At 37.8% G+C, this 72,089-nt stretch overlaps 1 protein-coding gene across 2 annotated transcripts; it reads right to left on the bottom strand.

The window, feature by feature from the left end:
- Positions 1-23,354: 23,354 nt before the first annotated feature.
- KLHL4 (kelch like family member 4) lies at positions 23,355-60,698 on the bottom strand. 2 transcript variants are annotated; one of them, XM_027911468.1, is made up of 12 exons: positions 60,580-60,698; positions 59,530-59,944; positions 40,939-41,109; positions 40,359-40,495; positions 39,648-39,844; positions 36,653-36,865; positions 35,535-35,721; positions 32,068-32,292; positions 30,060-30,222; positions 27,119-27,331; positions 25,631-25,802; positions 23,355-24,978 (listed from the first exon to the last, which is right to left on the bottom strand). In XM_027911468.1, exons 1-12 carry the CDS (start codon positions 60,605-60,607, stop codon positions 24,919-24,921), a joined length of 2,181 nt encoding a protein of 726 aa, XP_027767269.1. In that variant the 5' UTR covers positions 60,608-60,698; the 3' UTR covers positions 23,355-24,918. The 2 variants fall into 2 exon arrangements, with proteins under 2 accessions (XP_027767269.1, XP_027767271.1); XM_027911470.1 differs by having other exon boundaries at positions 35,553-35,721.
- Positions 60,699-72,089: the final 11,391 nt, after the last annotated feature.

Raw genomic sequence — 72,089 nt, 5'->3', positions numbered from 1 at the left:
TATATATATATATATATGATATAAAACTGGAGACTGTGGAGTGTGGGAAAGGCTCATGTCGAATATCCCCTAATCAGTGGGGTTGTGGTACCTGAAGGCAGCACCGAGCAGGGGAGGGTGTTAATTGACCCTGAGTAGCTGTGGTTGTTTTGCAGTGCTATAACTGCACCAACTCTCAGTTCACAATCAGGGCTTTGTTTTTCTAGTTCCACCAAATAATCAACAGCAAAATGTCTTAACAACCAGTGATGTATTAAAGGAAATGAGGAGAAAGAAGCACAAGGCAGTAGTTCTGTAGTAATTTTAAAAGGGCAGAAGAACCTTTAACAGTGGGTTCTACCCAAAACAGAAGTCCTTTGCACATAAATATAGATGTTATGAAATGTGGAGGGAAAAGCATGTTTTAGTCAGGAAGTAAATTGCTTAATACATGAAAGATTTATTGACTAAACATCAGGGAAAATACATTCTGGGGAAAAAAAAATATACAGAGTTACTTATAGTCATCTTTCAAAAGTATCACACACAAGGCAGCCATAGGTGCCAGAACCTACGTACCAGCCATAGGTACCATGTGCAGCAGAAATGGCTGTTACCACCTCTAGCAAAACTATGGTTCAGAATAGGCTTTTATGTCTACTTTAGAACTATTATTTCTTTCCTTAAGCTTGTGGTTTATGCGAGGCAAAGATTCTGTGTGGTTACACAGACACATTGAGAACACAATCAGAGAGTGATCTACAATCCAATGCTTTGCTGTCTGAGATTCCTGACCTTCCCTATTCCCTTCGTTTAGGGCTTTCAGAGTCTTGGAGTTCAGCTTAAGCTCCCAGTCAAAGCTGAGAGTTTAGTTTCCTCCAAGCCCAACACGAGAATCTGCAGCTGTTTCTCTTTGCTAAATCTCCCAGAAAGGGTTGTTAAAAGGATTATGATTCATAGTCCCTCTGCTGTGCCTCATGGACTTATCACTGGTTTCCAATAAAGACAAAGAAGGATGGGCAAGGGAATATTCTGGAAAGTGATTGCTGTTGTGTGTTATAATTAGTGACAGAAGAGTGGGAGGAAAAGGTAGAGCTGGAACCAAAGAATTCCTAGAGGTTATTTTCCATGTTGTGATTTGAATTTGTGAATTTTTTTTGGTTATGTAGTTGTTATGCAATTAACCAAGGCAGTTCACAAGCTCAACACATTGAAATTGTCTGCAGTTCTCAGTCTATGTAGAAAATCACTGTGTTTTTACAGAGAAACCGTAACAGCTCAGAAAGCATATAATGATTTCTCTGTAATGCTTCCAAAGGAGAGCTGATTTCAGAATTTTGCAAATTAGAAATTATCTTCTGGATTGCCCTACTGAATGTGAAAATAAGCTGATCTTAAGCATTTCATGTCACTAAAATCACCATGATTACAGCTCTTAGTAACTGACTGCATGTTTGGTTAAATTAGTTATTTGTTATATTTGACTGAAATCAACATCAAATTGTGACACACTCAGAATAAAAGCAAAGCTGCCCACCAGGAAGGTGCTCACATGCTAACTGCACCTCAAATACAAGTTCTGCATATGAAATTTAAGGTTTGATCCATTCTGCAATGCGTTTGAGGCATTTGAGACTATTCAAGTTTATTGAAAGCTTTAGTGTCGATTTCCTGCTCTTAGAGGTAGTTGAGATTGTTTACACAGAGCATTCTCGCAGAAACTGTTTGGAATAAACCATTCTCTGTTTATCTCTTGCTAATAAAATATATATTTAAATAATTAGAGAACACTCTGTATCAAAGAAAAATGTAAATAGGCATTAGTTATCAGTTAAACTTGTTGAGACAAAAACAAGAGATGATACATCCAGAAACTTCTGTAGGTATTTTGTGTGCATTTTGTAGCTATTCCTGTTGGTAGAATTTCAGAGAACTTAGAGCTCTCTTATCTGAAGTGAAGAGTTTGTGCACATGGTAAATGGGTAGATCAGGGAACACACCAAAGTGAAACAAAGCCTGATTCCTCTGTTTAATTGTCACTGATATCGTGTATAAATCTGCACACAGGAGCAAGACATGTACTGTCCAGGAAACAAAACATATCCTCCTTTAAATATGGTTGTTATCTCCAAGTGAGAGTGAGTTATGGCGTAACCAGGGGATTTCAACTAAAAGCATGAAGTCACTGTAGAAGCTAAAGCACATTAAAGTTCTTCATGGTGCAAGGGCAAGCAGTAATCCCCAAAGAGTACTTCCAAAGAACTGCAATATCCATTACTTTAGAGCAGTCTCCCTTCCATAAAAACAGATTTATAAAGTGAAATGTCATTTCCTTATGTAAGTCTTTTAAAATATATTTTAAAACAGTCAACTTCTAACAAGTCACGCTCTCAGCATAATTAACAAGTAACCTTATTTAGCATCTGACTGTTGCAGACTTGCTGCTTTAAATCCAGTTTGATATGTGCTTTTCTGACACCAGAAGTGGAAATGTAGGGGTTGTATAACCGCAGACCGTGGGGCTGAGGGAAATCTTGGGAATCATTTCTGCCTGAACTCTTAGTCCCATGTAGCCCTCGATATTTCCCAGCCTTTTGCAAAACTTCTCACAAATTATGCCACAGCTGACCTGGAGATCCTTCAGGAAAGAGAGACCTGTATCTGCAAAGCATCTCAGAATGACTGGGTGGATACATTTCTGCAGGGAATCTTTGTGATAATGCTTAAAAACAATTGCTCTTTTTCATCTGGGTCATATATTAACCAAAGCGTGGGAAAACTATTAAATCAGGCATTTACTAAAAAGCCCCTAGAATTAGTTTAAAAATTGAGTAATTAGACCCATGCTGCGATGGCATTACTTGGCTGATATTGCTTCCAAATGCAGCCCAGTTTCACTGCAGCACTTTCATTAGTTTTTCTATGTAAATTAGCTGGGAAAGAATGCCACATGTTTTCAATTATATTTTAATAGAAAAGAACAAGTTATTTTCTTCAAGACTGTAAGAGTTAGAAGGAGAATATGTAGCGTGCATAAAATCAGCTTTGCAATCATTTTCATCTGCAGAAGATTGGTTTGCAATAATTTATCTCTGTGAAGGGCTTATAATCAACTAGATTTTGGATTTACATGAGATTAGAGTTATTTTTAAAAATACCTGTAATACAAAGTACAGACTAGCACCTTTTGATGAGCACTATTAGCTGAATCCTGTGCCCTGGATGGGAGTTGCAAAAAGAGTCTAATGAAAAAGGTACTATAAAAATAAATTAGCTGCTGTCAATGACTGACAGCAACTAAAAATGCTTCTGTCTTAAATAGATTTACTTTGGTACCAACTGAAATATTGAAAGACATAGCAGTTTAATTGGGATAATACTCAAATTTTAAAAAATAAAATTGATAAAAATTCCTATGGAAAAACAACCAAATACTAGAAATACTTGTGAGGCCTTAGCTGTCTAAGGAGGTTCAAATTAAAAAAAAAAAAAAAAGTTATACTGCAGAACAGAAATAGTCATATTCTTTTTTCTCTGAATTTTGCTTATTTATAAACATTAAACTACTGTTTTGTGGATTTTCTTAATTAGGTTAGGGAGTTTTCAGTTTTTAATGTGATTTATTGTCTTTGCATATATACAATTTCAAATCATTACTCTGTTCCTTTTCTATACCCATAGTCTGTTTGCAATACAGGAGCTAGATGAGATTTGGAGTTAGGCAACGACTGAAAAGCTCTTCCCATCCAGGCTGTATCTGCATTAACTTTGATAGGTCTCTACCATTTCATAACGAGTCCATGAAATTCAATGTCAGCACTGGAATGCACAGGATTCCTATGAGTGGCAGGCCAATGGTGAGTCTGTAAAATTTGACAGCATTCCCTGCAGATGTTTGTCCCATCCTGCAGCTGCAGATGTGTCAGCACAGACATTTTCACACTTGCTGACCTAACAAACACCAGGATCATTTCTGTATAATCACAATATTATTACAGTTGTTATCACCTCTTGTTTCTCTGTTTCTCTGCATTAACAATTTCAGTAATCTTTTCTGGTTGGCAGCTTCAAAACGTTAGAAATGTTTTCCCACTCTGAAGTGCTCAAATGGAAATATTGCCATTTCAAACAAATCGTGCGTTCTGTGTCCAGAAATTGTGTCGTACCACTTGAATTAGCAGTGAAAAGTGGTTGCTTGATTATCCCATTATTAACAAAAGGGAAAAAAAAGAGAGAAACATGCAGCACTTACTCAGGAGGAATCATTGGAATGCACAGGGAGATGCAGCCACCTTTTACTTTACTGTAGCCCTTGTGTCAAAACATCCAAGGATAATAAACTCTCAGCATTTAAGTAAAGTTGACAGATTACACACTTCTGTTGGTACTCAGATGCTGCAGAGCATCCATTGACCTGGGAAAAGGGCGTCATCCAGTGTGTGTGGGGAAAGAGCATCCCCTGCAAAATGAAATGGGAAGGGCAGAGTTTAATGGCTGCAGCATCAGAAAAGACAAATATGATATTTTTTCAACTTGAAGAAATATTAGATGTCAAAATAGAAGTATAAGATTGGTCATTTACTGCAGATAGGAATTTGCTGTTTGAAGAGGAAAGTAGACAGGCTCACTTGCTCAAAATATAACTGGGCAAAATCTTCTGATTTCAGGACAAGAAGAAATAAATCCAAGTACTACAGAACCTTAAAACTGAAGAAATTGAGAAATATTTTCACTTTTGAAATCTTTTTGATAACTTTAGTGGTTTGGACTTGCCTGGAAAGATCTTACAACCACAGTTTTGTTTTGAGAGACACGTCTCTGTAATGCACAACTATCCTAGATAAAGAACAATTTTAAAAAGATGGGTTTTCCAGGGACAAAACAAAAATATAGACATTTGTTTGTGTGTGTGTGTCAACACACAAATGCACATATATCACAGTTAATAATAGTGTTCTATCATTTCTGTTCTGCAGCAGCTGTTGCCACTGTGAAAATTATTCCATTACTGTCTTTGTTACAAGGTGGTGTATTTTGGAAAAGTACCTGTGATTATTAGTGCTGGTTGTAAATTAGCCTCTCTAGCCCGGCTTTGTCAGAGAAGCAAAGGCACATTTGGGCTTTTCCTTGCTGCCCCCAGCTTCTGGTCCTCTATTTTGGGCTCCTGTGTGGCCACCACCCCTAAGTGTGGGTCTAGGTGACACAGCTCGATGTTCTGAGTGTCCAACACTGTTCCCACCTTTCCCCCTCCATCCTATCCACCCAAATGGCCATTCCTTCTGCAGGTGATCCTGTGGGGTGGCACCTTCTCACTTCCATGGCTTTCACTAACCTACCTCAACTAATAATTAAAAAACAAATAGATATCAAAGCATTTAATTCTACCATCATTTAGTAACTTCTTTGGGGGAAATCTCCTTCCCTAAAGTGAATGTCTGCAAAAAAGTATGTGGTGAAACCTCAGGGATGGAAGATGATTACTGATAATAACCTTGTCTGGTTCCCTGTCAGCACTCAAGTATTTCATCAGAAACTTGCTGGAGTTTTGTTAACTTTAACTTGAAATAGTTCAATGGATCGTTTTCCCTTGTGGACTGTTGAGGAAGAATTCCACACTGTAGAAAGTCGAACATACCCTTTTTGTTTAATGTCACTGAATACATGAACTATGTCTATAACTATTTCCCATCTTGGAAAGTCTTTAAAACACTTCCAGTCTTGCCATTGCATTTTTGTTCATTATTAGCTGAGCCTTTTAAAGGAGTTCAGAATTTTCTTTCATAATTATCTTTATTGCTCCCTCACTTTGTTTGGTTTTGTTGATTTTTTGCAGTTCTTGTTTTTTTATTTGTAGAATTCTTAGTTGTTTGAAAATTTCATATGTATTTACTTTAAAACTATTGAAAAAATTGCCCCATAATCCTTCTCTGTAAGCACTGACATTATAATTACTTCTCTCAACGCTGTAAATCAGAATAGAAGTGCAGACTTGTATGCATCTACATGTATATACAGGTAAAAGGAGGTATTTGGAAGAAATTTTAAGAACTAATTAAATATCACTGATTTAGATCTTTCTAAATGGACATGCCTTTCCTTTCATGTTTAGATTTTATATCCTGGAAAACATTAAACTAATTCTGTGAGATTATTTTGTGGAACTGTAAAGGTGCCTTGCCTTTAGGGATCCTCTTTTGTGCTTGTTGGCACTTGTGTCTTATATCTTAACTTGTATATAGGCACAAGTGAGCAAAGGCTTTTGATTTTAAACTTTAATAGTTCTGCAGTCATGACCTTCCTGTGGAAGTGACTTCTGCACTGAAAGTCTAGCAGTAAAAGTTCTTTCTTTCATGGTTGTAACTAATTTTTTAGATATTTCCATGAAGGAAGTTCTGGAGCTGTCTGAAGCTTTGGAGATACTGGTATTAGGAAATCTTGAACCTGAATACTGTCAGAACAAGCACTTCTTGTGTAGTTGCAGTGCTGTGCCTTGCTGACAGTGCCCAGTGTTTTAGTGGCTGCTCATATCACCTTTTTCTTCAATGTTCTTTGTAGTTAAGCATTAGTACAGTTTTTGCTGTGAGTGACAGAGACAATGGATGGGCTTCGTTCCTGTTTCCTTTGGCCACCAGGTAACAGGAGAGAGCACAAAGGTGCCCTCCAGTGATTAGATCCTTCTCTTCTTTCTGATGGATACTCTGACAAATGGTGGCAAACCCTGAAAGCACATTTTATCTCTGCTTACATTTTGTCTTGTTCCACATAGGCAGCACTTATTTAATTCCAGAGCCAATTTTGCCTTAATATCGGGCAAACCTTAAAGGATTCTTTGTGCTCTTACCTAATAGAGCTGCTGGGACAGGCACTGATGGAGGGTTGTTGTTGCTCCAGTCTCACAAAATCTATCAGTTGCTTCCCAATTGCTACAAGTCTGAAATGAAGAACAGCATATTGCTTTTGTTTCTCTCACTATTTCTTGGTATTGGAACAGGAATGATTTATGAACCTCGGTGTGTAACACTGTGGAGCAAATACCTTCAGAAAAGTCCTTTAGCTGCTGCTGTTGTTGTTCCTTTGGCCTGTGATGGAGTCTGAGGGTCTATTGTGTCCCGTCCTGCTAATGCCTAACTGAGTGAATCAAGCTAACAGTGGTATTGCTGTTTATTGATTATTATTTCTGAACTAAATACTTTAAATTTCTAACAAACTGAATAATCAAGAGTTGTAAAAGTGAAGGCTTTTTAAGTCAGTAGAATTGAAACATAAAATATTATATCAAAAAACCCCACAAAAATTAATACTTGATAAAACACAATAAAGTACACCTTTCTCTCCAAATTTAAAAAATTAAACAAAGACAGCACTTAGAATAAGAACAACAAAGCAGAAAGAATCCTGGTACCAGATAAAAGATCTGAAGTCTTAGTAAAAACAAAACCTGTAGTTTTATCAGTGTTGCCATCTTTTTACTGAATATTTTAGTATTTTAGCTTATGCCACCATCTACTGGTCACAAGCTGGAAGTGTTCAGTTCACTCTCCTGCAGATTCCATAAGGTTTTCACGTAGATGTCTGTTCTTGACCTGAGCTTTAGGAATAGATTTTTAAAACGTCATTTTGCATTGGCATAAAAGTGAAAATTGGAAAGAGCTATAAAGATTGTTTTTTGAACAGGCAGGTGCTTTTGAAAACTTCAGCTACTAATATTTCCCATATGCAATTTCGGAACTGGTAGTTGTCACCTGTTGCTGGAAACTTCGATGGAAATTTTGAAAGTTTTAATTAGTGTCTTGAGTGTGCATTGCAGGTTGATAATTCATAGGAAATTATACTTTGGCATTAAATCACATACTACACATGCTACATCTAAAGAACAGTGTTCTGGTGTTAACAATCTATTTTGCCCTTACCTTCTGGTTTTTCAATAAAATGAAACAGAGAAATGCCAAAACGTATATCTTAGAATGTCAAGCCTTTAGATAAATTTCTGCAGAATTTCCAACGCATTGCTACGAATTTGTGGGTTTGGCAAGCATTTTCACTCACTGCGTGTGAGAAATTGGATGACACAGTACCGAGTTCTGCACGACTGGGGAGGGAATTAGGTAACTGTGGTGATGTATGGATGTATTTCTTGTAAGCTCTGAAGCTCACACACACACAGGTAGACACACCCCCATGCAAATGTAAGTGCCTGTGATGCAATGTCACTTCATCCTTTTGACTGGTGGCCCAGAGAGTCTGCCCCAGCTTTGGCTGTTACTACCTTTCCTTTTCCTCCCCCTTCCAGAGACAGACCTTCCTTTCCAGAAGGAGAAGTAGAATGAAACCAGTAATCAGCCTTCTGGAAATCCTCCACCAGCAAAGCAGTTTGTTAGCCAGAATGAGGAACAAATTGTGGCAGGAATTTCTCTGTAAAATTTACTTTCCTGTACTACTTTTCCAGGGGTTCAGCACGATCAGAGGATGTTCCTTTGCCCAGCACAAATCCTGGGTGCTATTTCTGTGCACAAACCTGGTACATTTGTCCTGTAGACTCTGATATTCCTGAAGAGTTTGAGCACCAGGCTTGAGTTTGAAACAGCCCATTCCCTTCTCATGAGAGGATATGAGCAGCTTTACAGCTCTCACTGGAGTTCAAGAGTGGGTTAAATTGCCACCACACACAGAACCTCTCTGGCTTCAGAAGACCCTCTTGAACTTGAGTCAGTAATTCATTAAAGGAAATGGAAGCCTTTATTACAGACTTTAATTTCCATGCAGCTCTGACCACAAATGAGTGTGTGAGAGTCCATTCAGGACCACGCATGAGTGGCTCCTCCGCCTCTCGCAGCTCCGTCCCTTGGCCTGTGCCCTGGCAATTTCTGAAGTGACAGCAGCCCACGAGCCTGTTATCACTGTGGCAGCCTCCCATAATAGTTTCTATAGTGATAACTTCAGGGCTCCATGGTAATGGACACAGCCAATTAATTTCCTGTCTATCCTTTTTCCTTGCTTAGCTTTCCTAATGCCAAAACTAAATGTCAAGTAGGAAAATCTGTTTTGTCCCTCTAGCCCAGAAACAGTAGAAAAGCATAAAATCTAAGCCAAACATTACATCTCTGGAGATTTCACATACGACTAATTGCAATTTGGAAGCATATATGCTTTTAATTAAGCTCTATTTTTTAACAGACAGAGCATACTGAGCAATGCAGTGGTGAGAACCCTTAGGATGTCAGGCTGTGAATTCCTCTGTAAAAGTTGATCTGAGAAAAGAGGAGGGGGGATATTTCCTCCAGGTTGTCTTTTGCAGGCTTTACCTGAGGGAGAAAATAATCTGGTGTCAGGTCTTTAAGGAGCTGGAGGACATTCCTGCAGTCACACACTCCTCGCTGGTAATTTGTCCTTTGGTGAATCATGAAGATTTGGCATAATAATGTCCTGTCCAGTAGCAATTCTGAGATTCTTCCGTGGGAAATCAAACCAGTCTGATGCTGAGCCAGATTTGTAGCTGAATTGTTATTCCTTGTGATAACTGCTATTGCTTCCTATTTGTCACTGCACAGGGCTGTCCATGCATCACCCTGACAGGTGCTCTTTATGGCAGCGTGTCTGGAACTAGGTCAAGGAAGTTGATGGGTAATTTGTGCTTGGAAGACCAGAAAGCAGGATAATGGGAAGGGAGGTGATTTTGAGTGGTTCTGTCTAACAGTTCATTGATCTACTGGTGGGGATTATGATAAAACCTTTTCACAGGCACAAAGCTTCCAGCCCCACTTACAGGGGGTTTTGTAAAAAAATCCCAGTTAATGACTTGAAAATATTATTTTTTAACTTTCTTTCTAAGGAAATTCAATACTGAATATAGAAACCTGTTGGGTTTTTTAATCACTTGGTTAAGTCCAAGGATGTTTTTTCTGAAAAAGTCATCAAGATATACTAAAAAAAGAATATTGCACCATTATTATGAATTTAAACATTAATTATAGCTACAATAAAAGTAGAGAGATCACAGAGTACATGGAAATGTCATTAATGACCCTTAACAGGGTCAAGTTGATTTAGATGAGTCAATGATTTGCATATAAGTGACAGTCAGTAAAATGATAATTGTTCACTAGTAATTTTGGAATGAAATTAGTAGTATTCACACAATTAAAGCTTTAAGTATGCAGTTGATGAAGTGGGATCAGTTTGCAAAGCCCTTTTGTTTAAAGGGATGAAATTTGAAGAATGAAATCTTTCATCAAATGATTAGTGGGATCATTTGGAATGGCAGCAGAGGTGACTGGAATTTGCAGTGAGGAGCAATGAAATTCATGAGAGGTTTAGAAGCTGATGGATATTCTCAAACACTGCCTTGCCTGAAGGGCAGTGCCCAGTGACCAACCATGGCTTTGTTTACATAGTACCTTCCTTTGCTGCCACCTTGGCCCTAATCCCGAGGAAGCCCTGGGTAAATACACAAGGCTCTCCTAAACCTTCAGTAACTGATCCTCAGCCCTCAGGGCACCCTGCATTTAAATGATATGGACCTAAAAGGAGCCATTCTTTACATCCTAGCAGGAGCATCAGCTGATTTTGTGCTTATTCCTGGGAAAGTCAATGAAGCAGAAATTCACTGGCCTGTCACTTCTTGCAGGGCATCAACACAGACAGTGGGTTTAACTGTTCACAGAAAGCTCCTCTCCTTTCCTATTTCTTTTTCCCATCTCAGATTGTAGTACAGGCTGTGAATTAAAATTCTACAGGTCAGAAGATGGTCTTACATGTGGGCCAATATCTTATACTGAGAGTGATTAAAATTCAGAATGATTCATGAAGATAAAAGAAGCAAATACTTTTTTCCCCCAGCAGGATTTTTTTTTCCTTCTTTGGCTGCCACAGTAATTAAGTGTTTTTACCAAGCAAGTAAGGCAAACAACCCTGAAATGCTGCTAACGAATTTCTAAATACATAAAGATCGTGATCAAAAGCGTGCTATACATATGAAGAAACATTCCATGAAGGTTTTGTTCTGTCTTTCATGCTGTGTTTTTGCTCCTGGGGGAACTCTAGACAGAAGAAAAGCACAAAATCCTCAGAATCCTCAGTGGCTCCCAGTGTGCAGGAATGGATTTCTCAGCAGAGCAGAACCAGGATTTGTTCTGTTATTGTCACGTGTCATCGCTTTGTTGGGAGCCTCGTAGTCCAGGTGTGCTCCCCAGCCCCACTGCAACGTGACAGAAAGTGGCAGGGTGTTTGCTGGACATTCTTATTCCTCTTTGGAGCCCTTTGATCCTCTTTGGAGCCCTTTCCCAAATGGCCTTTGCAAATCTTCTGTGAGCAGGTCATGTTTAACCTGAGACATGGGCTTGAAAAACGCAAGCCTAGAAACCTGTTAGGCAGTCCCAGACTCAGGCTTTAGGGATGTCCCCTCTGTAAGAACCGAGTGGTAGAATAGTTCATGCTCATCTCTATCACCTGAAAATTTAAGATTGAAGGTATATATCTATTTAAAATGGGGGGTTACGCTAATGAAACAACATGAGGGCAGATAAAATGCATTAACAGACCACACTGCTTTCACATCTTGATTTATTTGCATTCACCTTTCTGCAGGTTAAGCTTAAATCTGCTCTCAGATTTCTAGTGTTCAAAGCATCTTTCTTCAACAGAAAAGCAGAGAGAGGTGTCTGGAGCAGAAGTAATGATGCATCTTTTGAGCTGGCCTGACCTGAAATGCACCATCCTCTCACTTTACAACTACAAAATCTTCCTCCCTCTTTCCTCCAGATCTCTGTTTCAGAAAGGAGTCATGTCCTTCCCCTGCCTTCTAGGAGATCTTTGATTACCATGTTCAGGTTTTTTTAACATATCCAGGAAGGTGGTTTTGATTTGGGGTTGTTTTTTCTCTTCTCTTTTACAAGTTTTCAGAAATACATTGGCAGAACTTCCTGATAAAACCCTTGTACTGACTCTTCTCAGAATCATACAAAGACCAAAGATGAGATCATAAATGTTGACATTTTTCTTCTAAGAGATTTCCTTCCTCTCCTCTACATGCTTTTAAGTATTTGGTTACTTCAGACAGTCCTTACATACCATGCCTGTGAGGCTCTCACAAACATGGAAGTGCAAATATTCACAGTGTCATGGGAATAATCACAAAAAAAAAAAAAAAAAAAAAAAAAAAAAAAAAAAAAAAAAAAAAAAAAAAAAAAAAAAAAAAAAAAAAAAAAAAAAAAAAAAAAAAAAAAAAAAAAAAAAAAAAAAAAAAAAAAAAAAAAAAAAAAAAAAAAAAAAAAAAAAAAAAAAAAAAAAAAAAAAAAGAGAAGAAAAGAAATCTCCTTGTGTTTTACTTAAAAAACTTGTGTCCTTTTAGGATATATTAAGGGTAGCTTGCTAATTATCTCATGCTGTGTTTTGGTGCAAGAGAAACAAATACATAGTTTTTTTTTTCATGTTAAATTCACAAAACTATCAGTAAAAGACAGAAATGGGGAGCAATTGGTCAAATAGTGTTACCCCCTTCCCAGAAAATGATCTAGAGATTCCCAGATTCTGGAAAAAAATTTATATCCTGAATTATCATTACATAATCTGCAGATGCATTTTTATCGAAAATTAGAAGTTATTATAAGTTTAGAATAGCTCATGGAAAATTAAAAAGAAAAATTGTGTTATGTAAGAATTTTTTTCAATTGTCTTCTAAGTACATTTGTACATATATATTTCTCTATATATTTCTATTAAGTGTCAGTTCACCATGATTTATTTGTATGTATTTTCACTTGAAATATTATAATCTAATGAACACTTCAGAGCATTGGAATTAGAAGTAATCAAAGGTTTAATTTGTAGTCTTAACATAAACTTTTCCCTTTAATCACCAGGAGTTCCAGATTCATGGTTATCCTTTGAGCAGAATCAACATTTCCCAAAAGAAAAGCTTCATAAATTATTATGAAGAAATCACAGGGCATATTCTGAATAAGGTAAGTGGAATGAATTAATCTATCTCAAACTTTGGTGATCAGAAACTATTTTATTATATCTAAGGCATATAGTATAATGCATGTAAGACCAGAACATAAATTCCTTTGACATAAAATTACAGTGTTTAATGAAAATAAGCTACAGATGGATGGAAACTTCTACTGAATCCTTTGTCAACCCCTGGCAATTCTGAGAATAGCTGGCAACAATAAATGTGGAGAAAAGGTGAAGAACTCTTACTCAATTTTACACATCATTTACTGTTCCTGCACCAATTTCCTTTTAAAAATGGACATTTTCCAATGTCACATGCAGTGGTTTGGAGGCAAAAAGTTACTTTGTGAGCTGTTCAAAGTGAGCAGCTTGGGCAATACTGGGCCCACCAATCAATAGGTTATCTTCTCCAATACATGAGAATTGATACCATTTATTTTCACCCATATTATTTATTACAGGACACATATGGAAACCTTCTGTTTCATAAAGCAACTCAATAAGCAGCCTTAATTTTATTTGTCACATAAAGATTTTACCAGTGAGACAGAGCTTGTGCCCGGCTTGGCTCACTTTAAAAAAATGTATCTTATAAGGAAATGTCAGGTAGTTTTGGAGTACATGAAGTATGTTTTTTGTGTGTCTGCTAAATCTTCCTTTAATAGGCACGATCTTTAGACATTCACTCCCTGTTAGAGCTGCTGGTGTGCTAACCACCTGCTAGTTCCGAGGGTGCTTGAGGTGTATCCCTAAATATAATTCCCTATTCATAGTACATCTGATTGCATCCTATTATGTGGGAAGTAAAGCCAAAAGTCTGACTTTCATATGTCTACATTTTTCAGAGCCATAAAATTGAATGTATATGAGAATATACTTATATATAAAAAGGAGTATATTGGGTTTTCCACCCAGACTACTTAGGGTGAGGACTCAAAGACAGCATTTTGCAAAGCAGCTAAATGCATTTCATTGCTTCTAATACCAGACATTTGGAATGTCCTAATACTGAAATCATCTCCATTTTTCACTTTTTACTTCTAAAGGTCAAAATGTCAGGGAAAAAAAAAAAAAAGGAATGTGCATATTAATCACCTGTGTTGTGTTCAAGTTCTCATAGAACTGCTTGAACCTTTTCTGAGACGTTGATATTTGTATTTCAACTCATTTAGTATATTTTTATTCTTTTAAAAGTTCCAGTAATGCCAACTCGGTATGTGTATCAGTATATACTTTGTGAAATTGTTGAGCAGTCTTGTTATTCTGAGCTTGAGAAAAATCCTTTGCCATGTCTGTCTTTGTGGAGGGACAGGTGGGTCAATAATTAATGAAAACAAAATCAAACTGCTGCTGACAGGTGGGCTTTGAAAAGTAATGTGGATGATAAATATAAACTTCAATAGATATTTCACCATTGATTCACAGAGTCTCTGTTAGCAGCAAAAAACCTTTGCATGAAGCCCAAGAGGATTTTTTACACCTGGGCTTTGTCAGGTTGCAAAATATATTTACATATGACATTTATTTGAAGATTTAGAAAGCTGAGAAAGGTGAGATATTCTTTTGGATTTCGTTTGCTTTCTGTTTGTTGATTAGATTTCCATTTCTGTAGTACATTGTTGCGCAGCAGAGGGAGGGTGATTAAGGGGTTTTTAATAGTTCTTCATTTTTTCACCATCTCCTTCTTTTTAAAGTGCCAATGCAACTGTAACTTAGGCTTCCTAAAATTATTGTAGAAAAATAAGATTACTGAATCACCTTATTATTTGATGACCAGAGCATGTTAATATATCACAATCCAGAATTTAAATCACTGCAAAATACTTGGAATATTTTAAGAGCAGAGCAGATTTTAAGTCTTCTTACTGTGGGCAGTAACGAACACACCTGCTACAGACACAGATCTACTGTGGAAGTTTCTTATATCTTATCTATTCAGTTATTTTATCACTCAACATTTTCTTGGATTTTTTCCCATCCCCTCTTTCTTTATCTCTTCTTCCTCCCATGTGATTTTGCAAGTGAATTACTTTGAAAGCTGAAAATCAAATTAGTTTTCTCGCTTCAAGATGTTTAATTGATTGTTGTGGGAGGGAGTTATTAAAAATTTAAAAATCATATGAAAATTTGTTTGTATGAAAACTTGTTCTTATGAACATTTCCAAAATACTCGATGAAATGACGGCAGATTTTAATTCACAGATTACATGTGCACATCATATTTACAGCATAAGGCTCTTGGGTAGAAAACAGGTTGCCCAACTGATTTTGTTCATCAATGCGTGTTCGTGAGGCCTGTCAACATCAAGAGTTTGATTCATTCATATTCCTAAGAAAGGAACAGTGGAACTGAATCAGAGTTTTCTCTTTCAAAAAATAGCAATTTTAAAGCAGCTCTTTGAGTTCCATAAAGCAGAATTCTCGGTGTGCAGTTTAGCAGAGGACTGAAACTGCAATTCCAAAGCATGGTTGTGTCTGTGACTTTTCAAAAATCTGCCATGAACGAGGGAAGCATTAGCTGCGCACTGAGATTCTGACTGCACTGTAATTTATGCCACTAGAAGGTCTGCATGAGCATCAGTGAGCTACTGCTAAGTGCTAAGGTCAGTTGTGCATTTCATACTTCAGCTGCAGAGGCAGAATTTTATTGCTTTTCATAGTCATGGTGCACTGAAAATGTGCTTTATGATGCCACAGACAATTAATTGAGGTACATTATCTAGAAACTAAAAAGGTCACACGTGGAACATAATTGACACCTCATAACCCCTATTAATGATTACAGAAATGCAAATTAGTGCCTTTCAGTTCCCAAGGAGTAGCATAACCCTTCTCCAGCTTTGAATTATGTTGCCATTTGTTTACAATCTTTACTCTTTAAAATGTTTAATTTACCTTTTTTTAAAAGTAACCTAAGTCTACATTAAAAGTTACACACTATATGAATTATGCTATTCATAGGAAGTCTATTAAGCTGCAATTATTTTTCTGTGTAATAGGCAGAAAGAGAAAGAACTGATACAAATCACACAGGCAATGCTTCAGTAACCTCCTTTCAGGGCTACGGGTGCTAAGACCTTTATGGGATTGCAGAAAAATGCTTGTCCTCATGAAGACAAACTTGCAAATCTAACAGAATTCCATGTGCTGAATAATAAATTATAGATTTATTATAGGTTTATTTAGAGCTGTTGTTATACAATTATTGTGTGTAAAAGGAGTTATCCCAACACAGAAGATGGGGAGATGTTAGCTTAGTTACTAAGCTTGCTCCATTCTTTATGTCCAGTTATATCTGGCCAGTTATAAGGTCAGTGCACCAGAGGTCAGATCCTACTGTTTTTACTCTAATATTGAGGGTTATTGGTACTTTCTGGGGTTTGTATTAAAACCTGTATCATGACAGCATGACATCATGATATGCCATCACTGAACTGTGAGAGATTTCCTTCCCTTGTAGGCTGTAGCATTTTTAGAGCTGACCAAGACCAAAGAAACATTCAGTGGAGCATGGAAATCCTTTAAAATAGAGTTTCATTTTAATTTTTTTTTAATATCTTGGTGTAGTTTCATCTGAAACTTAGCACCTCCACCGCTTTTCTGAAGTAAGGACTCTGAAAGAATTGAGGACTTTGTTTTTCCTGGGGCCAGCTTTGTCTGGTGTGTCTTTGTGTCTTTCACAGAGAGGGCAGGTTTGACTCCTTTTCTCCTGCATTCCCAGTGATGCCATTAGATTCCAGCAGACCTAAAAGTAGTTCCCAAGCACCTTTACCATGGGCCCATTGGCACTGCAGATACAGTAAAACAAATGTAAAGACCAATGTGGCCTTTTTTGAACTTTCTCAATATTTCCCAAGAGCCTCTAAGGACCAATCATCCACATCCAGCTCTCCAGCCTGACTTCACTGTCAGTAATTAAAGAATATGGATTATAGACTGACCAAATTATTCACAGAATTTAAAAAAGCATATTTTTATGTTGGAACACACTTAACTCTTTCTGAGCAATGCTTTGCTCGTCCCACATGTGGTAAGACCTCACTGCACCAGCTCTTCAGCTGATGTAAACTGAATAACCAACAGTGCTGAGAAAATCCCCCATTGTGACTGTAAAGATCATCTTCAGCAGTTTCTGACCTTTCCAAATTTTACCTTGCAGAAGCATTTCAGAATAAGGCCATTGATTTATTTTCTTTTGCCAGATGACTGGTATGTTGATTTATAAAGTCATTCAATGGAAGAATTTTTTCTAAGGGTGTCTAAACCACAGGGGTTGTGCTAGAAACAATGTATTGGTTGGAGTTTTAAAAATTGTGTGTATATTTAAGAGTTTAAAGCAGGCATAGTGTTTTTAGCCTTCCTTGGTAGTTTAGAATGCAATCTGAATATTGGAGGTGAACAGTGCAGAACCCTCACCTCGAGCATTGGTAAATAGGCCAGAACTCCACTGTGGCTCATTTCCCATTTGATTCACTGTGTTGTTTCCCCCCTTATTTAGAAGTTATGAAAACACAAAAGCATCATGAAAGTGTCAGTTAGGGCCCTTTAATCCTCTGTTGCTAAATGAAATAAAAACCTCTTGGCATTTAGTCACTATGCATTTTAACTCCATTGCTATGTCTGCATGTTAGTTAATTGAAATGGAAATATATATACAATTTTTATCTCTAAGATACCAAGTATAAAGGGAAACACATTCCAAACACCACATTGCATTCTGATCTGAAAAAATTATTTAGTTGACAGGAAGAAAATAGGGAAAAATCTGTGGTAAATACTCCTGTATACACTTTGAGCTTCATTGCTTCCACTTTGCTTCATAGTCCTTTTTACTTCTTGTAGTAAGTAATTGAAAAAATACAATTTTTTTATTGTATTTTATTATATTTAAAAGATGAAATTAAGTTTGACAAGTTCCTCGGAGGAGTTCTAATGCATCCCTCTAGTTTATTTTTTGGGTTTTTTTTTTACCTACTCTGTAGTGTCTCTTTTGGCTCCCAACCTCTTCTCTGCAATCTTTCTCAGTTCTACAGAATATTGTTAATGAAGTGCGTACAACATTGCTTGGGAAAAATGTGCCACAGTGATTTTTCTTTATTTTTGCAGCGTGTTTGATTCCATCCAGCAGCTGCAGGCCCCTGTTTTCACAAAAGAATCTGATTACTGAGCCTGATTAAAATGATTTTTTCTTTATATGGCACTCTGTCTTCCCAAACTGAATCATTCCAGCACATGTTTTTCTGAGCGTCTTAAGGGTGTAAAGACACAATCATCACAGGACTTTTTATTTACTATTGTTCAATACAAACAGCGTAGAGTGAAAGAAACTAATGAGGTCTTTGATAATCAATTCTTATCAGAAATGCCTTGGGCACAATGTGGTTTTTCAATTACCATCAGTTGTTCAGTAGCTGTGCACTGGCTTTTTTTTTTTTTTTTTTTTTTTTTTTTTTTTTTTTTTTTTTTTTTTTCATCTAGAAGTGCTGATTTTATCTTTATTTTAAGAAAGATTAACTTACATTTGAATGCTTGAAATTAAAACTGCTCCTAGTTGGACTGATTTCTTGACAACTGGCACTATTTTCCCATTGCATGGTTTTACATGTGAGGAGTGTCACGTGTCTGTTGAGCTAAAGCTGTAAGAGGAAAACTCCAAGATAGGAAAGGCAAGTAATTATCATGTAGGGGGTTGGGGAATATGAGAGCAGGTTTGTTGTTTTTAAGATATTTTTATTTTTGTTTTTGGTTTTTTTTGAGAATAAAGGAGTGGGTGGTGCGTAGAATAGTCCCTAGGGAAAGGATGCCTCCAAATTTTGGCAGAAACCTCCTGTTTAGTGATGGGATAGAGGGAGGAAAGGATGACCACTGAGGCTGGTTATGCAAACAGCTGCAACCAAATATTCTCTCCAGCTTTTAAAAGGGACCAGTTGGAGATTGAGCAGTTTGGGAAGCTGAGGCAATTAATCCATTTGGATTTTTGACTCTCTTTCCATTTCTACCTCAGAAATAAAGAGGGTTGCTTTGGGGGTTTCTTTTGCCCCACAGGTGTAATTATTGAGACAATGTCTCTAGTTTGGAGTAGGTGTCCTGAAACAGCAAAAGCAAACTGCCATATAATACTAGTGGTTCATAACAGATTATTGATATATTTGTGGTGTTTTAACTTCTCTAGATAGAGGCAAAATTCTCTGAGCTCAAACTTACCTTGAGTTGACAGAAATCAGTCAGGAATAATTATCCTTTCGACTAAAGTATGCCAGAGGAAAAGGTTGGTTTCAAGTTATGTAATACTTCACTTTCCCCAGCATATTTACATTATTATTTATGTTTAGAGCTGTCTTATAAACTGTATAAAGCTTCTTGTAAACTACTCTCTATTTTCTGTAAGAAATAATTCATGAGCTGTAATTTTGCAATGTTTTGCTTCAGAACCTCTTTCTGAATTTTGGACACAGTGTCATTAGATTTTATATTAACTCGAGGGGACGGGGACAAATATATATAAAAGCAAGTTGCATCTAGGTGTTTTACAGAGAGATGAGATGAGACTGTTGAATCCTGGAAAAGTTGCATCCAATATCTGGGAGGAGTCCCTGCTGCAGGGGAAAGATGATGCCCTGCCTTTTTTTCCCCTATAGAAAGAAATGTTAGGACTGTATGAAGTTTCGTTGTATTTCATGTAAGGCATGAAATACGAGTTTTTACTTCTGGCTCCTTTTTATAACTATCCTACTATGGAAAATGGGGAAACAGAGTTAAAAACACGTTATATTTACGGTCTTAACATCCACGGAGGTGTCTTATACCTTTTCTAAAAGGCAGAGTTGTATAGGCTATACCCCATGTCAGGGACTGCATCTTAAATAAGGCTGGGTGGTCAGGGGAGGGTGGTTTGACTAATTGATGGGGCTAATCAACAGGCTGGAAAATACAGGCTTCTCTCTCCCCACCTGCCCCCATACTTGGTATTTCATCCTGAACTCCTGCAACCAAAGAAATGGGTTTCGTGATTTGCACTCAGTGAAATGAAAAACGAACAATTTTTGATTTCAGTGTGCCAAAACCCCAGGACAGGCACAGGGGCACATACCAATTATGGCGTTGGGAATATTTACAGAAGGGGTTTTGCTGTAACTCAGTAACTTTGATTCCAAAATTGCTCCTAAGAGGTCAGTAGTGTCTGTGTTTGTGTATGTGGTGAAAATTTACGTAAGGCAGTTCCACTAACAAGTGTAGTGGGCTCCTGAGAGCAATAAAGAGTTGATTTATATTTCAGGGATAAATATTACTACAAGGTAGACTCGTGTTCTCTTAGAAAGAACCAGGATTCTCTAAAAATTGTCACATAGCACCATCTTCTGAGCAGCCCTTGAATGGCAGCCGAGCTCATGAGTCTCACTGTATGCTCAAGCAATAGGAGCAAACTTTGGTACTCAGAACCTGACTTTCCAAGCACTGTAAGATGAGACAAGTTGGATACAACTTGCTAAGGAAGAGGACTCGGATTATTAAGATGATGGTCTGTGTTTAAGAGGTTCATTTCTGCCTTGACTGATAAATTCGTGGGCAAAGCTCAATTAACCCTGAGGGAACTCACAATGAGAAATCCTATGTAGAAAATGTAGTGTGTGTGTGACCCTCTCAATAAAATAATCTCATATTACTACACAGAGTAAAGAAATGTTGGGCAAGGTCCAGTAATATCGAATTCAGCCCTTGTTTTATGCAGTTCTAAAATATCTAGCACTGATCAGTTGAGACTTTGGTTCAGCAAAACTGTTTTATGCAAGAAATTAAAAAATTATTCTCAATATTTTTGGCCTATTTTATTTTTCTTCCTATTTTCTGTGTTAATTTTATTATTAAAAAATAGGTTTTTTGGGCAATATCTTTTGTGATACCTTTGGCAATGCCTTACAGGGATATTGCATTTCTGTGTGAATTATTTGGTCTAAACCACGGAGTATTTTCTTACAATTCATGTAAACTGAGGCTTTATTGGACCTTGACTTAGATTAAAACAGATTCATTTTCTCACCATAAAGAAGAAGCGGAACTAAAAGTTTCTTGTATTAAACTTCCTGCTGGAGTAACACACAAACACACTTTCAGATATAATTTTTTCTAATATTAACTATAAAAGATTAATCAACACTTAAAATAGCACAATTAAAAGCTCATTCCTGGGCAATCATTCCCAAGTGAGTAGTCCAAGCAATAAGTGATGGATATATTTTCTTAGGCATGTATGGTTGGCTGGCAAAGTTAAAAGCTAACCTCTTCTCTACATTCCATAAGTATCCATGTACAAGAGGACGATTTTTTTTAGTTATCTTTGCATATTTAGACTTGCAATGGAGCAAAAAGTCCTCAGGAATGAGGGTCTGAGGAAGAAACCTTTAAGTACTCTCTGTGTGAATGATGTAGTGGAGCTTTACTGTAAAGTAGGAGTGGTTGTACGCAGCACTTTGCTGTCAGGTTTCTTCGGCAGGAGAGGAGGTCAGAAGGGGTTTCAGAGATAAAAAGAATAAATACAGCTTTACTGGAGGGAGGTGGGGGGAAGCAGACTTGCCTCTTTCTCTGAGGAAGTGCAGTGGAAGGATTTCTGTTCTGATAAAATTCCCCCCTTTCCTTGTAAGAAGAAATAGGGACTAAGAGGTGAGGCTCAAATACCAACTGAAGGTACTCTCAGCATACAACCTGTTGGAAATGCTACATCATTGTGATGGTTACAGAAATTCAGTTTAATCTCCTCAGCAATTCATTGTCATCAATAAGAAAATTCACCATGGGAAGGACTCACTCTTAAATGTACAAATAAATTCGTTGCAGTTTATTTAACATGCAAATTTTATGATGTCTCAGGTCAGAGAAAATGAGGTAATTTCAGAGATTTTGCTTTTGAAGAGTCAGATACCAAACCCCTGGTATTTAGTATCTATTCAGCATCGTGCACCACATCTCTGAGTCTGGGGCCATGTGGGAAGCAAAGAAATGACATCATGTGATGACATTGTGCAGAAACACGCACATAGAGACAGGATTAGCCTCACATGGCACTTTATTGATTCCTTTCCAGCAAATTACCTTGGGCATTCCTACCAGGTTGGGATGAGAGGGAATGGCTCCCTCCCACCCTGTCAAACCAGCCAGAAGTGCTGCAGCTGTCAGGGATCCACTGAGCAAAGATGCTGCTCAACTATTGCACCCACTCATGATTGGAGAACCAGGAAATGGGAAGGCAGGGCACCTCATCAGAGAATATCTCCAGCACTTCCTCTCACCTAATAATGTCTAAACATCTCTAAATTCTCTCCACTTTTCCATCTTCCTGTTAGGTGTCCAGTTTCCTTTTGTGGATTGCTAGTTTCCTTTCACATGATTTTTCACTGCTGTACAAGTCATAAGGGAAAAAGAAACCCAAAACCTTAAACAAACATCAGTACTGAAACCACCAAGGAACTTCTTTCTGTAGAAAATTCAGTCATGTCATTTTATTGCTTAAATTCAGATATCTGCCCAAAATTTATGTTATGTTTTCTAACACTTAATATTTCATCTTGTGATAATTCTTGTCAGGGTTTCATCCTCAAATAGATTATTTTGAATTAATTCATGTTTTGAGTGTGAAATATTCCTCTTATTTTTTACAAGTTGAAATAAAGTTTAATATCAACAGCTTCAAACAGCCTGTGAACAACCTGATTCCCAGATGGTACTTCCAGACTCCCAGTGTCTATTTGGCTGTGCCTCTTGCACATATCTTGACATTAATTGTAAATTATTTGTATAATTTGTGGTTTAGAGTCTTAAAAATGGGCGTTTGATATCAGGTCTTTCTAAACAAGAGTAGAATATATGAGGTTGCACTGATTCCTGGCAGGAGGGATGTGCTTTTATAGGAGAACAGTAGGATTTAGAGCCTGAGGGATAAATAGTAGTGGATCTCTCTCTCTGTCCATACAAATCCTTATTTCTATACAAGGGTGCACATGACTGTTGCATGATCAAAGCAGGATGGCAGTGAAGAGAGAAAAGATGATGGGATTTTTATTGATAATGATAAAAGTAAATGTTTGCTGCAAAAAGATGTTCTAACTAGGGGGTCAGACAGGATGGGGGAGAAATTTAACATCCCAAAGGTTTTATTGTGCGGATTCACTCTCAGTTTGGTGGTTGGTTCCTTGTGTTTGCTTCAGATTATTGATTTGGTGGGAAATTAAAGTACCTTCCTTCTCTGGTGGGAATTCTGGAATCCACTGCCCACGAGTTGGCTTAGGGTTTGTTCCCCATTTGGCTGGTAGGGGTTTTTGTGGATCTTCTGCTCTTTTAAAGTACAAAATGAGATTGATCCTTCCATGTTTTCTGGTTTTGAAAGGATGTAAAATAAAACCCACAAAGTTGTTAAAATATAGTCCAAATTTTCTTAGCAGAGAAAGTAAATTTTATTTGAATGTAGCATGCTATATATAAACATAATTCATTTTTAAAGTTAAAAATGTTCTTCCTTTTATAAATACGCTTATGACATTTTATCTTTAGAGGCATTCAATGGGCTTAATATTATAAAGTTTTTAAAATAACATATTGCTGAATTCTGAAAACACAGTATTCTATCAGGAAAGTTACTCTACACATTCAAAGATTTTTCAGCTCTGTCCTGAATTTTCTGACAAAACAACAACATAACAAACACTAAAGTGGGTACTGACCAAGTATTGTGCTTTACAGCATAGAATATCTTACATACATTCTTTTTCTAAAATACACTTTCAGCACTTGAAATTATATTTTTTAAAAAAGTGAAATTAATGCAAAACAAATCAAAACCTTCATTAGAAATTGGCACACAAAAAGAAAATATCATGCATGTGGAATATTATGTGGTGTTTTCCTGTTTAATCTTGATTCTTAGCATTCCCCTAATTTCAGACAAAACATAAACATGTTTATATAAATGGTGTATAATGTCACACAGTGGATGTGGTTTTTTCCTTACCATATTTCTACTGTACATGAGAGAAAGCTGGTAATCTTCAGCTGAGGTCAAAGATTGTCATATCAATATGATATAAAAATTTCATTTTGTAAGTTATATTCAAGGAATGTAATTATATGACTGTTTTAAAGTTTAATGCATGGTTATTATCCCAAGAATAGTCAAATTAGTTCAGCACATACTGACAGATGGTTGTGGGCAAAGAGAAATCCAGGAATAACCTAACACCCAGAACAGCATTAAAATATCACATATCTGTGAAAATAATTTCAAATTATATCAGCATTGTGTTTTGACAAAAGAGATTTCTTTCTGTTGGCACATATTGAATAGCGTGAAAGTACCTTAGCCCTACTATTTCTTAACTTGCATTATTCAATTCAATATGCTACTAAAAATGGAGATTTTGTACACAGTAGTGCTAAAGCTGGATGGTAAACAACAACCAATTCTCCGCTTCTCTGATTTGATCCTAAAGTTAATTTAGTAGTTTTATTTCTGAATATAGAAATTAAGTTGCTTCTGCGGAGAATATTCTTTTGCCAGTGATATTTTTGAGCAAATATTTGCTTCTGTGCAGTTCTCTGTGAATGTGTTTCTTAGTCATTTTCATTTACCTAAAATATAAAAGCTTTTTTTATAAACATTTTCATTTATGCCAGCATAGATAGGAAAAAATTTTATGAAATCTTATACACCTGTTTCTCCCTTTACTACTGCATTTTATAAATAACAGATACATTTTTTTAACAGACCTGAACCATTTAAACATGTTACTGTGTTTTGTGGTTTAGGCATAATAAAATAATTCACTTATGCAGAATTGTCCAATTTTTGTAATGCAGGAAGACACTTTTGTGCTCTACTAAGATGGCTCAGTTATTGTCTGTTACAGAGGGTTACTGAGATGTGTGTAGTTTGTGCTGCTCTCTGGAAATGTTTCTTCTGAAACTCCACTCACTTTAGTTCCAGGATACTTATAGTCCTCAGGGCAACTTCACCACAACAACACATGCTCCAGCCCTTCCAATGTTGACAGGAACTTCCTAAAAATGGAAAGAGAAAAGAAAAATAAAAAGGAGAAAACACTGGCATAGGACTGGAAGAAATTGCTTTCAGGTAATAGGAAAACAATTTGTTTATTCAAACAAATGCTAAAGAGAATTAGATTTACCCAGGGCTCTAAAAAATAGAGTTTGGGCTTTTGGGAAAAATTCAGTAGCTGCTGAGAGTTACAGGAGTGTAGAGTGGTGGTGGTGCTCTTAACACATGTAAAAGACCTTCACGTCCCATGTTCCAAAACAACTGACTGTGTGGCTACAAAAGGATCTTGTCAGTTTTAGGTGTTTCCTCTTGGTCTCAATGGTGACAATCATAAATATGAAAATTTTCTGGTGCCTCCAGAGGACACCACTAATGACAAACCCACACCAGCTCCAGCAATGGCAAATTTAAATTATTTCAAGCCCAAAATGATTTGTGCAACACAGTTCACTCCTCCCTTAGCCTGAAAACTTTTATGCAGTTCTTTCACAAGACAGGCAATGGTATTTAATTCCAGCCCAACTGCATCCTGATATGTCATTTTTCAGAACACCAGTGATAACTTTGAGAGATATTTTTGTCTGTTATTTGGACAGAATTATTCCTTGCTGCAGGATGAAATCCTATTATTTCCTAGCTGATTCTTCCCATTACCTCTGTCCACTCGTTGTTTTGGGCATCGTAGGATTCCACAGTGTCCAGGTAGGTGTGGCCATCGTAGCCCCCCACAGCGTATAACCTGTCCCCCAGAGGGCAGATCCCAACTGCATCCCGAGGGACACTCAAGGGGGCCACTGTTGTCCAAGCATCCGTTTTAGGATCATACCTAGGAATTGTTGATGATCAAATGCAGAAAAATACATCGTAAAAACACACTTGAAATTTAAATTACTGATATTTGCTTATTTTCTCCTGTATTGCTGTTCAATTTATACTGGGAACTAGTAGGATTGTTATGTGAGTCAGTGTTTAATTCGGCCACTAGAGGGGTCTTCAAGCCCGTGGAAAATGCCAGTGTTTTCACTTTTTGCTCTGCAGTCTCTCCATTTCGATCACATTAAGCAATCAATACATTTTAAACATAAATGAGACCCAAGGGAATAATAACATGGCCACTAGTTGAGTCAGGAAAGGTAGTTGCAATATATTATTTTTCCTTCTTCCGTAAAGCTTTTGGTTTCCTCATTCTTGTCAGAGCTAATGTTTTCAGAAAATTTCACTGCAAAAGAAGTTAAATACCTCGTGCAGTGGATCTAAGTTTGTCACACTGAACGCATGGCAGGATCTTACATCAATGTGGATTTTATTTCTGATCTACTCAATGCCAATTGAAATGAATCCCAGGGTAGTTCCTGCTTTACACCATTTAACTGAGAACAAAATCCACTGTTATTCATACCAAGGGGTTGGATATTCTCTCAGTTTTCCTCCTTTGTCACCAAATGACACAGGAGTGTCAATGGATACCCTTGGCCCATTGAAAGCCAGAGGAGGTGCCCTCACTCATCCTGTTCTGCTCTCACCCAGGACTCAAGTGTCCTCCATCCTCCTACATTGTGCCATGTGCCACCACAGTGCTAAAGTAACATTTAAAACACAACACTTCTAAAAGGAAATATCTGGAATTTGCATTTTCATAAGAACTCTTCTCATCAGTCTCCTCAGCAGAAAATACCTATGTAATGAGTACTCCCTCTTTTCATTATGAGATATTGATTTTATTTTAAAATTTATAATCAGTACCAGTCAAATTACTGGAGAGAGACACAACTGGAAAGTATTTAATTCTTACAATATAAGGCACAAGTAGTCTAAACTGGTTTAGACTGATTTTGATTTAGACTGATTCTATTGAGAAATAGAAAGGTCATGTTATGTTTTTCTTAATATTTAAGTTACCTTTCCCTGGCTCTTGGTGAGCTCAAGCAGAAGGGGGAGTTGAGGGGAATTTGCTTCTGAGGTTTAATCCTTTTGTTCTCACAACAGTATTGGAAACCAGTCATTCTGCTCCAAATATTGTTTTTAAAAAAAAAAAAAAATCAGGATATATTTTGCACACATAACATTCCAATCATGAAGAGGTTTTATTCTATATTTCCTTCCTGGAATTTAAAAATAAATAAACCCCAAAACATTCCTTACCTTTCCACACAGTCGGAAAGTCGGGAGCAGTGGTTGGAAGCAGGTGCATCATGACCTCCCACAGCATATAAAAACCCATTGTAGGTTGCAACACCGACTCCACCTCTTCTCTTGGACATGGGGGCACACAAACTCCACTTGTTTGTGTGTGGATCAAAACATTCCATGGATTTTAGGCAGGAGCTCCCATCTCGTCCTCCAACAGCGTAGAGTCTGGGATAAAAACACACCTTCAGGTAAACAGCTTCAGTCTTCAGTCTCTTATTTTAATAGGAGTTTTATTTGGTTGAATTCATTCAGAACACTTTCAAATTGTCATTATCCCCATTATTTGCTCTCCAACAGCTACACTCTGGAACTTTTGTTGTAAAAGTTTTTTGCTATTTGAACTAAGTTATGTTCTCCATTTTCTGTGCAACTGTTCAAGCAGTCACGTATGAAAATTGAGCTTAAAAATGCATGTCAGCTTCTTTAAAAGTGAGGTATAGAAGGAATTGAATTGAAATATATGGATAATATCCCCAGGGATGGGCTCATGGAGTCTTTGACATCTTAGTGTCACATTAAGTGTTTTTCCTGCGCTCTTAATATATAAAAGAACTTTAATGGTATGAATGGATCTCAAAAACATGTATCAAAATATATTAAATATGTTTTCCCCAAAGTTTGTATTTAAGAAAAGTTGCTGGACAGGAAGTACCATCCAGATGCCATCTTGTCTGTTTAGCCCAAAGACACTTAGCAAACAACTGGAGATTTAAACAGCTGATTCCTACAACATGTAGGAATAAATTGTGGAAATCCACATTATGAAACATGGGGGGATTGTGGCTTTCTGTTGATGAATTTTATAAGGTCTTTATTTCTTTGTGGTTTCAAGGTGTCTTGGGTGCTGCTAGACTGCGATAGGAGGTAATAGTAGATGTGTTCAGATGTGCTGGTTTTTCTGCTCCCTTTCAAACCCTGGTTATTATTTTCTGCCATAAAATTGAATTTGCTTATTGCAACTACTTAGAGACCTGGGGAACAGTGGACTGGCCCAGAATAAGTCACGTAAACCAGATCAGCTGAATTTTCCTTCAGGAGTGTCTGTTTCATTCCAGTGACTGAAAAGGCTTTTAAATTGCTCTCATGCATATTTTAACTAGAAGATTCTTGACCACTGTCAGAATAATACAAAATTCCCAGCTTTCTCTCATCATTGTTTGTTCAGTTGATAAAATTGAGTTTGGTTGTGCAGTTTGTTGCCTGATCCACACAAAACTTGAGGCTTTTATTTGTTTTCTCTTCACATCATGCCATTAGATACTGACTGCTTGTTTACACAGCTTTCACAGGGAGAGGAAGTCACTGTATATACAAACAGATTGGTTGAGTTTCTTTGTATTCTGTAATGTGTCTATAAATATGGTATTGTTTCCTCTTCTCTAAAGAAAAGCCCAAATATAACATTATTGACTAATGTTTTCAATGAACCACTAACTGATCCAAAAGTGCTGCTCCACAGAAATGTAAAGCCTTCTCCAATGGGGAAAACAGGAAAAGGAGAAGCATTCTGCCCAGTTAGACCACTGAGTGATGGACATTTGATCTCCTGGTATGCCAGAAATGACATCACGAGACTCACAGACGTGATTTAAGCCAGGCTGGAGACAGCTTTGTATCAGGAATGATTGAGAACAGAGTCAAGCTTGGGCTGGATTTCCTCTTTCGACAAAGTGGTTTCCTGCATGTTGCTGTGGAAGGTACCAACAGGAGTTTCTGGTGGAGTTTCTGCTGAGAACATTTCCTCTGAGGTACAGCAGGGACTTGGAGAGGGAGCTCTGCCTCTCTTGGACTTGGGAGTTACTGATTTGGGTCATGCCCTGTTTGAATGCAGAATCCTGACTTGTATGTGAAGAAGTTTTGCATTTACAAATACCCCTTTGCTGACATCTCTGTTTCTGCTGCTTATCCTCCCCTTTCTCTGGAATTTAAAGTGACCAGGGAAGCCAGTGAAAGATGTTCAAAGTAAATGCAGTCCTCTGCCTGTATCTGTGGTGTTCCTGACCCCTACAAACTGTTATTGCTAAGAGCTTCCCACAGATTTAAATAAGAAGGAAGGTTGGTTCAAGTCATGTTTTCTAACATAAAGGTCTTTCACAAGGCTTTTATATTTCAAGCACAAGACTGTGTTACTGAAGAAGGAAAATAGGATTTTGATAGGCATTGATTTGGGAGTTGTTCTTCCTACCTCCGAAATACAACTGCATTCAAATAGGGGCTTACAGCAAGGTGTACCACTGTTCAGTACAGATTGCACAGGAGATTCACACAGGTGTCTGTTCCCATGTAAAAGTGCTTGAAAGGCTTCAGCATCTTAGAAGAATGTTTAAATACATTAACACATGATTTCAGTGTATTTAACAGAGGGAAGAACAAATCGGAGTAGGATAAGACTTAGAGAGGGCTGTTTATTCCATATGTAATTAAAAAAATTATCCCTGACTGGGAATTTGTATATAAAAGTTGTAGATGCATGCAGGAGGTGCAAAATGACAGAGGAATGACTTCATTTCTGTACACGTTTTTTCAAGTGGTGCTTCCTTAGACACACTGGATTTTAAAGTGTAAACATAAATTTGGAATATTTTTTAAAGTAGCTGATTCTGTATCCCCATAAGTTATGTTCTAGGTAAAACTCTGATATGCTTTCAATAACATTTTCACATTGCTGTAACTTAAAAGGTTTGAAATATGTTTAAAACATGGCTGCAAGTTCGAAATTAATTTACCATGCAGCAGAGGAAAAGCTTTCCTCTCTTATTTCAGTGCATTGTGTTTCCTCTTTGTTTTCTTGAGGTCATTAATTATTATAAGATTGAAAAGCAAATTTAAGAGACTGTATTTCCAAGGAAGGAAGCAAGTAAAAATGCAAAGAGAGGTTTTCCTGTTGACATACTTGCTGTTTAATGCTGCAACCCCCACAGTACTCCTGGGGGTCGACATGCTGGCCACGTAATTCCACTGCCGTGCCTGGGGGTCCCATCGCTCCACAGTGTTGAGGTAACTCCACCCATCGTGGCCACCAACAGCATACATTGGTCCTTCAAGCATTGCTACTCCTTAGAAGACAGCATTAGGGACAAGTTATCTCATCATTTCAGTGACCAATAGTGTCTTCATACTTCAATCCCCCGTGTGCAGATAAGCAAGTGCAGCTAGTATTAAACTATCTGAAAGCTGCCTTTTTATTTGGCAGAATAAACAAAGATAAAATACTTCATGTTTTCTAAATAACCATTATCTTTTGCCAAAAGATTAGAGGAAAGCTGCTTTAGTTCTGATGTTCTCTTGGACTTTTATCTCTTTCACTTCTGCCGACCTTGTTCTGAAACAAATTTGAGACCCTAAATGGGAAATGATGTTTTTCATTTAAAGATAGGCAAAATTTGAGTCATGCAATGAAAAATATGCCCAAAACCAACGACTTGGCCTAATTCTGAGCCTGCTGAAGCTCTGTAGTCCTGCCAGCACAAAGCCTGAGTGGGTGGCTGGCTGGCTGTCCTTGCCAGCTTAAGGACCATAACACTTTAATGCCTGTAAGGGGAGCACACTTTTGGATAAGAGCTGGTTGGTGTCTGCTGTCCTTGAGACCCAGGAGAGTGAACTTGGCTGTGTCTGCAAAGCTCTGTGTGGACATATCCTGTGCCATTGTGCTGCTCCAGAGAGAAGGGCTTTAGTGCCTCCCCTTAGGGAGCTGCTGCTGCTGCTGCTGCCCTGCTGTTTGTTCCCTTTGTTAGGTAAGGCAAAATGTGGGAATCTGGCTGCTTAAAAGTTTTCTAAATCTATCTTTCAGGCCTAAATATACATGTCCTGATTTTTTCAAAAGCTCCAACTCTCCCCAGAATCACACTGAAGTTAATAGGGGCTGTGAGTGAGAGGGAGCTTTGCAAACCAGGCTGATGAACAAGGAGAAGCCAACTTTGGACACTCAGATTTACTGCCCTGACCTACTTGTTGAGTACAATTATGTCCCTGAAGTATGTAATGGTAAAGTCTTTAATGAAAATTATTTAATCTATTTCGTCTTCTTTCCCTTTGCTACCTTCTAGCATTTGGGTTTAAAAAATTTATGGACTACCTGTTAAGAACCCTACACTACACTTACCCACCAAGAAGTAGAGAAGGTGTTGTAGGCCACAGGAGTTTACCAAATAATTCTGGGTCAATCTTTCTCTATTATTCATGAAAGTATTCCTTGTCATTTGAACTTATCAATGATTTCTGTAAACTTTAAAGAACCCAGCTTTTTCATAAGAGCTGTGATATATAAATCCTTCAGAAATCATCACATTCCCTCCATTAGTCTCCTCAACTGTAAATTTGGCCTTATTTCTTATAGTCTCAGAAATAAATTCTAGATTTCATATTCATATTATTCCTTCACTCTGAATCATATTAAGGATTATTGTGCAGTAAAGGCCCACAGATACTAAGGCATGGCAGAGCTCTGTAAAACTTCTTGTAATTATAACATTAAAACTGGTGGAGTTGTACTTATTTCCATACTGCAATGTTTTCTTCAGTGTGGGCAATGCCCTGATCTGAATTACGGAGGTGCTTGGTACCTATGGGCTTACCTTAAGTCATAATTGAAAAAATAATTAAAATCAGGTTGTTGTTGTATTGTAAATCGTAAATCTTGTCCATTAAATCATGTTGATTCTTTTCATGATTTCTTGCCTTTTGGAATTTTCTACAAGCAAAATTAACTCTGGAAGACCAGTGCCAGTTAGGTGAAGAGTAATTAATATCATAGTCATAAAATTAAAATAATAGGCAGCTCTGTCTTTCAAAAATGTCTTCTACAAATATTTCAATGCTTTAAAAAGTTATGTCAGCAGTGCTTGTGTCCACCAAAATTCATTTGTGTGTGCTGTAAGGCATTTGCAAAGAGCACCCCTTACCTAGGCCATGTCTGTGTGTGGACATGGGGGGCATTACAGTCCAAGCTTTGGTGACAGGGTTGAAACATTCCACAATGTTGGAAGTTTTCAGCCCATCTCTCCCTCCCACAATGTAGAGCTTGTTGTCGATCACTGCCACTCCGAACTGCAGCCGTCTGCCGTTCATGGTGCCGATTTGTATCCAGCTGTTGGTCCTCAGGTCATATTTCTCAATGGTAGTGGTACCTGTTCAAGTATTATGGGATAGCCATGAGGGGAGCTGTACCCAGCAGCCAGTACAACACAAAATATGATTAAATTATAAAATATTGAAATTCTGTGTGTGGAATTTTGCTGTCACTCCCTGGGAAGTTCAGTTCTCATGTGAATCTAATGAGGAAGATGTATTAATTGCATGCATACAAGATTGGAAATTCTGTGAGAGTGTGCTGGGGCAAGAAGATGGAGAATTAAGTTATGGCAGTTTTTTGTAACACTGAAAATTTCAGATAAGTTAAATCTGTTATTCATTAAAATACAAAGAGAAGAGGGATTTTTTTTATTTGGTTTGGGTTTTTTTAATATTCCTTATGAATGTGGTACCTCACAACAGTCTACTCTTTAACCACATTTGTGCCTAAACAATTAGTGATATTAGGATTAGATATTAGGAAAAAGTTCTTTATTGTGAGGGTGGCAAGGCACTGGAATAGGTGTCCCAGGAAAGTTGTATATTCCCCATTCCTGAGGATGTTTAAGGCCAGGTTGAATGGGGCCCTGGTCCAGTGGAAGATGTCCCTCCCCATGGCAGGAGGTTGGAACTGGGTGACCTTCAAGGTCCTTTCCAACCCAAACTATTCTGTGACTCTATGATCTCCAAACCAGAAAAGGTTTATATCTGTCTGTCTGAGGAACTGGACATGCATCTGCAGTAACAGGCTGGATTTTTTCCCTTTCCTGATGGAGTCAGGCAGAGCCGTGTGTGAGTACTCATATTGTTCCCACAGGTGTCTTCCCTGAGGTTCCCCTTTGCAGCAGCCCTGCAGTAGCTGCTTGTCTGCTGTAATATATAAGCTGTGTTTTCCATTTCTTCAGGTCACTGAACTTCTATTAATGGTTTTACTGAAACTCTTCATAAGGTACCAGGTCCCTGCCATTCAGAACTGACACTTTCCCATGCACTGGCTCCCATCATCACTCAGCAACTGTAATTGTTCCTCTGAGAGCTGAGAGAGCAGGGACATGGCTGAGTAAGATCCCAGGCACAAGAGGCAATTCCCAGTTGCACACCCAGTGTACCCTGGAGCTCAAATTCAGCTCAGCTGAAGGCAATCAGACGAGGAAAATAGGTTTTCTGATTTCCTGTTCTTTGACTGGGATTTGTGACTGGAGAATTAGTATTTTCAGGATAGCAATAGGCAGTTAGTGGCTAAGAAATTATTTACAACAGCAAAACAACCATACAGTAAAGCTGAAAAAAAAGGTAGTGAAGGTAGTGTTTGGTTTAGAGATCTGCCAGAGATCACCTGCTGTACTCCAGAAATATCTGATATCTCATGATATCTTTTCTCTCTTCTACATGTTTTTGCACATGCATAAACTGGAAAAGAAACTACCAACTCCATCTGCAATAAAAGAAAGTTTTACTTTTTCCCCTTTCCTGTCATCTTTTATTCTGAGAAACTGGATTTCTTTGACTGTTCTTTCCATCCTGTTAGTCTGTTTGCTCCTCTTTGCTTTGATTCCTTCTCATTTATTCTATGCTAATGTGAGAGTGCCCCAAAGTTCTCCACTTCAAAGGAAATATCTCACACACTAACTAAAAAACAGGAGAAATGCAGTAAGGTATAAGTGTGTTCAGACATACCCTGTGGGCTGTAAATTTTACAGGGGCTGGAAGATTTGAAAGTTTCAAAACTTGATGTGGTTCAGGCACATCCACATTTTTTCAAAATTCCAGCCCAAAAGTAGCTCTTTGATCTTCTTTTGATCATTTGAATTTGAGATTTGACTTCACATACCACCTGAGATAAGCACAAAGCCTGGCATTGCCTGAAACACCCAGCCTGGTGTCTGCCTTTATCACAGAAAGCGCGTTATTGCCAGAGGTGGAAGTTGCTCCTCCTCAGAGCTGTTTTTCCAGTGCACCCCAGTCTCTTTAGCTGCTGTTTCCTCTATCTCACAATCCAGGACAGGCTCAAAGTGTGAGTCAGAGCTGTAGAGGACAGCAGGGAGGAGAGGAAGTGCTGTTCATCCTACCCATCAAAAGGCAAAGGTTCAAACAACTGGCTTTGTTCCAAGGTAAGGAGTAAAAGAGGCGCCAACGGGAAGTGCAGATGTTGACTGAAATAGCCCTTTCTTTGCACAACCTTAACTAAGAAAAGCCCATTAGAAAATATTACTCTTGTTTTGGTAGATTATAGCTTAAAGATTACTTTGAATCCATGGTTGTTTTATTCCTAAATACTCAGTGTCACTAATGAATCTTCACTAATTGCTACAGTTAACTTCATTTTGTTAAACTGTCCTAGGAATTAGTGTTTTTCTGTTGTGGTGGTTATGAATGTGTATTTCACACTTTATTTGATTGCATGGAGATAGTGAGGCAGCTCTGCAAGATCTCATATGGGAAAAAGCAGTCGTCAGCAGCTTTTTGCAAACCATGAAATGGATTAACTTTTTCGTGATTCTATTAGAAGTGAACTCACACAGCTAAAAGTAATACTGTTCAGCAAGTTGCAAGACTTTAAACTAATTACAGTTCTCTGGCTCCAAGCTGTGGGTTTGAAGTTAAGGTTCCTGGAGAAAATGATTTAATATTCTGCCTTCTAAAGAGAATAGGGCAATGTGTAAAGCCGTAACCTGATTGCAGTTGTGAAAATCAAATCATAAAGACTGGAATAAAATTATAATATTTAACTTTCAACTACAAACCTGAAAAAAAAAAAAGCTGTTTATAAAGTCTAGAAGAAAAACTGCAAATATTGTTGCACTCATGAAAAGTGCAAGTCTCTCCATCTTAAATTTTATAGTAAGGATTGATAAGTATTAGCTAAGAGTTCTCTGTAGTTTAGTAATGCTTATTGGTTTTGTTCCTTTTCTTCTTTAGAAGTTTTACCAGCCTTCTAATTTCTAACAGTTAATAGACTGCAGGATTCAGCATTAAATTCATCTTGAAAAATAAATTTTTCTTCTGATTCATAAAGTCATATATGCACAAATTTCTATAAAACTTTATTTTAAAATCACCATCTGAATCAGACTTCTTTAATCTGCACTTCAAGTCATATATATCATTTACAAACTTTGGATTCTTGCAAGGAGGAAGAACTTCTAATAGTGAGGATGTTGGTTAGTGATTTGCTTTTTCCTCTATCTCATCCCTAAATTGCTGTTTGATGAAGAGAAATATTCAAACAGTTGTCATATATTCTCTGGATGTCTGTAATAAAGTTAATTAATACAATGACATTAACTCCTGAACTTACCTTTAGTGGCATCCATACCTCCCACAGCATAGAGTGCACCCACTGTAGATTTTCTAGGCTTGGTGCGAGGACTCTGCATCATGGAGCGTCTTTCTGGCAGCAGATGGTACTTCATGGCCTCCATGAGAAGTTTCTGACACTCAAGGTCGTCTGCAAACATTGGACTATTTTCTAGATCGGCCAGTAACTAAGGGGTGAAAAGTGAGGATCTTGATAGAGATTAAATCATTAAAATTGCATGCACTTCAGTAATACAAGTATTGGATAAAGGTAGGGGGAAAGGTCTTTGAGTATGATGTCTTTGCTTAATTTTTTCCTACCTTTTAACTTTTAAAAATTGCAAATGTAGTACTGCACCCTCTGAATGCAAAACTCTTCTGGATGTGAGTAAGCAAATCTAACACAGAGCGCTGGGCATCCCTGTGAATATTAGAAGATACTAAATGTGTTTAAAATTAAATGTGTACAGTACTTTCTTTTACTTTATCCAAAGTAGAATATTTGCAGCTTCAGTCCAACGATTTCTTTTTTCTGCAGTTATGGAGATTCACAAAGTAGCTGTAGGGACCTTACTGACAGCCTTGATATTCCTGGATGTCTTTCTGATGAGATATAAAAATTCTTCCTATGACATAGATACTTTAATGACACTTTTCCATAAAACAGTATGTCCATCTCTGGAACTTCTTTGCTGAAACATCTCTTTCAGTCTGAAGGGACAAGTAATGTCAGTGCTCAGAATAGTCAGCAATATTTTAGGCCCTTTTATATTTGTATTGCCGCTTTCTATGGCAATAAAGAAATAAGCAGTGGGTCTTATTGGTCCTGCAGTTTGATGAATCTAGATGGTTAGCTTTGCATGGTATCTAAGTTGCTGTGTTATTAGAGGAAAACTCTTACCCTTGCTACCCAACAAAGAAAAACTGCTCTTGGAATACACTGACATTTTTAGAGTAATTCAGAGCCAAGTAATTACACTGGCATTGTGGCATTTCTCTTTACCTGTGTTTAAAAATAATAAAGATATACACTATGCAGTTTAAAAAAAAAAAAAAAAAAAAAAAGAGAGAGAGAGAAAAAAATAGCACCAAAAAATCTCCAACCTTTCATTTTAATACCTGGGGTGGAAGCAGGGGCAGTCTAATGTAGGAAAGAAGCATTCCCAGGTCTCGTTGCCGGTTTTCCAAGTCGTGCCTCACCCACATCATCAGTGCCTGGAATATGGCTTCTTCATCTGGCACGTTGATGTCATCACTAGACAAGAGCTTTGCAATTTCATTAGCTGGGAGCAAAAGAAATTCCTGGTTTTTTATTACTTCTATGAAGTGCTCCTAAAAATAGAAGAAGATTTCAGTGCACTGATGATTTTCACACATAGAAATAGCTTTTTCTGAGATAATGTAGGCTTTGCATATATTTCATTCCTGTTCCATTTCACAGTATAGGGAAGTGCAATATATAAATGTCCTTCTACCATTTAAGGAAGATTTTGGTTGCTTTTTGCTGCCTTGCTCTTGTAGAACTAAAGAATAATGTTCATTTCCACACTACCATGCTACAGTTGTGTTTGTCAGGCTTCTTGTCAGTGTCTCCTGGCTTAGGGATTTGCCACTGGCAGGTTTGTCCATCAATATGATCTTAAAATGCAGCTTTTGAACATAAAACGTGTATTTCAAGGATGAATGCCAAGTGGGCATTCAAAGAACTGTGTACCCTCTGTTACAGATTCAAAGGGTTTGGGCCAATTACATTGAAACCTTCCAATCCTTTTGGAATGAGCTATGCCAGCTGTTGACTCTAAGATCTGCTCTTAGTGGCAGAAAATACAGCAAAGGAGACTCAACTTACTTGTCTTAAGAGTACTATTTAGGCAATAAAAAGGTGAAAAGAGTCCTAACAAAGAGATCTTTTAGCTATTGCTATGATAAAACTCACCAGCTCCAGAAATGGCCAAGTATATTAAATTTCCAGAGTTTGCAAAGAATTTTTTTTTCATAAAAATAGTATATGGTAGAGTTGAGTTAAACAATATTAGACTTGATATTAACCTTTATTAAGTATGCTTGCTTTTCTAATTCCAAAGGAAAAAAAAAAGAAATTCAGTGAAGAGAGATGGGGGTTTAAGTTACTTGCAAAAAAAATGTATGTAGGAACTCATGTCTGCATTTGAAATATAATTTCTATTCCTGCACTTGGAATTAATATATCTTCTTTAGGAACCACATTGAAATAGGGTAGGTGAAGAAATTTTAGTATTGATAATGTGTTGTTTGTCTTCAGTAGTTTCTTTGCTTTCTGTATCTCTTCGAGGATGTAAATACAGAGGTGATTAAAGGAGATGTCAACTTTGCTCTGTTATGCATATCCTGCTTTAATAGTTTGAGACATTTAGAGAATAGGGACAGGAAGGCCAGTCCATTCTTAGTTACAAATATAGCACAAGATGTTTATCAGAACCAGCTCTATCTGCACAAAAAGAGACCAGGCAGGAAACCGTTAATACTTTGCATCAGTGGTCAAAGTGGTTGAAGGGGAAGGTCTCAATTGTGTCTGGTTTTGCTGAATGGATCTGGTGTTTACAGCTCATCATCTTCTGAAAATGTACCAGTGTCTCTATTTACAGTACAACTTTCCCTAAGGTAAAGTTTTCAAGTGGTTGGGGTTCACATGAGACAAAACAGAGGGTTTTATTTGTCCTCCTCCACAACACTTGTGTGTTTATGCATTGTTATGATCTCTTATTCTCCAAAGAATTTTTCTTTAAAACAGAAAATTTTCTTTACATTTATTTCAGAGGTGCAGATTTCCTCTTCTGTCTCTAAGCTGTCAGATGGTGCAAACTTGGCAGGTGGGCTTATGGCACACAAGGTCCTGTTTCATGGCAGCATTCTTGGTTTGTGTTGCATGAAAGGTACAGGAGGTGGTTCTAGAGGTGGTAGAAGCTGTTTTCAGGAAGAAGTAGTATCAAGCTTATGCACAGTGCTGCTGAGTGTCATAGATTCATCCTGATCCTTCTTACTAGAGAACTCTTACAGATCCAATTGTCATTTCTGTGACACCTCCTTGCAAAGAATGGTAAAGGTTTGACTCCGGGGAAAGACTGAAGGATCCAGATGGTTAAAAAAAATGGGAACAAAAAAGGATCTCTTATTAATTTATTAGGTTATTAAGTCTAAGCATATGGTTTTATTTCAGTTTTGTAGAAACCTGAACCATTAAATTCTCGCAGCTGACACTGGTGCTGGGGCTGCTGGGAGAAAAGAGGTAACAGTAAAGAGGGGAAGTTTCTGATTTTGGCTGCAAGGACAACACTATTATGGATAGGCTGAGTGAACATCTCTCTTAAATGCCCTTTTTCAAATTTTAAAATATAAAGGGAAGGTAGATGCCTGCTAAACAAACCATTCATTACTGTGACAAGAAAGAGGACAAACAGTGCCCTCGATCCCCACGCACCACTGTCATTTATTGCAGCATGTGGACGTGTACAATCTCTTGGTGGAGAGCACTGCTTATTATGAAGCCTCTAAACTTGTTTTGACACACTACACTAATATTTCAAGCATAAAGCTGCCATGTGTCTTCTAACAAATAGTTCTTTTTATATCTATTTAGCTGTAGCAGTTGCTATTCTTTTTGTGTTTGAAGCTGTGATAGCACATCTTGTTGCCCTGAATATTTATCCCTCGATTTGGTTTCACAGCAAGTTATCTCTCTTTTCTGTTTCCCACGCTCTGAATATTCATTTCTTGCTTTGAGCCAGAGGAGGATTATGTTCCAGTCAAGGATGTGCTGCTTTTTAGCATTCCAAGGCTTTCCAATACATTCTTTATTTTGACTTTTTCTATGTCTGTCTCACCTTAAAATCAGCTTTAGAATTTTCTTTGTGTGGAATAAAGAGTGTAAGAATGGCCCATTGCTGCTTGACTCTAGAAAAAAGCCATGTTAAGGTCCCTATTACATTTTTTGGCAGAAATAGGTACCACTCATACTGCGAATTAAACTTCACTAAATATGCCTTTCTACAAGACAAAATTTTGAAAAGGGAAACAACAGAAGGGAACATTTCTTTGCCTAATTATAATTGGAAAGCAATCAGCTTGTTCACCTTACCATAGTGTATGTGTGTGCCACCTTCAGGAGCTCTGTGCAGCCCTGGGCATCTCCAAAGGAGCGGATCCCCAGGCAGTTGGAAGGATGGAGCTGCTTCATGAGGAAGTTGCAGCACACCTCGATAACCTGGGAGAGCTGGAGAAGGCACGCTGCAGACAGCAAACTTTCTATAGTGTCTTCCTTTAACTCCAGGATACCTGTGCAGTTTCCATACAGGAAAAAAAAAATATTAAAATGTTAAATCATTTTCCTTATATTTTCAATATTTGAAAGTTTGTCTCTCCCCAGTTCTTCTCTGGAAAGAAGTGTCCTGTGGTTCACAAATTCATTTCCCTTTTTTTGCTGAAGGATTCTCTAAACATAAGTTTTAGAAGACTTACAGGTTTTGGTGGATTTTGAGTGCAACAATGGGAACTTTTTTGTTGGAACTTTAGCAGTGTTAGATCTGGTTTGATTGAAAAAAAAAATTTTAAAAAATAAAGGTATGATTAGAGAAAAACCTTTCCCAAAATGGGGCTCTGAGGAATGTGGTCTAGTAGAGGGTGTCCCTGCCCACAGCAGGGTATTGGAAACAGATGATCTTTGGGTCCCGTCCAACCTAAACTATTCTATGAAAATTCATATATTAATTCATAAAAATAAGTGTAATAAGTTTATATAACTTCAGAATCAGAAGCTGGGAGATCCCATTGAGGGAGAAGGCAGAATTACCTGTGTAGGCGTAGCGCACCAGAGCTTTCAGTGCCTCGGGATCCACTCCCTCCATCTTGATCTCCTCCTGCTTTGCTTCTCTCACATCATTAGTGAACATGGCAGCAAAGTAATCAGACACTGCACTGAGAACCAGCCTGGAAATAGAGCAGTTTAGGACAGCAAATGACTTCCTAATCTCAATAGCAGGCAGAAAATTCAGTGTTGTTATATTATAAACCGTGCGTGCAACAGAAACATTATATTTAGCGCAGTATTCAAGTCTTACAGCAGCAAGTAATGAAGTTAAAAGAGTAATTAGTAATCTAATTTTCTCCCAAAGTGCTTGTTCAGGCAGATTTTCTTCACTGATCTTGCTGTAGTTTGACAGCAGCAAAAAGGGAATATGGACAATGCCAGCGGTTCGTAGTTGAATTTCACTCTATTGAAAATAAGAGGTGTGAAACGTTGATTACATAACATTGTTCCCCATTAGTTGACGTCCTAATTATAATGAGTGTTCACTCACAACTATGCAAGGAAGGCATAAACTGAGGCTGGAAATACCATGAAGCCACTTAACCCGTGCTGGGGAATGTACCTGTGAGCTGGGATCTTCTGGTCCCCAGCGATGAGCAGCACGTCACAGAGCTGCTTCTGCTGCAGGTAATTCTCCATCTTGCGGAACGTTTGCTCTGCGTGGTTGGTGGACTGGAAATACTCATCGGAGCCATTGGAGGTCATTCCCAGGGAGCTGCTGGTGGTGGACAGCCTGCCAGGGACAGAGGCCGTGAGTGCAGCACTATAAATGCTCATTACATTGATTTTTGCTCAAAAGGCGGTACAGAAATCATTAAAATTATAAAGCACTTGTGATTCTGGTCTTCCAACTTTTTCTGCTTCATGTCTGGAAGTTTTCATTCATAAGGCTGCACATAAAATGTAGTTTACTACAGTTATCTGTAATAGGTTGTTCCACTGACTTATTTTATCAGTTTTGCATCAATGATCATTCACAAACAGAACATATCAAAATCAAACCTATTTTCCTGGGGTACTAAAAGCCAAAATATGTCTTGGTAGGAAATATTGGATATTACATGTCTTTAGGTCTTTAGATCTTTAGGTCTTATTTCTTTTTCTCTTCTTATATTGTACATTAAATTACAGCACTAAATAACAATGAATCTAAAGACAATTTCATGAGGAGCATATAATTCTGGACAAATCACCAAAATAAAAGCTGATGGAATCAGTTCATTGTATGGTCTTTAGTATCTGAATGTAAATAATGAAGACAAAGGAAGTTCTCTGCCTTTCATGGAATTGTACAATATAAACATATTCCTCCCACTCCAGAATCCTGTTAGCTCTTCCACTTATAAATGCTCATATTATTTTTTTAAAACATCATTCCTTAATGCCTTTCAATATGGATTAGGTTGCAAATTGAAACACCTTTTTGACATTCCCTTAGAAAAATATTTCTTTTTTCTATTGATCTGTTTTTAGTAAAATAATAGTGCATTTTTTATATAGATGTATATCACACAACTTGAAAATGCTACAATATTCAACAGTATTTTAGCTAAAGATTATTTAGAAAAACATTATCTCACTTTACTATCGTATTTTATTAAAATGTAAAAGACTTGTATTTTTTAAATTTCCAAGCCCAACTAGGAAATAATGGCAGCTGGTTGACTAAATTTCCTGGTTCTCTTTGATACTATAAATTCATAAATGATTAGGAAAAATCTCTTAATTACATTAATGTATTAAATGTAGCAGAATATTGGATTACATCCACAACTGAACATCTAGTTCAAAAAACAGAGAAATAAAAATGGGTAAATAAAAGGGGTAAATCAAGTTGAATCAGTATTATAGTTTTAATTGCAAATACATTAAGATAGACTAAATCAGAGCTAGAAATTCACTGCTTTTCTTTTGAAGCTCCTTATTAACAATTTCAAACCCATTTTATTTTACTTTATTTTTTAAGAAAAAGGGGCAAACCAAGTTCACCTATAATGTATTTCCTTTGTAGTTTATGGCTTACAAAAATTAATTTGTCTCAGTGTGTTTAATGACTCTACTTTCTTATTTGTTTTCCTTCAATGCTTCAATGAAAATGAAGAAGCTGCAAAATTGGATTATATGCTCATTAGTTTTGCATCAGCTCCTCGATGCCAAATTCATACTCTGTAACATTCTTGTTTTGATATTTTTCTCTTAAGGTTTCTTTAATGATTCTCAGAAAATTATTTTTTTTTAAAAATGTCTTTTTCAAATTCATTATATCCACTCTAAGTATTGTATCTAAGCCTCAATGTTTGCAGAGATCAACTAAAATAACACTCAACCATCCCTATTGCAACTAGACAGTACTAGTTGTGTGAAATCAATAATTCCCCATAGTCTGTATATATTTGTGGTTAAAGAATCATTTTCAGGGTCCTGAAAGTCTAATTATTCCCTTTAGTCCTGGGTGCTTTTTTCACATGTTTTGTAGACTTACATTTAACTACAGCAGAAATACCACCAATATAATTAATTATTTCAAAGGCAATGGTCTTCAGAGACTGAAAAATACTGGAAGCAAAAGAAAGTGCTCAATTAATATTAATAAATACTAATATTATAATTGCTGGTTTATCTTCAGCAGCTGGTTCGAAATGGTAGGTAAAATATATTATGGAAGGGAAAAATTAAATTCAAAGGTAAATATTTATTCTCCTTAGTGTATGACTGTCAAACTCAAATATTGACCTTCAGAATGTGGTAGTGGGTACCAGTGAACTAAAGAAGTCAGAGATTAAAGTATCTTAAAGGAAGAAACCAGGAAATGTATCCTTCAGTTTTCATATTGAATTTTATTAGTGGATGTAGCACAAAGACAGGCAAGGAAGCTCCAAGTGTGCAGGTAGGAATCCCTTTGCCTGTCAGATCCTGTTCTGTGTGGGATGGATTAATGTGCTGGGAATGACACATTAAGAGAACTCGAGGTTTCCTACTCAGAAAGGAATCATGTGGCAGGTGGAAAAATATCTGTTTTTATAAAATTTATAAATTGCTCTGAAGAATCAGGAACCCAAATTTCTTAATGTCATTTTTGCATTGGTGTTCACTCGGACACAGAGTTGTGATGGCACCATCAGCATTAGTAATAGTGGCTTAAAACATGGTTTAGCCTAGAGATAGAAATCTATATTTAAATTATTCCAGAGTAGCCAAGTTCTACGAATTTCATTTTAGGTAGAGAGCCAAGTGAAATAACTTCAGAGTTTTCCTGTAAGGGTTTGTGAAGGATAGCGAAAATATGGTCCCATTTTCAAAAAGCAACATGGGTTTTTTTCAAACAGACGATATAAACTGAAAACTTGAAGGGATAATCAAAAAGCATTAAGCATCGAGATGATAAGAGGGACATAAATACTAGCCAGCATGGCTGGTCAAAATGAATCATGTCAGAATATTGTGGGTTTTTTTTTTTAACAAGATAGCAAAGCTTACTGGGAGAAAAACAGGAGTTGTCAGAAGTCATCTCGCCTTTTGGATGATTCCTGACACTATTTCACACGACATTTTCAAAATCGAGCTGGGATGGCATGTTTTAAGTGTAATAAGTATAAGAGGGATGAATAACTTGTTTATCCACGCTTGAAATTTCTCAGGGATTCATTTCCAAAGGCAGACAAAGTGCTGAAAGCATTCCAGGCAAATCCTGCTCCTGATGCTGCTTCCAAGTTTTATTATAAAAAATCATATGATAGAAACAGGGTTTAATTGTTACATGGATATATGATAGCAAGGCATTTGAATTCAGAGAGACATGTTTGCCTCCTTGAACTTTAGGCAAATTTTTACTTTTACAAGTCCTGCTTCCACCTGTGTGTGAGTAATTACCTGAATGAAACACAGGTGGAGAAATGACAGGTAACTGAAACACTGGACCCTGAGCAAGCTGGGACTCAAAACTGGCGTGTAGAGGTAAAATTTAACCTTTTCTTTAGTCAGAAGAATTAATGTAATGAGTTTTCTTATTCACTCCAGGCTACAATTCTTTAAGTTTCTGAATTATGTTAAACTTATCTTCTGTCTTTGTCAAGTACTCTTCATTAAGAGCAGAGTACTCTTCTTTAATCAGGATAAATTCACATTTCCTCATTATTTAATTAGAACGTGATAAAACATAAATGCCATTTATTTGCCATGTCCTTTTTAAAATTCAGTATGTTCTAAAGGGCCTCATTCAGTGTGACTGGGGCCAAAACCAGAAATTAAACCTGACAATAAGGAAGCTTAGAAGCCTAATATGGCATGAAAACTGCGTGACTTGTTAGAGTATTTTAATTTTGTTGTTGTTGATAAGACTATTATTAATGTTTTTACGGTGACCACTTCTCTTCTTGGATATTTGTTGAATGGGTATTTGTTGAATGTATCTATTTAACCTGCTATGATGTTTGTGAAATTCACTGTGATCAAATAACAGTTCCGTTTCTGGCGTCACTTACAGATTTTGGGTTTGGGTCACCTTCCCTCTGCATTGTCAATCCCACCAACCACCAGCAGCAAATGGGTACCAGTGAGGAACATTAGACATCCTCTAGACTTTGTCACAGCTGGAAGTTTCAATGTGACTCCAGCTCTGTGGGGCACTGTTTGTGCTTTAGCTGTGACAGGGCCAGAGAAAAAACTGCAGCTTCATCAATTCAGTTTGTTTGTGCAGCAAGATTTACAATGCAACTCATCCTTTCCCTTTTCTCTCATTTATTTTTGCTTATTTAAGAAAAGGGCAACCCCCACACAGACAGCTCTGTCTGTGCAGCTGTGTGAGCTCTGACCCTCTGTCTGCTGGGCAATGTCGTGGGGCTGGAGACTCAGAGACTCTGATTTTCCAGATCAATGATAGAGCTGCAGCATCTGTTAGAGACAAACCAGCAGCTGGCTGAGAAATAAAATATTCCAGTTAGGAAGCCATTTCTGAACACAGGTAAAACAATGGTATAGTTGATGCATCCCTATTAATTGATGCTGATAAAATTATACCACATCAGTAACTGTCCCGAACTCTGCCTTGGCATTTCTGCTGCAATTGTCTCCTTTATTATTTACTTATTACAGTGTCAAGGTTTTAGGGCACAGGCAAAAAATCTTTGACCCAAAAGAGTGTGGGAAATCGTACTATATGTTGACGACTGATTTAACCATTTCCTGTAGAAGCCAGAATTATTTCCCTGCCTGGGAAGACTGTGTGTCTGGCATAGTGAATTAATATTAAGTCATTGTGCACTGGAATTTACCATGCAAGAAATGATATAATGAAAACCCTGAGGAATACTTATTGTCTTGATTAGCACAGGTTCCAAGAGCACAACAGCAGTCATCACTGCAGTGCACGATTTCCAATTTCACATTTGTATGACATGAGTGTGTTGGAGGAAAATTAAAAGTCATGAAGGAGAAATTCAGTGAGGTTGAGTACTTCTTGCTCAACTTCCTTGTAGCCTGGGATAATCTTTCTAAAGAACAAAAAAAATGATGTGACCAGAAGGCATGATATAGCACTATTTGGAGCTGTCAAAATGTACAAAATGAAAAATAATGGCTAAATGCTGGGTAGGAGCCTGTGGCATTTTTATTTAGAGGACATAGAAAACAAAATACAAGCCAATGGCAGAAAAACTTTGGTTTTCACTCCAAGCATGACTATTGACAGATGAAACTAATTAACTCTGAGTTTCTTACTTCATTAAGCTCCTTTCAGAAAGACTCCTGATGGGAGAGATTTTGGGGAAGAGGACCTGCTTTATGCTCTCCTCTTTCACTGCTGTTGCTAAAGTGGAACAAAGAGATAGATTAAATGTATTCCCACCAGTTGAAGGCACCACTTCAGATTTTACTTTGTGACACTTCCACAGTCATGTAAAACTCTACAGGCTCGTTCCAAAACATCTCCTCACCTGATGCAGCTGATCTGCACCTCATTCAAGGCTAAACACTATGCAGTGGGGGGGGAAATGTGATTTTTAACCTACTTAGCCAGTATGCCCTGTCATAATTACAGATTTATTAGAAAAGAGTGACAGAGATGTGTAAAGGTCTGCTCAGCCTCACAGGTAGAAAGAACATGGGAAATGAAGGTAATTGAAGTGTTCTCTTCTGCAAGGTTCTGTTTGCTACATAATTTTGTCTGTGATCAATTCCTTCCTTCTCCTATTTGTGCAATTATACCCTGTGTTTCCCTCTGTTATAGCCAAATATTTCTATGTGTTCATAGGTACAGATAACCTGATACCAAAGCATCCTCCAGCTTGTTGTTACCTCCTTGTTTTCTGTGTCAGAAAACATAACTCAAACCTGGGTCTGGGAAGATATTTGAATAACTTATGCTGCTGTATTCATTTCTGGCTTAGTTGAGGGGATTTTCTTTAAAGTCAGTACAATCCAACCAAAATTCAGTGAATACCCTTCCATATTTACTGGAAGGAATTGTTAATATTAGAAACTATAAAGACTACTGTTCTTTATCTCTTCTTCTTACCCTTTGTCGCTGACCTTCACTTTTTTTAGTACCTGAGAATATTCATTATTATGTGCATTTTTGCTAATGTCAGGAATTAATGTCCACTGAACATCTTTTGTGCTTGCTCAGAAAAGTAAGTTTTTGAGACAGCAACTTACAGCAATTTTTTTAGTGAGGAAACCTCTGTTCATGAGTCAACAGCATCTTTCTAAGACAGAAGGAGAATTGTCTTTGCAACCTTTACAGATAGGATTTTAGGTCTGCTTTTATTTGACAAGAGAGAGTCTATTTAGCACTATTTCTGACAACATGTCTTAATGAAACCTGTACTCTTGATGCCATTAGTGGCATTTATCCAATAATAGTGATAACTGCTCCAACGAGCCAGGTCTGTTGTCAGCCTCAGCTCACTGAAATTGAATTGGAATAAAAACATGAAATCTAAATGAAAGTAATACACTAAATCAAAAGAAAAATAAAGGCTGAAAGTCTGTTACTGATATGAATTGTGTAAAATATTGTTTAAAGTATTATTATGACAGATTCTTTCCTGGAGTGGTATTCACTATTCTAGGCTGGAGAGAGGCAAAATTGCATTGTAATGTGATCTTACAGCAAATAACAGAGCAATTTTATCACATTTATTCAATAATATATGTATTACAGCTTTGCTGAGGTTGTAATATAGCAATAACTAAATGAAGCATGTGATAATATGCTATCATATCTAATCTGGAGAGAAGGTACAAATCTTTCCTTAGACTGGTTTTCTGCCTCCTGAAGAAGGAATTGATTATTTAGGCTGCTTGCAATCTGTGTTGTTTCAGAGCACAATATGTTGCCTTAGACTGTTCCCAGGTCATATGAACTCCATCCTTAGAGGGTCATCAAGACCCAGCTGGATAAAGCCCAGGGCAACCTGGACTGATATCACAGCTGACTGTGCTTTGAGCAGGGTTTGGGCTGGAGACTTCTTGAGATCCCTTCCAGCAGGAATTTTCCTGTGATCCTATGGTCCCAAAATTTTAAAACCTGAATAGACGTAATAACATACTTAATGAAGATTTCAAATCTAAAGGAAAGAGTCTTTCAATAGATTAATGTAAACACTTATCTGCTCCCATCTCAATGATTTAAGAGTGACCTGAAAGCAGTGGTGCTCCTTTCTGTGGAAATTACTATGTTCCAGCTTCTCTTTTGAGAAGTTTCTGACCGTTTTTTCTTACAGCTGCAGAAAACTACTAATAGTTATTTAATCTTTGTGCAATATCATAACATATGTCCTATTGTGTTGCCACTGACTGTGTTTCCCCCAGCGAGATGAAATGAGAGCTAATCAAATGTTATAGGGGTACTCAGCCTCTCCTGACACCTTTTGCTAAACACTGTCTGCTGAGCATCTCTTTATTGAAGAAAATTGATTTTTCCCTCCAAATTTAATGTGAAATTCAATTATCAAATTGAACAGGCAAAGCTGTAACTGTATTTATGTTACTTCTGGGTCAAGACCCTTTTTTGCTGGTGTTTTACCTTTCTATCTTGCCAGACCACTTATTGTATTGCAAGTCCTTCCTCCAAGTAATCTACATTAGAAATTGGTCTTCCATTAGAGAGAGTACTTGGGTTATAGGAAAATTGAAAAGCCCTCAGCAACAGATTAATAGAATAAAAGAGTAACAGATGAGAAAATTGTAAATCTATACATAGAAATTTCAAATTTATTCATATTTTATTCTCCAAAGTTATTTGAAAATGTGCTTATGATTGAAAGCTACTCATTAGCAAAGGTAAAAATTTGTAGCTTTTACCATCAATTGATTTACAACTCTCATAGCAGTAGCCAGTAGAAGGGCTTTTTTTAAATGGCTTGACATATGGGGAACAGCTAAAGATGTTTTAGGAACTGTAGGGACTCAAAACAACTTGTGAAAATTTCAGGGTGATATATCAACCTGATGCATTTTGTTTAAATATATGTGGAAATTATTTCAGACAGAATGAAAGCTCAGTAGTTTGTTGGTAAACATAGCAGAGCTCTCCTGCTCCACTGAATAGGCCAAACTGTCCCTCCAGTCCTGACTTTGTTCTTTTACTAATAATGTTCAATTCAGCTTTGGATTCCCTGTAGCACCAAGTGAGAAAGTGTAGGAACTTTGAACAGCCAAGTAATTGAGTCCATCTGAGTGAGGCAATAAGAGACACACAACTCTCCTGCTTTGTGGCATCCCATGGGAGCTCCATGCTGAGCAACTTTCTCAGCATACCAACAAGCCATCCTAAATTTCATTTATAGGCAAATTTGGCATCCTTCCAGTGAATGAAAAAACAAATTAGGAGGAAAAAAAAATAGAGTTACAACCTTGTTTCATTCTGTGCTTATCTCACTGATTCGGTGTGTTCTGATTGAACAGCCTGGCTCCTGCGGGATCACCAGGCTGGAGCTTCCCAGGAACCTGTCTTGCACTGCTCCTAAATCCACTGTGACAAGCTCTACCAGCAGACTGCGTTGGCTGCGCTGCTGGGGGATTTTACTGGGTCAGGTATCTCAGACAGAAAGATCAAAAGTCCATCCTAAGCCTCTGTACCAGCACACGGAAGGGGGTGGGGGTAAGTTATGGCACAGGAGGGAATTTCTGCCTTTGCAGGGAGATTTCTGTAAATTGAATAATGAGCTGGACAGACTGGAGACAGTTTTCTGTGAGTGACCCTTGTAAGACAGTCCTGAAAATCATGGCCCAGAACAAGCATTTTTATCTTCAAATGATTTTTACAAAGTATTGTTCTAACAGTACATTTGGTTTAAAACTCTTGATATAATTATAGTACAGCATTTACAGATGTTTTGATTTGCATTTCAGGACCCAGAAAAGCACAAAATTCCCTGGTATAATTGGGCAAAATAGAGATCCTTCTGCAGAAAGCTGTGGTTGTGGGGTCTGAGCTCTCCCATCTGCTCCCCAGAGAGGCAGGTGCACCCCTGATCCCAACAGGCTGCAGCTGCCCCCCAGGCTGGCACCTAGCTGGGCACTGAGGGGATAAAGCAGGACACTGTGACAGTAAACCCTGCATGGAGCAGGTTATAGGATATGTTTTGGCAACACATCTGCCCTAGGGTCAAAAGGGTGGCCAGAAATGGTGGCATCACAGTTGACCTTTCTCCTTGAACTTTCACTGTATAGATGGCAAAGGCAAATCTCTTACTCTGTGTAGATGATTGTCTAGAACATGAACTTAAATGGAAAAAATTAAGGCAATGTTTGAACAAATATCTTCAGTCTTAAAACAGGGGTTCAGTTGCAAAGCTTTTGATTTATCACCATAGTCACATCACAAATAGAAAGAACGAGCTTCCACCGAAGACATTGAACATGACTAAGATAGAATTACAGAGATATTTTTATCTCCGTGTGTGTATATGTGCATCTCTATTTCTTCACCTTCTGCAGTGCTCTGAAATGGTATGACATGGAGACACAGAGCTTTCCTGAGCATCTGTGCTAAATGAACACTGTAAAAGAGGTTTCCCTAGCAACACAAACCATATGTAATAGCTTAAAATAGCTTTTCTCCGACTCCTAGGATTTCTTAGTGGGTTTCTCACAATTTCCATTTAAATCAAGGTGTATTTGCCCAGTTCAAAAAGGTTCTTCATTTTCTCGACTTCTATTAAAACAAACAGGCTTTGAAAATCCTCATTTCTTGCAAGAATGCCTCCCTTCCTCTTGACTTCTAATTTATCAGGTAAACTGAAGCATGGCAAATGGTGACAGTTGTAGTCCACTTTCTCAAATCTATTGTCTTTGTTTGCTATTCATTTTATTATAAATATATTGATGTCTACTTAGTGTAATGGGAAAGTTCTAGCTAAAGTAATAGACTTTGATTTTTTTGATATTAGTATAATGAGAAGATAAAATGTGCAACTATATAATATAATGAATCAGTCATAGTGTACATGAATTCCACTTTGCATCTGTGTAGCAGTTTGCAGTCAAATTCAGATACCTGAAAACCCTGCTCAGTTCTTACCATGTCCCTTGGAAAATGCTCTCTTTAACATGAGTAAACAGTGATACCAAGAGGTTGAGTGATTTCTCTGAGTTAATAGAAGGAGCAGGTGAAAATTTTGAGATATAATCCATGGATATTTTCAGATCCTTTTCAAAAGTTTAAGAGGTAGAAATTAAGTCAAGTGTTGATACACAGGTAGGAAATCTAGATTTTTGTCCCAAGGTTTTCAAACTGAAGAAAAGACCAGGTACCAGGCATTGCTTTCTTTTACACTAAATATGTTTGTTTAGCCTAAGTGTGTTTTAGTTGAGAAAGCAATAAAGCAAACTTTTAATCCTGTATACTCCATGTGCTGTTTCAGTGCTGAATTAAGGCAGCCTCGTGCAACTGCAAATCACAGCATGAGAATACAGTACCCATTTCCTAACAAAATATTTTTACACTCTAGCCATTTAGATGTTATATATTTCAACCTCTAATGAAGGCAGAGTGTTCCTTTAAATATTTGTAGTTCTCCTCCTTGTTCCCTGTGAGCAGCAGGCAGGTTTTAATGAAATATTTTGATTTTTCCAATAGAATGGAAACAGTTACTACGATGCAGTCAAAGGTGTTTTATGCTTATAATTATTGGATGGGCAGAATTGCTGTAAAGAGCCAGGCCCTCTGCTCATGTTCTACCTATTCTAATTCACTTTGAATTGAGCTCTCCCTATTAAGTGTTTTCTTCCGAAGGAAGGGAAGAGGTGGGCTGGGAGAGGATTTGCTCTCAGAGCTGTGTGGGACATTCCTGTTGGTGGAGCCACTGAGGTGGAGTCTGACGTCACAGAGGGGGAAATTTGGGTATAACTTCGTTTTAGAGACTTTTTCTGAAGTTTTTCCTGTACTTATCTTAAGCTCTTTCTGTGAACCCCAACAGTTCCAGAACTTTGTTTTTGAATTCATTTTACCTGCATATCAATAGGTATGCCTTACACAAGCCATATTCTTTATATTATCACCTGATATAGTCACTCCCTAAATACAGTATCATTATTTTATTCTAGCAGAATGAAAGGAGCTAAACCAAACAGGTCTATATTGTGTCAACTTTGTTGTTTGACTGTAACAAACAAACCCCTATAATTTTTAAATATGAAAGATCTCAGTAATGTTCATCATTACAGTATTTCAAAGTAAACAATTCAGCTCTTCCGAGGGTGAAAATAAATAGTTCCTTTCTTTCAGAACTGTCTGGCTATAACTTTCAAACCCAGCAAACCCTGACCCCCTTTTCCAAGAATGCATCAACAGCCATAGATTTCTTGTTGATCTTTCAATTGCATGTGCTCAGTATGCCTGTAAAAACTGCTTTGCATTGGGCACATGTGTTTAATCATCTCCTTAACTTTTTCTGGAGACATTAAGAAGTGATTTTAAGACCAGTAATAACTCTTTAAAAAGTAATTTAACAGCTGTCTTTGCCCTGAGTGAGCTCTATGGAGCGAAAATGAGAAGATAATTGAATCATAAAAAAATTGTTTTGAAATGAATGGAGTTGTCCTAGTTTCTTAAATTACTATTAAATGGTATTTTTTTCTCTTGCCTGTAATAACTCATCTTTGAAAGCTAGACATGTAAAATGTAGGCCTCTAAAATATTGTGTGTTTCTAGTAAGCCATATTATTTCTCATTTTAGCATTCTTAGTGGGTGGACAGAGTTAGACTTGATGACATCCAGAGGTTCTTTTCAGCTTAAATTTTTCTATTATTCTATTTATGCAGCTATGAAAAAAATATTTTTAATAAATATTCACTCTTTCCACAGGGTGAATACAACATTAATTCCAAAATACAAACCTACTTATCCCTTTCTTCTTTAATAGAGTTTCAGCCCTCTTTGATTTCACATGCTTTTTGCTTTTTTGAATTCTTCAGAAAATGTCATAATAGAAGATGAGAGTAGGAATAAAATCTGAGGATGCCTTTGAGACATATTGATTCTAATTTCTGTACCAAGAGCTCTTGTATGAGGCCAAAGCGTTTGTTTAGTCAGAATCGATTCATTGGTCACTGTTCATTGATTACTGACTGCTGGGAAAAACATGATTCTCCTCTTAGATTTTAATCCTGCATCCAATACCACTTACTAAAACTTTATAGATGTTCTATAGTTGGCAAACATTAGATATCAAATTTTCTTGGTTATTCTCACCTGTAATTTTCAACCAGCTGGGACTGAATTTCCGTACACTTCTATGAAAACTCAGCTTGATGTTCACTGAGTATCTCATGTGCTACGTGTGCCTTTGTTCAGTTCAGAGCTACAACCAAAGGAGTCTCTGGCACTTGCAGATGCAGCATCTCAGTGATGCCAATGGCAACCATTCCCTGGAATGTGCCCTCAATCCCTGCTCCCATCAGCTCTTCCACCCCACCAAAGCCCTGCAGGGCTTGTGGGCTATTCAAGCAGCACCTCTGAGAGATCAGCCACAAAATCTTGAATAACCCATTTCAAGTGTCTCCAGTTTCAAATTCATATTTTGACCTTCAGCTAAAGATCATTCCTAGAAGACAATTAGTTTTTCCTTGTCCCTGGGGTAGCATTGAAGCATTTTGGTTTTCCGCAGCAGATTTGCATAAAATCACATTTTATAAATATACTCCTGAAATAGGTATTCAATTGCTATAAGTGCTAAAGAAACTGCAAAATTTTCCTCAAGACACAAACATAATTTCTTTTCCTAGTTGTTAAGTCTTGCCAAATTCTACAGTGTAAAAGTAATATAATTATTATTTCTAAGCACTCAGAAATGAGAGAAGATTAACAGTCAGCAAGAATTTGCCAAGAACAACATGTCCAAGCAAACCAAAGTGCCTCATTAACAGCTTTTAGTAGACATTATGGAGAACAGAAAATAAGTGGTTGTCATTTATATCTTGGACATGAGAATATTGTTTAACACTGTCTCAGACAGTCTGAAGTTCAACCTGAAAGACTGTTTGGAGTAAACCATTATGGAATGAGTGAGAAACTGGTTTGAAATCATGCTATTAAAGTAATTATCAATGGTTCATTGATAAATAGGAAGGTAAATCAAATGGGGTTCCTGAGGAACTTAGCACTGAAATTCCACTACAACTTCTCATAAACTTTCTAAATTGCTTTAAGGAAGGAAGAAATAAAGAGAAATCTCTGATAGGAACTGTATTACCATTGAAGATCCTGCCAAGCTGAGAAGAGCTGCGAGTGTATTTGGGCATAGGATCAGAACTGAATATTAAATCAGTAAATAAGAATTGAATAATAAATCAGCCCATTGGAGACATTATCTGAAACTTGAAATGGAATCTCTGTGCAAAGTACTTTTTTGGGGGGAACAATAATTGCAAAAATATACAGATGGTTTGGGAACAGGTCTTTGGTACAGGGGCAGGAGTTTCTTATGAATCACAAGCCAGTCATGGGCAGTAGCAGCATGTTGTTGAGAAAAAATAAAACCAAAACAACCACTGAACAGGATATTCAAACAGATTTTTAGTCAGGATGACACATAAGTAATCCAGTTCTCGCTAGAATTGCCAGACTCCAACAGGAACACATCCAGATCTGTCCCCAGTACTGCAAGTACAGACAGACAGGCTGGGGACACACAGGGCAGCAATGAAAATATCATAGCTGTCAGACAGAGGGCTTCTGAAAAAAAAAGACTGCAAGAATTGCAGCTCTTTAGGCTTACAGCAATTTGAAACATTTGAAAAAATTGTATAAAGAAGAATAGTGTGGGAATAAAAGGAATAAGGGGAACAATATGCTACCTATATCCATCAGTGAAAGATCAAGGAAATAAGGAGCTTAAATTGTATTACAGATAACCAAGGAAGCACCTAAACATAACTGCTCCAACTTTGTCACAGTGGTGCCTGACTAGATGTCCAACATTCTTTACATTTTTAAACCTTTTATTTGTTAAAGTTGAGATTTTTCAAAAGCTTTTTTTTTCAGAATGCTGGAGGTTCAGTGAATATAAAACTGGAGTAGTTTAGTTTTAGCAATAAAGGCTGCTGTGCTGCGGGATTAGAAATCATCCATTATAAACTTTTACTTTGTGCATCAGAGATGGTTCATGGAGAATTCTTACTCATGAGGGGGAAACAGTGTCACGATGTACCTCTGAATGCAGCACTTTGTCATCTCCTCTGCACAGGGCACATCACAGTCCTTCCAGTCACTGGGGCCTTGTGATTCACTGTCAGTCATTCTCATGCGTGGGTGGTAGGACTGCTTATTTGGATACCCAGAACTGTACTCTCAGTGCCAAAAAACTTGTTTGACCAGTGGTTTCATAGAATAATTCATATATTCCATTCTCATTAGGAAAATTATCACCTGTTTTCTTGTTCGGAAACTGTCTTTTATATTGAAAAATTAGGCAGGCATCATTTCAGTGAGCATCTGTTGCAAACATTGGAGGACTTGGTGTGTGTGAAGTGTAGTGGCTCTCCCCAGTAAAATGCTCAGGAGAAAAAAAACACAACAGCATCTGTCCCTGATGTGTGCCACATTAGGTAACCAAAAAAGCAGCAACCTAGGAGCAAGAAACTGGGGTCAGGTACTGCACTCTGATTTTTTTCATTTACACCTTTTCGGTATCTTCTAGGATACTGCAGCAACTAAAAGAGTATTTTTCCTCGTGGTACCTTCATTTCACACAGAAATGTGAGCCAAGACTGTCATCTGCTACTGGAATTAAAAATAGAAGTCAAGGGAAAACCCTTACATGGGGGATAACACCCAAAATAGTCATGTGCACGTATGTGTGTGTATCTGTATGTCAGAGACAGTGAGGGAAATAGTCTGATAGCTATTTTCATAAAGCTAAAACAAAAAGGAAAAAACAAAAGTTTTCAAGTCTTAAGGTGAGTTATTAAATAGCTGTACATCAGAAGTAGTAACCACAGAAAAGCATTGCCTTTGGGAGGATACTCCTCCCGAGTTATATCTTTCCATGTGCATCATGACCAGCTGCTTGGATTATGACATCAAAAGATTCTTTGACGATTAATTAGAAGGATATTTTGTCTCATATGGGAAATTAGAAACCATGTGTCTTTAGCAAAACTAGAGTTTGTCCCTAAGTAGAGTTTGTCAGCAAGTTTTCAGCCATAAGATTAGGAGGAAAAAATACATGAGAGAAAAACCATGAATGAATGATATATTTGTTATTGAAATCTAACTGCTTTTGGGCAAGTAGGAACACATACTTCACCAGCACACATGGTGTGCAATAGCACAGGTACAGAATCCCAAACCTAGCAGGGATGCAGAAATGGATGTGGCAGAGTAGCATAATGTTATAAATGCTGGGCACAGTCTCACATGCAAAGGTCGACACAGTCAGGCCTGTGAGTCCAGACTTTATCAAAGGGAGTAACCATAGTAATTCATTACCATGATTCTTCTTGTCAGGAGGCTCCAGTGCTCTGTCAGTTTGTGTGTTCAGTGTGTGCTCAGGTGTTGCACAGACGAGCAAAGTTTTTGTCATCCTAACAGTCAAATCCTCCCAGTTTGTGCTGGTGTCTCTGGACACTGCCAGATCACTTTCTGGGTAGCTATTCAGGTTTTAGGCAGTATCTGTGGTTTTTTCACCTGTTTGGAGGTCCCAATCCTCATTCATGGAATAGATTGGTGAGAATCAGGTCAGTAAATATATATTGTCCATTGCTCATCTCTTTTTCAAACTATAGATGCAACTTCCAGAAGGAAGCAGGTCAAGGCCTGTCATTTTGGGTGCTTCTGGTTTGGTACTTGTTGAACCTGCTCCCTGAGCAACACTGACAAGACAGTCTCCAGGCACATTGGGAGCCTGTTCTTACCCTTATGCAAATAACTCATTTATTCATCTGTTATGACCTAGCAGGTATTGGCTGGTCACAACTGGCTACTATTGGGAAAAACTAAGGAGTTCTGGTCAATTAAGCCCTCATTTATTTTGATTTTTTTTTTTTTTTGAGATATTATTCGTGAGCAAGCCTATGAGTCAGAAGAGTTCCTTTAAGTCTTTCACTATTTAATTTGGGTACAGGAATACCAAAATGGATTGAAGAAAGCAGAAACAAGCATATCGATGATCATGTATGCAAAATGGAACTGTTGTTTGGGACTTTCTCTTTTACCTTTCCTCCTCAATCAACAACCCTTATTTCATCAAACCCCGGGGTACTCTCTCTGTATCACTTATAGCATTAAATCCTGAGGCTTTCAGATAGAGACATCTCAAGTTTTCTGAAGAAATTCAGAATACTGGTTTTGTGTTTCCAAAGTTTCTTCCTAGGAAGCATTAAGCTGTTAGTATAAATTGTTTTCATACTCTGCTCAAGTTGAGGTATTGGCCAGATTTTCTCTCCTTTTCTACTATTTTTAGTGTCCCAGTGACACATAGCAGTGTCCTGTTCTAGAGTCCACCTGAAAATGAGACTTCCAGAGGCAGAGGCCACTTGTCTGCATTGGAGAGAACCACTTTGAAGGTACAGTGCTTTAATGGCATAAAAGGCAAATATGTCTTTGTTGTCCTCAGGTCTGGATGCAAAAGAGCATTTGGCTGCAATACCTGTAATAGCTCATTCTGTGGTGGCTTTAGTGGTGAGAGAAGAAGGGATCAGGGGATCCTGCAAATACCTGATTGTTCAGGTGTGTTAATCACCAGCAGAGCCCGTTGGCTAATACTGATTGTGACTATCTGAAACTTCTAACGATAAAGGAGCCCTGAAATGATTTAAAAGGATGATTTCAAACATATATTGTTCTGAAGACATAGATATAAGGCTGCTTCTCTTTATTTCTTCTTCTCATTATTTCATTTCTACCCAGTCAATTAGCATATTTATTCATGTGTGGCCTGTGCTGGATGCCATAGGGGAAGAGACCTGTGATTTACTTAATGATTTCTGTTGGTACATATTTAAGGAGTTGGAGCTATGTTAAGGTGTCATTAATGATCTGATTTATTTTCTTGAATTAAATTTTAATTATAGAGAAACTGATAGACGTGAATCACATTCTAAACAATTTCTTACCAATTCAGATTTTTAAAGAGGATGTTGAGATAGGTTTTAACCTACAATACACACAGAAAGCTTTTACTGAAAACTTCAAAACACCCCTTATTTGACTAGAACACTATATGATATACATATTCCCAAAAACTATTCTGAAAGCTGAACATTTAAGCAGCTCAAGAGCAGAACTTGAATTTGGATGAATATGAAGGCACAAAACTTAAGGAGGTCTAAGCAGAAACTTATATATAGCTGGAGAAAACATCACATCTTATTTTGGAAGGCAGTGATTTATTATTACCTCCCAAAATGAATTGATTAGGCTTTTCATACCTCCTTCTTCACCTGATATAGAACCTTATTTTGATGAATAAGTGTTCCTTATTTTTCTTCAAATTAAGTTGACTTTCTTTCAAAGGCATGGCTAAAATTACCTTTTTAGGGGGGAATTTGTAATATCATCCAGAATGTTATACTATAAGAACACTGCTTACACATTCCAGACTAGTGCTGTTGTAAACATACAGAACTCCCACAGTCCCACCTCACTGATTTTATTCTGTAATGATTTTATCTCCTACATATTGACTGCTAGGACTGTTTTCCAAATGACATTTTGGAATGCAGATTTTTCTGTTCACTCTGCAGATGTTCCCTCCAGCAGATGCACAACTTGAAAAATAATAACTGCTAAAAATACACAAGCTGCCAGCTTGGTTTGCACTGAGACACTAAGATTTGTATTTAAATGCAGTGTAAGAAATTTGAATTATTCCCAAAGACTAACGGCAATCTCACCAAATGGTGCAAATAATCACATTATAAATGCTTAATTTGAGTCCAAGGTGGTGTGAAGGTGGGGTAAAGTTACTGCTGTATAAGTTAAAAATGCCAACATAATTTTGTAAAGAAATCTTTAAAAACGCTTAATCAAACAGCTGGTGTTAATATTTTATTCTCTGGTATTCGGTACTTAAAAATAGCTCTTCCTTTGTGCTTACACCTTTAAGGTCTCATAGCTGTAATGTTTTTTCACCTGACCTTGCAGAAAATATTTGTCTTAGTGTACTAAACAAGCTGTGAAAGTACTGGGATTTCAAACAAATCTTAAAAAAAAGTAAATAATGATGCTTCCTTTCCACTTAGTTCAAGGTTAATTTTACTTGTCAGGAAGGCATTGAAATAAAAGCAGTGAGAATTGTGAGAGATGGTTGGCAGCCACACACCCTGTGCACCTCCAGCAGTTCCCATTTGTCAAAGTTGCACCCATTGATAAAGTCAGAATGAGGACAGGATTTCAGGAGGCTCCTTTTTTCATTGCACTTACGCATAATACATCAAGAGAAAAAATTAGTATGCTAATTTGAAAAACTGGCAGATTATATTTTTATGGCAGAATTATGAAATGAGGGACCTTAAGCAAAGATCAAAATTCCATGACAATGTTTCCGTTCTTTTTTTAACATGAAGGTGTTCTTATTCATCTGAGTGTGGGTGTGCACATATACAAAGTGAATTAATGCAGTAAGGAACTCTGGCTAAAAACAAAGACAGTTTCAGGGAATAACTTGGATACAAGTCTGTCTTTCTAAGAGCAGACTTTAAAACTCCTACCTCTCTGCAGATTCATCTGTATTTTCTTCTGTGATCATCTGCAACTCCTGTGAGGTTTTACTTGAATCTTCTTTAGCACAGTTTTCCTCTGTGCCTGTTTTGGGAATATCCTCATTTGCTCGGAGCTGTTCTATGAGGTTTTGCTGATGCCAGGCTTGAATAGATCGGTGGTGCACTGGGGTTGGACCCGGCACGGGGGCCAGTATGTTGTGGTGGACGGGGCTGCTGTTCTTCTTCAGCCCATTTCTATCCCGAGAGTGGCTCTTCAACCTGTTCTGCACGGGTGTCCCTCTGTGCTCATATCCTTCCTGCTGATGGCAGCCCCCCGTGCCTGTGGAGCCTTGCGAGGGGTGACTGAACCACCTCCAGCGGAGCCTCAGGATCTGCTTCACATCAAACTCTTTCTTTCCAGATACTGACATTTTTTCAAAAAAAAAAAAAAAAAAAAGGACAAAAGCCTATTCTTTTAGGAAGGAAACGGGTTCTTTGTTATCTCTTGTGTTTCAACTCCTCTTCTTAAGAAAAGGCAACAAAAGAACAAATACCGGTAGCTCTCTCCCTCTCTCTTCTGTTTAATACACTGCAAGCTCTCCCAGGCGATGCTGAGCTGCTGCTAACTGTATAGGTGGGAATCCATACTGACAGGATGATGAGGTCAGACCTTAAACAAGTAAATCAGCTTAGCACAGGAAAGCAGCAACCATAACACTACCCAGCTGCCAGGCTTACACACTCCCAGCACTATAGCGCGGCTCTAATATATAACCCAGCCTCACATGATCCTCAGGGATCCGGAGCTGCAACTTAAGATGCAGGGAAGCACATCCAAATAAAGTGACAAGACTTTCTATCTACCTCACAGCGTTTTCCATCAAGCCTGCTAATGAGCAATGCTGCGTTCCACAGAAGATTTGGAGAGGATTCTTTCAGGCAGATTTTTGGTAACGAGTCACCGTGGAACTATCCTGCAGCTCGTTTCCTTAAGGATTTGCATTTGTTTGTCTTGCTATGTAAAATTCCTGCAAATGGCCTCAGTGTGGTAGCACTCACCTAAAGGAGAGGCAGCGTTTGAATACATGGTGCAGAACTGGATGTATTTTCTCACCTCCAGAAAGATTTCTCAATATAATTGCAGGGGGATGAGAAGAGAGGGAGGGAGCTCAGGAAAATCGGAGATGTGCTCTCTGAATGACTGTATCTGTGGAAAACACAGTTTCCTGGCTAAGTGCCTGTGTAAACACCCTTTCCCATCCTGCTCTCAGTTTCTCACGGACACTGAAATGCTTCTGATATTTTTTTGAAAACACCTTTCTTTGCTTTCTTTTGATAGTGTACTCTGTAACATGTTTTCAGCAAATTTAATAGAGGATATGTATTCCTTCCCCTCCCTTGGTTACTAGGCAGGGCTCTGAGAACTGTCCCCTTTGTGTTTGGAAATAATGTACACAGAGTGTTTGCATGTGCAAATTGAGGATAAATGAATGAACTGTGTTTTTTTTATTATGCTATATTCTCCAAGGGTGACTACTGATGATCTACCCAACTGTAAGCAGAAATAGAAAAAACTGTAACACAGAGTCAATAGAACAGGATTCAGAGCTAAAGGAGGATACCCCGTTCTAAGATACCTTCTTACTTCTCCTCTTCAGACCTTCTCATATTAACTTCCTTTTTCTGTGTTTTTGTTGTGAATTTTTCTTCTTTTTTTACCTCATTTCTACTGACAGGACATTGAACCTTCAAATGATAAGGTCTACCCATCTTTTCTCTTTCGGCTGCATAGAATACAAACAGAGAAATGTGAAGTAGAGTTTTGAGGGAAAAAAGGAGAGTATAGGACTAAGGAATCATCAGCCTTTATGCTGGGCTCTCCAGGTCCTGTCCTATTCATTGTTTTCAAGAAAATTATATGAAGCATTATGGACTGATGCATGTGAGAGAAACTGCAGGATGAGTGAAGAACAGTAAAATAGTTGACAGGTATCATACTATATAGATATGTAGAGGGAAAGACTTTGTGCAAAAGAAAACCTCTTTGAAACAGTTGCCCATAAAAGGTAGAAAGGAAGAAGTTGAAGAAAGATTTGACAGACATAGTCAATGCATATTTGTTGCTATAGAGAACACTGAGGCTGAGCTGTTGCAATTAAATGTACATTACCCAGACTTCATTTTATGTGCTATAGGAATAGGTAAAAACTAGCAAACTGGTTCAACTTCTAATAAGTCATATTAAGAAGAAGGTATATAAAAGCCTGTTCATGCATTTCATAGGGGGTTTCAATTTAAACTTGTTGAGAATATAAACTAACAAAGAAGATGTTCCCAAACTTCAGGGATTTAAGAGAATTTATATGGAATGAATGGATAAGTAAAAAGTCTGGGCGTTGAGTAAGAGAGATTACCATATGTCCAGTGGTCAGTGTAAACTCTTTTTGAGACATAAATGTTTCAGAAATTTTTTCTTGCATTACGACTGTAGGTATTTAATGCAATGTTCCTTGACTTTTCAATTTCAGCCTACACACCTATGGATGTTCTTCTTTTCAACTTCCTACAAGTAATGAGACAGTGATATCTATATATATTCCTCAGGATTGCCTACATGGCAATCTGACATCTATTTTAAGGAGGGAACCTCTATGTACCAAGTTAATGAAATAATTTATTATGAAGTCTTGTAGAGGTGGACAGAGAACACGGTTTCTCGCTCCTATTTAATCAGGTCATTGAGCTATCTCAGCAGCTCTGTCAGCTCCTCTTAGCAACAGCTCTGATACATTTAATCCATATTTTTTCACCATGTCACAAAGCTTCTGTCATTTTCCTTTCCTTAAATCCCTTTTGCAGAAATCATCTTTTACTCCAAGATATCATCATAAGTGTATTTCCTGAATTTTACTGGAGAATGTATAAACAGCACTTCTTTTTGTGAATTACTTGGATTCCTGCTAAATCAGTACATGTTTTAGTAGATATAAAGTGTGTTTAGCTAAAATTGATATAGTAAAACTGGACATTTGCTGAAGAGACTGTCTTACTCAAGCAGTCAGCTTGAGTCAGCACAGAGTATGTTTCAGGTAGGGCTTAAGTAGATTACTTTTCACCCAGCTTTTCACTGTTCTGGCTAAAATTTCAATGTGCTATATTAGGACAGTATAAGTGATTTGATAGCCCAAAACTTCAGGCCTGAAATTATTAGAAGTGGGTATGGGATATATATTTGTAGAAACCTGGTGCAGCTTTATGCCACATACCTGCTTTTAATCATTTAGATCTATGTTCTGGTGAGCCAACTAATTCCCTTGGCAGTTTCTTTATAAATCTGTCATACTTTTAGGTGTATCTCTGACTGGGTTCAAACTGCTAAATGGGAAAATTTATATGATTTTCCTGTTTTTATTATTCCTAATTTAATACCTTTGGTCTCATTTAGATGAATAGCGACCAGAACAGCAATAATTTTTCCCCTCATGGTTGGAAGTTTCCAAAGAACAGGATTTTTCATGGCTATAGCAATTCTGGCCAAGGCCATCATGAGGGTCAGGTAGCTGGAAAGTATGATGGATGAGGGGAGGCAGCTACAAACGAATTTGTTCAACCTCATGAAGAAAAGGCTCGGGGGCATTTTATTGCTGCCTGCAGGTACCTGATGGGAGAGTGGAGAGGTGAAAGAATCAGGCTGGTTTGGAGGTGCCCACTGACAGGACAAGAGACAACAGACATGTGTTGGCACATGGGAAATCTGAGTAGATAGAAGAAAACTTTCTACCTGTGAGGGGATCAAGCAGGTGGGAGGAGGTTGCCAAGAGAGGCTGTGGCATCTCCTTCGAAGAGAGTAGGATCTACTTAGGGTGGTGAGACACAGGCACAGAGAAAAGCTGTGGCTGCCCCACACCTGGAAATGTTCAAGGCCAGGTTGGACAGGGCTTGGAGCAACCTGACATAGTGGAAGGTGCCCCTGCCCATGGCAGGGGGTTAGAATGAGATAATCTTTAAGGTCCCTTCCAACCCAAACTGTTCTTATGATTCTGTGCTCCCAAGTGGACTTGATTACCAAGATATCCAAGTTAATTGGTGTAGCTGCTCTAACTGGGCTTTGTTTGTGTAGGTGTTCTGATTAGATGAACTCCAGAGGTCCCTTCCAACCTGCTCTTCTGTGACTGTGTGACAGGACAGGGAGTCATTGAGATATTCATCTCATGGCTATGGTAGAGCCATGCAAAACTCATACCATTGTCAGCTGTGAAACCCCAGCTCCAGTTAGGGAGCAAGGCAGCAAAACATCACCATCTTCCGATTGTTCATCCCATTCCTGGCAGTTTGAGAAAAGATAAGTCTTTATTCTCTGAAAACCCTCCTCTCCATTCAATGGGTACGAGCTCTTGAGGAAGATCTTTGCTTACATTAGGAAAACACATTAAATATGATGGTAGACTGGCACCCAGCAGGAAAGTGGGAATCACTTTTAAAGACTTGTGTAAACATGTTGAACTTCCAGATAGTTTGAATGATGTGTATTAAAAGTAAAGATCTAGATAGGGTTTTATATTAACGTTAAGATTGCAAGTCTAAATACCGAATGCTTCACTTCATTTTTGATATTTTTGTCATAAAACACCTCTTGAGAATTTTGTCACAAATCATATTTTAAATAGGCTTCAAAAATTACTTTTAGCTACAGCTGCCTCCCAGGTTCTTCTGCCACCAAAACATCTGACCGAAAGAAGTTTTGTAATGCATTTCAAAATGTCTGGATTTTCTAGTTAATAGCTTAGTTATTTCTCTCTTTGAGAATTCAAGCAAGTGGAATATATTCATGCTGTTCTATAATGTTTATTCTCTTCTCAAAAGAGACACAGCAAATTATTGCTTATTCTTTTTCTCTTTGCCCTGAGCTGGTAGTACAGTGTATATGTGAGAAGCTTATTAGAAAAAACAAGCCTTGTTAAGAATAACTAAAAAACAGGAATAATTTACCTTTCCTGTAGAATAATTCCAGAAAGATATCACTTGTGAAGCCTTAAGGCAAGAATATTGCAAGGACTAGGTTACTACCAAGAGCCAATCTTTGTTGGATGTGAGACAGACCAGAAAAAAATGAATTTTTTATTAAAGTCAAGGATAGCTTTGGACCAGAGACCTACAATGCCAGGAGAACTGACCCAAATGGGGCAAATCTCACATGCTGAATAAAACAATCAAAAAACATGAGAAACACGGAATTTTTTAATCATGTTTTTCAATATATTTGGTGTCTGTTACTAAATTACAGTTTTTTAGGAAGTCAAGTTGATTACTTGTATCAGTATTGTTTACTCTACAGTGTGTGTGTTTGGAGAAAACAGCCTAAGATTTACATATGTACAGATTGCTGATAAATAGTCAACAAGTCTATGTAAAAAACTGTTCCCTCACTACCCAAGCCTTTTGCTCCACAGTTTGTGTACTGCAGCTTTGCACTTACACTGCATGTCAGGCCAGACACAGAGGACAAGAAGTCGAGTATTTTTATTACCCTGTTTTGAAAATAGTGCTTCAGAAGAACTCCCATTAGTCCATCCTTTGTGAAAGAGATATTCCAGGAAACATCTGCATAGCACAGCATCAGCATTACAGGAGTCAAAGTCAAATGGAAAGGAACACGAGAAAAACAAAAACAAAGTTATATTTAAAGTCTGCAGGAAAGTTCAACCTTTCTTTTAAAAGAAAACTTGAATTCCACAAACACAAATGAGTTTAAGACAATCAGTTCCTTCAGATAACTCCAAACTAAAGGAGGCAGGAGAGATGATCCACTTAAGGGAAAGTGTTGACACATTTAAACGCAGTTGCTTCCTCAAATAACTGGGAACTGTACTACAGATTGCAACCCACCTACAAAGCTGGATGCCAAAATTGGGAAAAAAATCACAGCATTTCCACAAATCCAAGGAAAAAGAATGTGAGACATGAGCCTGGTATAAGTAAGTCTGATTAACAGGAGAAATATCATCACCCTCAAAAGGAGGCCAGAATATTAGAGTGAAATAAGAAAGAGAAAATATCCATTTTACAGCCAGCTGGGAAGGATCTCCCATGAGCAAGGCCTTGAAAAGTGGTGCCACTAATGCAGCAAAAATAAGCTTAAACACAACTTGAAATACCTACCACAGGTCGAGAACAAGAAATAAAAGAATGGGGGAAATGTGGATTGATGCAAAGAAGTATCAAAATAATTTGTCCTGATTTTTATTCTATTTAGTAAAATTTGAGATGTCTTTCTTGATCATTTTCTAAACTGCTGTGTTCAAGAAAAGTCAGTTGTTATGTTTATTATTTCATTGCCTACTGGTAAAAACCAGGACCCCAAAACAACATTTTAAAATTGGAGAGATTAAAAAAACATAGTAATAATTAAGAATTTATTGGGAATGTGGGAATTAGCCTGTTATCATACTTGTTTTGCTGTATACAAAAATATTAAATCAGTTGCCCAAGCTATCAGGTGTTTTCAGCCCACCAAAACACACCTATTTATTGGCTGTCAGGGACTGAGGAATATGAGAGAGAAAAGATAATTGCTGAGAGACCTGAATAATGAGCAAAGGTGGCAAAGGGTTAGAGGCAGGATTTCTCACAATTATGCTTATTGTGGATGCCTATTGGAGAGATATGAGAAATCTAAACAGCACTTCCCAAAGCACACTTATTTAAGGGATATTGTGTTGAACAGCTAAAAATACTGTTCAGTTTAGAAAATCTTGTCTAAATTTCATCTTTTCCCATTTTACCATGGACCAGTTGACCCTTCCAACCTCATCCCTTCTGTGATTCCGGCCCTGTCCAACACTAACAAGGAAAATGAACTGTAAACATGCTGGCAGCTTGCAGCATCCATCTTTCCCACCTGCAGGGAGGTGGGACAGCTGTACCCAGCCCTTCTGCTGGAGCAGGGACTGTTCCAAATCCCTGCCAGCTGGGAGGAGAGTTTGGAAGCAGCTCTGCTGGAGGCGGTTTTCCTTCAGCACCTTCCCTGGCACCTTGGGAAATCTGCAGACTTTCTTGATACAGCACATGGAATTTTTATTGGGAGGAACTATGTAGGACAACTGCTTTTATAGAAAATCTGCCCCTTATGAAGAGCAACACTCCCAACTATCAAGAAAGATCAGCAGAGGCAGAAAAAGGCAGTCTGTAAATTTGCATGTGTTATATGTGGAGTAGAAACCCAGTAGGGGCATTTTGACTTCCTAAGAGCCAATTTCTAAGAAATAAACTTTTCAAGTGGGTTAAACAAGCAACTTTTCTTTTAAAATAACTTTAAATATACTCAAGATGAAAAAAACCTTTACAATCTTTCCAAAGTGAATTTTCAAATCTTTTGAGGCATAGAATTACATCCCTTTTCCCCTATTAGCCCTGAGTAGCACACAAACATCACACCTTCTAGAAATAAGTGCAGAGTTGAATCATAATGTATCTACTGCTGAGTCAGAAAGGGTCTGTTGGTTTTTGCTTCCTTGGTGTTTTGGGGGGTGTATTTATTTAATTACTCTTGAGGTATCCTATTAGTTCAAGTACTCCAGAACAAGTTATTTTCATTCTTCTCTCTCTGGCCCTTTATTATCTTCTGCAAGAGTATTTATATGTTTATACCTGTAATATATTTTCATATGTTCTGCTTACCTAATAAGCAGCAGAATGGTTGATGCAACTTGCATTTATTATATGTAACAGCTGTATCAAACAAGAATTGATTCCTAGCATATGATGACATATATTCTATAATTGTAAAAGGATCATGATAGTAATGGTCTTGTAGGAAATACTTGAATTTTCTGCTTACTCACTGATAATAACAACTCCTATTTAACCATCAATTATTATCATTGGATATGAAAGAGCACGGAAAGGATCTTGCATACCCTCAACAAAACCCAGTATTTAGCTGTGACACTTGTCACTATAGGTCTGGATCATCTGCCATCTGAAAGCCTTGACAGAATAAGGACTTATGCCCAAGGTCAGTCTTCTGTTAAGTTTTTGAATGTGGCTCTTGTTCATTGTCTCCTAAAAAGAAATAAATGATGCCTTTAATTTCAAGAGAGGGAAAACCTTGAGGCATTTCTGTGCATTGTAGACTATAATGGTTCTTGGAAGGACTTTTTAATCCCACAAATGTGTTCTGAGGCTCATGAAAGGTGTTGTATGTCAATAAAGGCCCCTCAAAACGTGTGGTCCTGCATCTCCCCTGAATCATTGACACCAGGGGTTAGAGAGCATTTCGATTATTCATGAGAAAATGACCAGCCTGGGGCAGGTGTTGGAGAGGGTTGAGACAATCACTTCATGTCCTTCTCCTTAATGACTTATCTGACTTCCAGTACACATATTGATTGGAACACAGACAGGTAGCCAAGTTCACACAAGGTGGCTTGTTGTATCTGCAAGGGTGGAAACAGGCATTCTGGAGTCCTTGTGTAGCTGTGCATTAACACAGGGAGCAGTGCAATCTTTTTACAAGTTGAGGCTCTTACTGGTGGAGCTTATAATAATCCATCAACCTTTTCCCTACCTTCAGTTTTCCTCCCAGTTGTCATCACTTCTCCTACCAATTTTCCCAGATGTTTATCTCTCCTTTGTGATTCCATAAGAATACAAAGGACAGAATGCTTTTTAAAATCATTTTTTTTAAGCATCACAGTCAAAGCTCATCTGAAAAAGTGCTGTGAACCAATATCCTTGTTATTAAACTGTCTCCCAGCATCCTAACACTGTCCTTTTGGTCATGTCACCTGTAAAAGCACACAATAACTCACTTTTTTGCTTTGACAAAAAGCCATAGAGATCCACATCACAATGTTATTGTTGTTCAGCCTGGCTCTAGCTGCTGTCAGCTGCCAAAATGCCTTGAGGCTGCACTTTTGCTCTGCGATACCAGCCCAGAATATAAAAACACAAACCCACATTTAAACCACTCAAGTCCTATCCTTCTCATGCAAAAAACTTTGGTTCTGTCATGTTTGCAATTTTTAGAATAGTCGGACTCAGCATCTCTATTTTGGTGTGTAAGAAATTTTTAGGAAGTGTTTTCATATTTTCTGGGGAAAAAAGAGAAATATATGTATGAGTACTGCACCATGAGATGAAAACTGGAGAATTTATGTTAAAATATATGTGTTTTCTTCATATGTATTTCATAATAATAATAACAAAGGTACTGAACAACACAGTGATTGGATTTACAAGTGAGAGAAAATTTCAGGGAGAGAGAAATGACATGAAACCTCCAAAAAACACAGATTACTGAGTAGAACACACATTATTCAGAGGCAAAGCCTATTAATGACAGATTCCCCATGGACAAGAGATACACAGCCTGCTGAAGGGAAACAGAAGAACAGAACTCAACACATTAAATCTGATTATTAAGTGTCAAATGCTTGAAAAATCCAGTTATGGCCTAGGAGAGGGGTGTGACTGAGAATAGCATCTCTTGTTTTAGTGCAGGTTATGTTGTATTAATGTTTTTCAGAACTTCACCCAATTGTCTTATTTGACCCAGTTTCATATCTCTTAATCTTGAACCTGAATTTTGCTGTTATTTATGCCTTATTTGTGCCACCCCCCACACCCCCCAGCCTCAGTGATGTGAGAGGGGTTTCTGTAGGTGTAACAGTCAGGGTTTCTGTGTTAAAAGTTTTAGACAAAACCTTTAATTCTATTTTAAGTCTGCAGCTTAGTTTTGGGTGTTGGAGTGAGCTGCAGGTAGCCAGTCCTGCCTGGCTGGGATGTAACAGTACTGAATTGGTCAGCAGGAATTTCTGGCACTTGGGTGATAATGTAAAGGAGCACCATTTCCTGAAAGGTCCACTGATGAGCAGTAAAAATGGATGCAGGACAGGAATACCCATCACTGCTGGACAGGTGTGTACTGATGAGATCTGGCAATGCAAGGTGGCCCTTTTCTCTTTGATTAGGGAAAATACTCACAGCTGCATACATTAACTATAGAAATTCTATAGCAAAGACAGCTCTGCTGTGATAAATTAAATCAATTTGCAAATACAGTACCAGAGAGCTGTTTCAGAAGAAATTAAGCCTAGCAAGCCTCCTGAAATTAAACTTCTGCTGAAATAAATTGGTAGCATCTAACTAATATAGTGCAGCCTATATCACAAACAAGAGAGATGCTCTTGGTTGATTGTGCCAATTTAAAAGGCTGTTTACATAAAATAATTTTTCAGGTCTCAGTTTGTACATCGGGGGTTATAAAGTATTTCACTTTAGAACACATTTTAAGGTGCTTGGCACAGTTGGAGTTACAGAGTTTCTCATTTTGTTTTACTGAGTTTCCTAAATTAAGTTACTGCTTATACCTCTTGTTAGTGAGTGGCTGATGGCTTTGTGCTTTCTTAACATTTAGGAATACTGGATGCTACCACCATTTTCACGTAAGATACAGTTGGCTTTTAAAAAAAAAAATCTCTAATTGAAAAGGTCTTAATGTGGAATTAATGAGCACATGAAAAATATACCTGCCAAATTCCACTGCTTTAAAATACATGATTTGGCTAACCATGGAAACATGCAGAAAAGCCTTGGACATGTGATTATGTCTTAATCACTGTTAGCAGTTGATTATTTTTAGTTCTTTATTTCATAATTTTATGTCTCACAATAATGAAAATGTTATGGGAAATGAAAAGCTATTTGCCTGTCCTTACTTACTAACTCCTTCTTACTGATCCATTGAGGTATTTTTTTCCCCCTCTGAAATTGCTCTCTGTATGCTGGAACACACCTCATTGTTCTCCTGGTGACAATCTAATCATTCTGGCTTGCAGACCTTTCACTAACATACCAGCAAGTACCTGCCACAGAAAAGGCATTGTTGTATTACTGGGACTTATAGTCCTCTTGAAAACAACACATATTTTATCTTTGAAAAGGAACAATACAGAAATTCTGAGACTCTGTGGTGTGATTCACATCACTTATATATTAGGATCTTTAATCACAATCTTTTCACAGGCTCGTAAAATCCAAGAAGCTTTAATAAACAAGTGAAGATTAGTCTGCCTGTTTGTTCGGGGTTTTTTTAATACCAGTACAAGAACTATTTTCTTTCTGCAACAACTTGCAAAATTACAGTTGCCTTTTCAGCTCAAAAATGGACAATTCTTTAACTCAAGTATCTTATTTTTGTCGGTATTCTGATAAACAGTGCAGAAAACTTTATGTAACACTGTTGATATTTTTTTCCAGTTTTCGTTTTTAACCTTTAACATATAATTGTATGCTTATAACCAATTCATATGAAGCTTTAAATGATCACAGAATCATTAATGTTGGAAAAGACCTCTTAGGTCATCAAGTCCAACCATCAACCCAGCACCACTGTCATGTTCCCCACTACACCACATCCTCGAGCTCCATATCCAGATGTTTTTTGAATGCTACCAAGGATGGTGACTCCAACACTGTCCTGGACAACCTGTTCAAATGCTTGACAATCCTTTCCATGCAGACTTTTTCCTAATATCTAATTGAAACCCAAATCTAAATCCAATATTTAAATGTTGAAGAAACTTGTTCCCTCTTGGTAAGGTTCTGTGGCCTGTGTCCACCTTGCTCTTCCCATACATTAGTGACTGGGCTGATGCTTTGGCATGACCACAGGTGTATTTTAGATTTTATTACACATCTGAGTCCAACATCATCCAGCTGAGGCCTTGTGGCTGGGCCAGCAGTGGCCTTGCTGCCCAGAGCCCTCTGTGCGGTGGGTGTGTGACGACCTCACTGCCCCCACACCGAGGGAGGAAAAGAGGCTTCTCCACTCCTGCAGAAACATCTCTCCATACCACACATCACTTCACTGCCAGCACATGGGTGACTCATTAATCTGGATGCACAAATCAGCTTTGCAGGACTGAGAGCTAAACCACAAGAAGCTGCATCTTTAGCTCCGTGCGTTAGCAGGGACGCCGTGGGGGCTTTAATGTCAGAGGTTGCCTCCTGAAAGCCAAACTGCTGAGCCCTTGCCTGGCTGGGTTGGAGCAGGACAAAGGAGGATATATTTAGAACAAATACAGTATTTGAATGCTCAGCATGTAGGAACTAATAGTTTTACTCGGTGCTACTGTGATATTTAGGGAGCGGCTTTGCTTTGTGTCACCCTTCTTAAAGCTGTTCTCGGAGCTGCTTGAGACATTATTCACGTGTGACGCTGATATACGTCAGCAATATATAAAAGTAAAGAGGGAATGAGGCAAAACAATAGGTCTGCATTAGTTATTACAGATTTTAATTAGTGTTCATCAACTGCTGCTGGTCCTCAGCTCAGCTCAGGTTTTGTGAATTAGCCCATAACACCCACAGAGGGCTTTGCAGCGTAGGACACATCCCAGCTGAGCCTCTCAGAAGGAGGGATGTGGGTTTGAATGGCACAATAAAGACTTTTCAAACCATTGGGCACGGTTTGTGTGGCACCTGAAGCCGTCACCATGCAAACAGGCTCTGCCTGGGGGAATGAAATGCATTAGAAATGCTGCCTGGGCCCTGCCAGGGGAGCTGTG

The sequence above is a fragment of the Empidonax traillii genome, unplaced genomic scaffold (genome assembly GCF_003031625.1).
Source record: "Empidonax traillii isolate 1590-97213 ecotype Southwest subspecies unplaced genomic scaffold, ASM303162v1 scaffold32:size1966603, whole genome shotgun sequence".
NCBI classification, from domain to species: domain Eukaryota; kingdom Metazoa; phylum Chordata; class Aves; order Passeriformes; family Tyrannidae; genus Empidonax; species Empidonax traillii.
This window is presented reverse-complemented; position numbering and strand designations above follow the sequence as displayed.

Coding starts and splice junctions, on each gene's coding strand:
- KLHL4 (XM_027911468.1), bottom strand. CDS start 60,607: ATGTATTCAAACGCTGCCTCTCCTTTAG. Junction 59,945..60,579: donor AAACGCTGCCTCTCCTTTAG/GTGAGTGCTACC, acceptor AAAAAATGTCAG/TATCTGGAAAGAAAGAGTTT. Junction 40,496..40,938: donor CAGAAGATCCCAGCTCACAG/GTACATTCCCCA, acceptor CTCTATTTCCAG/GCTGGTTCTCAGTGCAGTGT.